Raw genomic sequence first — 72,089 nt, forward strand, 5'->3', positions numbered from 1 at the left:
AGAGGCATCTTATTAGCCAGTAGGGTTTATTTTTGAAATGTACTTACAGATGTTGAATTTAAAACAGAGATATTCTTCCCTAGCTGGTGTGACTCAGTGGGCTGAGTACCAACCAGGAAACCAAAGGGCTGCTGGTTTGATTCACGGTTAGGGCATATGCCTGGGCTGCAAGCCAGGTCCCCCATATGGGGTATATGAGAGACAACCACACATTGATGTTTCTCTCCCTCTCTTTCTCCCTCCCTTCCCCTCTCTCTAAAAATAAAATAAAACAAATCTTTTTTAAAAAGAAGAGAAACAGAGATATCCTATTATGGTTGTTATGCTTTAGAAGGTAAATATTGCCAGAAATGTTCATCAGAATTTCTGGTAACACAGAGTCCACCTTTCTAATCTGATTCACAAGAACCATATAGATCTTCCTAATGATTTAAAGAGTACTAATTATTTAAAAATTACAGAGAATTGAAAGAAACAGAAAAAACTTTCTTTCCTTTGGATGAGTCTGGGATCAGACAAATCTCTTCCTAAAGGCTACTTCTCCATAATTAGAAAGCATTCTAAATTGGATATACTATGCAATGGTCATTCAGATCAACTCATGTGGAGAAATTACACATAGAATGTGCCATTATTTATGGATCATATTAAGTTCATGTATAATTATTTTACAGCTTATATAATTACCCTCCATTATTCATCCAGACACCATAAACCACATTATTAATCTATAAACTTAAAAAAATATTTGTCTTTCTTTAGTTTTTTTTTTTACAATAAGTGGCCTAGGTTTAAAATAATTCATAGGTAATGAAATGCATTAGCATTTTTTTAGGAAGACCATAAGTATTTTTTAAGACATCTTGTTATTAGTATTCCTCCCTAACTTTTCCTGGGCAAGAAAAGACTATTGGCCTGCCCTCTTTCCTTGTCATTGTAGAATCTTAAACAAAAAATAAGAATAAAAGGAGACTTCTGGCCAAGATGGAAGCATAGGAAGACACACTTTGCCTCCTGGCACAACCAAAAGAAGGACATTTAAAAACAAAAAATACCCAGAACAGACAGAAAATTCAGACAATCAAGGAGTTAAAGAAGAAATATTCATCCAGACCTGTAGGAGGAGAGGAGACAGGCAGCCAGGTTGGAGAGGACTCACTGTAAGGCCACAGCTGGAGGACTGGGACAGGTGAGGTGGCAGCTGGCAGAGTGGGCAGTCCCACATTTTTGTGCAGATAAACTGAGAGGAACAAGTGGGGAGCAAGACAGACCTCGCAACTCAAGTTTCCAGCACAGGGAAATAAAGCCTCAAAACCTCTGACTGAAGAAACTTGTGGGGGTTGAGCAGCAGGAGAAACTCCAGCTTCACAGGAGAGTTCCTTGGAGAGACTCACAAGGTCCTAGAATGTACACAAACCCACCCACTCAGGAATCAGCACCAGAATGGCCCAATTTGCTTGTGGGTAGCAAAGGAAGTGACTGAAAGTCTGCCAAGCACTAAGTAAGCATCATTTTTCCCTCTCTGACCCCTCTCCCACATACAGCACCACAATGCAGCAACGTGGGTTGCCCCACCCTGGTGAACACCTAGGGCTCCACCCCTTATTATGTAACAGGTGCACTGAAACAAAAAAAAAATATGGCCCAAATGAAAGAATAGATCAAAGCACCAGAAAAAATAGAACTAAGTGATGAAAAAAAGTCAACTTATCAGATGCAGAGTTCAAAATACTGGTATTCAGGGTGCTCACAGAAATGGCTGAGTATGGTTGCAAAACAGAGGGAAAAGTGAAGGCTATGAAAAGTGAAATAAAGGAAAATGTACAGGGAACCAACAGTGAAGGGAAGGAAACCAGGACTAAAATCAATGGTTTGGAGCAGAAGGAAGAAATAAATACCCAGCAGGAACAAAATGAAGAAACAAGAATTCAAAAAAATGAGGAGAGGCTTAGGAACCTCCAGGACATCTTTAAATGTCCTAATAACTGAATCATAGGGGTGACAGGGGAGAAGAGGAAGAGCAAGAAATTGAAAACATAATGAAGAAGCACTTCCCTGATCTGGCAAAGGAAATAGACTTCCAGGAAGTCCAGGAAACTCAGAGAGTCCCAAAGAAGTTTTCCCTAGGAGGAACACACCAAAGCACATCATAATTACATTATCAAAGATTAAAGAGAAGAAGGAATATTAAAAGCAGCAAGAGAAAAGGAGAGAGTTACCTACTAAGGAGTGCCCATAAGACCATCAGCTGATTTTTCAAAAGAAATCTTGCAGGCAAGAAGGGGCTGTAAAGAAATATTCAAAGTCATGAAAGGCCAGGACCTACAACCTACATTACTCTAGTCAACAAAGCCATCATTTGGAATGAAAGGACAAAAAAGTGCTTCTCAGATGAGGTCAAGTTCAAAGAGCACATCATCACCAAGCCTTTATTATATGACATGTTAACGGGACTTGTCTAAGAAAAAGAAGAAGATCAAAAAATATGAGGAGTAAAATGACAACAAACTCAGAACTCTCAACAACTGAACCTAAAAAAACACAAACAAAAACAAATTAAGCAAACAACTAGAACAGGAACAGAATTACAAAAATAGAGATCACCCTGGAGAGTTATCAGTGGGGAGGAGGAGGGAGAATGGTTGGGAAAGTTACAGGAATAAAAAGCATAAATGGTAGGTGCAAAACAGACAGGGAGAGGTTAAGAATAGTATTGAAAATGGAGAAGCCAAAGAACTTACATGCATGACCCATGGACATGAACTCAGGGGGAGAGAATGATGGTAGGAGGGGGGTACAGGGCAGAGGGATATAAAGGGGAGAAAAATGAGACAACTGTAATATTATAATCAATTAAATATAGTTTTGTAAAAAAGAACAAAAGGAATACATCAAAACTTGAAAAAGGCTGTGAAGGAAAGAAAAGGAAAAAAGAGAAAAAATACATTATAGTAAATCATAAAATACTATTTTTTAAAGAAAGTCTGAATTTTATTTAGCATTGTATCTGAGTCACTAATAAAAGTAAAAAAACATGAAAATCAATCTCACATTCAATTTCAAGGAATCTTGTGATAATGAAAGCACACAGATTGTACTCAATTTCAAAAGTATCAAATGTGCCCTGGTTGGCGTAGCTCAGTGGATTGAGCGTGGGCTGCTAACCAAAGTGTCGCAGGTTCAATTCCCAGTCAGGGTACATGCCTGGTTTGCAGACCATGACCCCCAGCAACTGCACATTGATGTTCCTCTCTCTCTATCTCCCTCCCTTCCCTCTCTAAAAATAAATAAATAAAATCTTTAAAAAAAGAAAAACTAGAGCAGAATACTAGTTTTAAAAAAAAGTATCAAATGCATTACTTTTACAATACACAAAATATACTTTGAAGGACTTGCTACCAAAAGGAAATAGTCTAAATATCTGCAGTCTTTCCAATATGAAGTCTCTAACACTTGTTGTTTTGATATTTTGCCCAATTCCATTCTAGAACTCCATGGACAAAACAATACAGAAAGCTTTTCTTGGCAAAAGAGCCTCAGAGGGAGTTGTGATGTCAAGCCGTGAGACTCAAGTTAAATGGCCTAGTGTTTAACCAACATAATGCTACCAAAAGTTTGAAAGTCTTAGTAGTTATATCTCAGTGTAGATCAAGGAGACAATACTAAGTTATAATTTCATAATTATGTAGAAAATCATGGTTCTTCACTTTAAATTCACACTGTACTACTAAGTATTTTAAGGTAATTTTTACCACTTTGGGAAAAGCCCAAAATAATGATTAGAACTTTAGAACTGAGAAAGGAGGTTCATTCAAAGTTAATAAAATAAAGCCATGAACCAACTGTATATACCCTCAAAATAATGATTTCTGCCAGGCTTCCAGGATAAATACATATATACACACACACATACATACATACATACATAACTAAATATTATAAGCTTACACACAAGATATATTTTTACAACTACAGATATCAAAGAAAGAAAAAAAGCTTTACTCATGGAATATTTCCTTAGAACTCTTGTCTCTGGTATTGTCTACTACAGTTATTATAGAACCAAAGGAAGAATTGCAGGGGAAAAAAACAGCTTAAATCTGTTTAATATCTTTAATAATTCTACTATTTCTGAATCCTTCTACAAAAGAGCATTTCAGTTCTTCAGTTTATTGCCAACGTTATCTTTATAATAAAAGCCCTAATGTTGCGGCTATAATACAAAAAGTTGTATTTATTGGCTCTATACTATAAATCACAATGAAGAACATCTGATTTAAATAAATGAAAGCCATGCTCTGCTCAGGAATACTACTGTGTGTATATATATATGTGTATATGTATATGTATACCATGTAGATTGTTTTACAACAGATATTAGTTTCCCAACCTTCAGATGACACTATGCTAGGTTGTGAGTTTCATATTGTTTAGCTAGTAGTTTCTTGTTGCCTTGGACAGCCTGGTGGCATGTAATGTTGAGAAACCACCTTGTCACCACCTGCTTTTCTCACAGGTGTCTCCACTGTGCAAGAATACTCCTATCCTTAAGATGCAAGGCCTAGCAAAAAGCCTCCCACAAATCTGCTGGATATCACAATGTTCTGTTTGACAAATTCTGTTGCTTCTTCAATTATGTTGTTGATTTCAGGTGCTGCCTTATTCATTCCTTCCTAATTTGTCTTTTTGCTTTGTTTACATCTTATTCAACTTTTTCCAGTCAAATCTGCACATAGCCACTGTGACTAGCAATCTGAAGGAGAAGAAAGCTACCGCCTACTGCAGTTGCTGCAAGTTTTCCAACTTTTTGAAACAAAAATCCTGCACACCAGCCAGTCACTCCAGTCATTACAATCTGGGTGGCTACTGAGTGTTTTTCTACCATAAGTCCAGAACTGTGGCCAAAAACATGATTCCACCAGTGGTTTCTTCTTGCCTACTCAGTTAAGTCCAACACTTCTTAACAGTCATCATTTTCATACTCTTGGGGAGAGGAGTTCTTGGTCACCAGGACACCACTAGCAGCCTGTATAGAAGGTGGTGGCCGACTGCCCTCCTCTCTCCACTACTTTAAGAGACACTCTAGGCCCAGGTAGAAGTCTGCGATCTCTTTTTTCCTCCTCCTCTTTCTCCTCAGATATGATTAAATAATTGTTTATCTTTATCTTTCTAAATTTGAATGGGCTGAATTCTCTATGACATAGTAATAAAAAGCTACACAGAGTTTTAGGTAGAAAAAATTAGAGGTCAAGATTATATAAATAAAAATTAACTGAATGAATATATATATGATAAAATTCATTTTTATGTATATACATTTATTTAATTTGATGATATAGACACAAATAAGTCTCAAGTTTTGAAAGAATCAGTAATATCAGCAAGATGCATGATTTTTGAAATATAGATAATTATAAACATAAAAATATAACTTATAAATTCATATGAAAATATAAATTATAAATGTTTTGATATTTCTAATGAAGCCCAATATAGCTTAAGCATTAAAAAGTAAACTACACTGGAAATTACAAAATATTAAGACTGAAAGATAATAACATTAAGTATCAAAGCAAGAGGGATAAAACTAGAGCAGTAATTAACAATATTGTTAAAATTTTAAAAGTATATTTTATAAATACTATATTGAAACCAAATGCACAGCACTGTCTTAATTCTTAATGTCTTCATATGGTACTTATGATATAAGTACCATAGACTATATAACTAATGAACAACAAGAACTTATTTCTCACAGTTCTAGAGGCTGTAAGTCTGAGATAAATGGGTTCGCATGGTCGAGGTCTTTCTGGTTGCAGACTTCTAATTCCTCCCTGTGCTCACAAGACAGAGAGCAGAGAGGAAGCATGCTCTTTACTGACTCTTGTAAAGACACTAATTCCATTCAGGAGAGCTCCACCCTTACCACCTCATCTAACCCTGATTACATACCCAAAGCCCCTCCTCCTAACACCATTACATTATAGGACAGGGCTCAACAGATAAATTATGATCGGGATATACATATTCAGTCAATATGTTTTACAAATAATTTAGTGAGAGTAAATAAAATAAAAAATAACTCTAAAGTAAGGATAATGATGATAACAGTACAGCTCATGAAAAAGAAAACCAAAAATGAGACAAAGAGATTCAAAGGTACAGAAAACAAAACTCTTAAAAAAATCAATGCAATAAATTGTTATTTTTATGACATAAAGGTAATATTTTAAACAAAACAATTGAAAATAAAAATGTTAAAGGAATAAAGAAGGCATGATTTTCATCACAGTAATATTTACTCTTTGATAATGAAAATAATATTTTTCTAATAGAATATCTCTTTTCAAAATAGTCATAGATGTTAGCCATAATTTATATGCAGGTATAGGTATACTTATTTTCTAAAATATAAAAGTAGATTTATAATAACATTTTAATTTGTGATATTTTTCCCTGACACTAATGCAAAATAAGCAACTGGATTAAAATTATAATTATTTAAATTGAACTTCTTATTGGTAAAAAGGGTTATGAGGATCAGCTTATTATAATATTTCCTTTGTGCATTTTAATGAAAACTAGAATGGCAAAGAGTTTTCCTGATACCTGTAAAAGTCTAAAAGAAGGGAAAGAAAAAATGGAGATAAATCATGAATTAAATTATGTAAACCTCAATATATCCAAACATTTTATGAATTCTATTTTTACATAGCAGTATAAGAAAAACTCATGATGTTGAAAGTTTGCCATTTGTTTGTATTTGTTATTTTGTTAATTCTTTTCTGGAGGACATGAAAAATTTTAATGTACCTGAAACCATTACAGAATCCTTGACACTCAGCTAGAGGCATTTTCATAAATTTAATACATAGTTATTTATTATTAAACATTATGCTATTTACCAGTCAGTCATTTTTAAAGTGTTCATGTTCCATCCAAGTTGAATAAATTTTGCATAATGTTATGCTTAACATTATGTTTGACATTCTAATAATTTCAACATATACTAGTATAAATATTTAGTAATTTCACTAAAAATTATTCAGTTTTAATGTGATAAATCTTTTAAAAACCCAATTTGCTCATTGTCTGGGATCATGTTATAATGCATATTTAACTTTATTTCTTTTATTTTTAAAATTAATTCCTAAAGAGAATTGTTAGCAATACTTTGAAGAACATTAAAAGATTTATATCCCTCCAAATTGTAAAGAAAATCAGATGTTATATTAAATAATGTATGAATGTGTTAGTTTCTCTGATGCCAAGAGAAATTATCAGGACTATTTAATTCTCATTGATTATACCTTTTTTTCTTTCTCTTTTTCTTTTTTCTTTTTTTGTGTGTATGATTTAATCTTTATTGTATTTTTCCTGTAAACATTTAGTCCCCTTACATCTCCCTCCCCTCTGCAATCACCACACTGTTGTCCATGTCCATGAGTCCTTTTTATTTGCTCAATTCCTTCACCCCTTAATGCTGCTTCCAGCTCAGCTGTCACCTACTCTCTATGAGTCTGTCTCTATCTTCCTTGTTAGCTCAGTTTGTTCACTAGTTTCACCTTAAAAGTGAAATCATATGATATTTGTCTTTATCCTACTGGCTTATTTCACTTAGCATAGTGTTCTCCATGTCCATCCACACTATTTAAAGAAATTAATTTTCTTCTTTGTCTTTTTTTTTTACATCTGAGAAGTATTCCATTTTGTAAATGTCCCATATCTACTAATGGAAATTTAGGCTGCTTCCATACCTTGGTGATTGGGCATAGTGCCACAATGAACATAGGGGTGCTTACATTTTTCCAAATTAGTGTTTTGGGTATCCTTTTATTCCCAGAAGTGAGACTGCTGGGTCAAAAGACAGATCTGTCTTTAATTTTTTGAGGTCTCTCCATACTGCTTTCCGTAGTGGCTGTACAAGTCTGCATTCCCATCAAAAGTATAAAAGTGTTGCCCTTTCTCCACATCCTCACCAGCACTTGTTGTTTGTTGATTTATTGATGATAGCTGTTCTGACAGGTGTGAGATGGTGCTCATTGTTGTTTTTATTTGTTTTTCTCTGATGATTAGTGATGTTGAGCATCTTTTCATGTATCCATTGGCCATCTGTAGGCCCCACATAGCAACAGTGATCCTGACAAAGAAGGACAGTGTTGGAGTAATCACATTACCTACTATCAAGTTATACTACATGGCCATAGTAATCAAAACAGCATGGCCTTAGCATAAAAACAGACACATAAATCAATGGAGCAGAATAGAGAGCCCAGAAATAATCCCACAACCCTATAGTCAATTAATATTCAACAGAGGAAGCAAGCACATACAATGGGTTAAAGATAGTTTATTCAATAAATGGTGTTGGAGAAATTGGACAGGTATGTACAGAAAAATGAAACTAGACCACCTTCTCACACCACACACAAAAATAAATTCAAAATGGATCAAAGGCTTTAATGTTAGACTCAAAGCCATAAAAACTGTAGAAGAGAACATAGGCAGCAAAATATAGGATATTGCTCATAGCAATATTTTATCAGATATATCTTTCCTGGCAAGGGAAACAAACACAAATAAATAAACAAATGGAACTACATCAAACTAAAAAGTTTTTGCACAGGAAAAGTAAACATCGACAAAATAAAAAGACAACCAACCCACAGAATGGGAGAACACATTTGCGGATGCATTGATACGGGGTTAATATCCAAAACATATAAAGAACTTACAAAACTCAACACACAAAAAAACAAACAATCCTATGAAAAAGTGGGCAAAGAACCTGCCTAGACCATTTTTTGTTAGCATGGATATCAGCAGTGTTTTAATTATTTTACTTGAGTGTAAACACATGTATTCTTTACCAAATATGTATAAGAGAAGTTTGGACATTAATATGCATTAATACCTCCTTCCCTAGATTGTGTACATATACTGATCACACTTGCATGGTGTTTATTTTTCATGAATTTGTTCAGTGTTGTGTAGAATATAAACTTCCACCTCTCTGACTACTGGACTAAGGTACACTTGTCTCCTGTTTAAATATACTGAATTATGTTTGTAAACCACAGAGAGCCACATAAAAGTGGACCCTCTGTGGTCTTTGCTAATCCTGTTAGTTTAGGTGTGATTTTTCTAAATTTCTGCTGTCCAGTCGCTTGTCAGTTTTACTTGTAATAGCTATTTCTTTAAATATTATAAACTATCTTACTAATTATCAAAGAATTTAGGATTTTGAAAGGAAAGTGTGTATTTCTATAAAGTCACTGTTGAAATATTTTTAAAAAGTTGAAAAAAGTCTTTCAAATTAGCAATGTATGCCATGTGTTTAGTGCAAACTGAACAAAAAATATAAGAATTCTATACACAGATGATTTCATAAGTGTTTTTAATTTCTTTATCATCTCTAAAGAAAAAATAATGAAAAGAACAGAATATTAATTTTAGGTATGTTTTCTGCGAGAATTTTGTCAGAAAATTAATATTATGTAATATATTTTTAAAAGAATTATTTGCTTAGATAAACCTTGGTGAAAATGATTATTTATATATTTTTGCTAATTGATATATTTAAGTTAATTATATATGTTCAAACAGCTTTATTAACTTATTAAATACAATATCATTAAACTGCAAAAATATTTATATAATTGCAAAGAAATCTAGTATGGTAGGATTGTTTTCACTATTCATTTTGTTCATCATATAGGAAACTTTTGTGCTTCTGTTTTATTGATATTATGATAAGCCTGTTTTATTGTAAATGTACAGGCAATATTACCTTTCACTCTCTTCCCATCCACTTTATGCTATAAAAGTGTATGAGTTTTAATTTTAAGGCAGAAAACCTGTTTCAATAAAATTTTGTACCATTCTTCCTAGGCTACATTATTGCTGAATGAGTGTTTAAGCAACATGAATTAAGGGATTCATCTACACAAATTCTTCTCAGCCTATTTTGATAGGTCAACCTAATAGAGTACTCAATACCAGGCCCTCAGTTAAAGAAAAGACACTAGTTCACAGGGATCTGATAGATCAATAAGTAAATAAATATGCAAATGAACAAACACATGACACTAGTAATACCCTTCCCATTCTCCTAGCCAAGAATACAATGGAAGAAACTCCCAAGGTCTGCATTTCCTGCAGGTTTGGATGGAAGTGGATATTAATTTCTTTGTAACAAAATAACTTGACTGCTTAACAGCATTGATTTCCATTGTGTTTGCTTACATGTCTTGCTGGACACAAATGGGAATACTTTGTTGCTTTTATCTATCAGACTTTCTTTACCATATTTTGATAGTGTTTATTTTTTTAATTGTTGGTTTTATTTGTTTTAGATCCCTGAATCCATTAAAGAAAATATGTCTGCAACCCAATTTTATGAAAGACTATTAACTGTCTAAATTAAAATCTAACCTGATGCTTCAAGCCACATTCACACGTGGAAGTAAAGTACAAATTTCACAAATTGACTGCATAGAAATCAGTAAATGAAAGTGAAACCTGTCAATGAGATGGTCAGCCACAATGATTAATGTATTGGCCATATTATGCATATAAGTCTAGTGTGCAAACTAGATATTGCATGTTTGTTATTTTTTATTAAGTGTTTCTATTTTCTCTTATATATTAATAAAGTTCTGATTATTTGAAGTAAACTATCAAATCTGTCAACTTTTATTCCTTTGTAATACTGGGTTTCAAGTGAATCCAATAGCCACTGGGCATGAGCACTGCCCTAGAGACATCTTATTTCTGGTGAGTGAAATTGTGAGCTGACAAACTTGCCATTTTACTTTGCCAATATTGAAACTATTACAAAGATATTATGAGAATTATTCAGGGCCAGAGTGCTAGTTGATTGTTGGCTGAAAATCATGTTGCAGATGCCCGATTCTTAACCCATTTGGCTATGTAACATCTCTTGAGAACTTGGTGTTAAAAGATTCAGGCTGTTTCAATTTACTCTTTTAATTAAAACATAGAACAGGAGAAGAAACAAATAAAAGACATGAGAGCATGGCTCAAAATATCCTCTAGTTCTCTCTTTCAGTATTCTTTGTTACAATTCTGTAGTAGGGCTCCACCCACATGTCTCTAAACAACTACCACATTTTGTTTTGTTTTGTTTTATTATTTTATTATGCAATATGTCAAATTAACAGGCTCAGAATGATATTTTACATTCTATTCCTCAACATAGCACCATTAGAAGGAACACATAATTCCAAACATTGACACCTAGGCAGTGCAATGCACTGTAATACTTCATTATGCTTTCTTAGAGTTAGAAGTTATAGATTAAAAATTCCATCAACAACCCTTACTGAACATAAACTCTACAAACTTATTGAATAAAGGCAGTAGCTTACTAGGGAAATAATTGATTTTGATTGAAGAGAATGGTGTTGACATACTTTGCTAAAGAGAGGACTGAAACCTCACTGTGATAAAAATTATGTATGTATAACACCTACCCCTTCCAGCAAAGAAACCTTTATTCTGGGATTAAAATCACTAACTGGAAAAACAAAATTGGCAAGAATTATTTTGTTTTCCATTATGTATTCATCATTTAACACGTGCAGTCTCTCCATGTAAAATATTAATGAAGAATGAGACAGACATAGCATCTTCCCCTTTTGCGACAGCATGGATGGATGTGGAGATTGTTATGCTAAGTGAAATAGAGCCAGTCAGAGAAAGACAAATACCATATGATTTCAGTCATATGTGGAATCTAATGAACAAACTGAACTAACATGCAAAACAGACAGACTCAGAGGAAGTAGGCTGACAGCTCTGGGGGAATGTGTCCGGTTGTAGAGGGATCAAGCAAAAAAAAAGGACTCATGAACATGGGCGACAGTGTGATGATCATACTTAATGATGTTGAATATCTTTTCATGTGCTAATTGGCCATGTGTATGTCTTCTTTAAAAAGGGGGTCTATTCACATCCTCTGACTATTGTTTAATCAGGTTGTTTTTATGTTGTTGAGTTGTGTGAGCTCTTTATGTATTTTAGACATTAAACCCTTATCAAATATACTATTTGCAAATATCTTCTCCTACTCATCAGGTCACTTTTTGTTTTGTTAATGATTTTCTATACTGTTTAGAAACTTCTCAGTTTTATATATTGCCATGTGTTTATTTTTGCTTTGGTTTCTCTTGATTTTGAAGTTATATTAAAAGAAACACTGAAAACAAGCAAAAACTAAGGCCTATGTCAAGGAGGTTATTCCTATGTTTTCTTCTCAGAATTTTGTGGTTTCAGGTCTTATATTTAAATCTTTAATCTATTTTGAGTTAATTTTGTGTATGGTGAAAGATAGAGGTCTAGTTACATTCTTTTGCATGTGACCGTCCACTTTTTCCAATACTATTTATTGAAGAGACTCTTCTTTTCCAATATGGTCTTTGGTTTTTGGTCATAAATTAACTATGTGTATATTAACCTGCACATACAAATAAACCTGCACATAAATTAACTGTGCAGGTTTATTTCTGAGTTTTCTATTTTGTTCCATTGATTTCTATTTGTTTTTATGCCAATACCATACTGTTTTAACGACCAGACCTTTGTAATATAGTTTAAAACTAAGTGGTGTGATATGGCTGATGTTATTCTTTTTTCTTAAGACTGCTTTGTCAATTTGGGGTCTTTATTGTGCCATCCAAATTTTAAAATTATTTGTTGTAGTTTTGTGAAAAATGACATTATTTTGATGGGGATTACATTGAATCTGTAGATCCTTTTGGGTAGTATGGACATTTCAACAATGTTAATTCTCTCAATCCATGAATATGGAATATCTTTCCATTTATTTGTGTTCTATTTCAACAATGTTATAACTTTCAGTGCATAGGTCTTTCACTTCCTTGGTTAAATTTATTTATAGGTATTTTATTCTTTTTGATGCAATTGTAAATGAGACTAATTTCTTAATATTTTTGATAGTTCATTATTTATTATATAATGATACATTTTCTGTATATTGATTTTGTAGCCTAGAAATTTCCTGAATTTATTTATTACTTATACAGGAAATTTTTTGGAGTCTTCAGGTTTATCTATATATTGTATCACGCCATCTGAAAACAGTGACAATTATACTTCTTCCTTTCCAATGTTGACACCTTTTTTTTTCTTTTGGTTCTGTAAGTATATGCTGTCACTATAGAAACAGCAGTCCTATACCTCTATTTGGTATTATAGCCACTTGTCAAGGAAATTCTGACACACTATAATTTATATACATTATTTTACAAAATTCTTACACTGTGTTCAAATGTTATCTACTTGTTAGAACAATCCTTATATATGTATGAGTAATATAAAATTATAAATATGACAAGTATGTTTGCACATATAGATATTTGTTTATAAATAGATCCATCTATACATACAAAACTGACATAAATTAAATTTCTGTCAGAGTATCAAATAAAATTTGTTAAAATTGATCTATTTGGTAAAGTGTTATCTAGTCCACAGTATTAACTAAAAGTGTCTTTATTCACATCATCCAGTGTTAGTATGATCCATCTATGTAAATCAGAAATTTTATTTTTCAGGAAAAAATTAATTTGATTTCAAAGACACTAAAAAGTACCCCACTATAAGGCAACAGTTCTACTGCCTGGTTGGATAACAATCAAATTTTATGGACCAGGATGACAATACAAATATTTTAAAATAAATTGAATAGTTTTTTTCTTTGTAAATGGATGCAATGCTTACAAGTGTTCAAAGAAGAAAAATGAATTTACTACTATATTAAAAATTCAAGAAAACTTTTCACACTTAACTTACTTAGATAAAAAGTTCATCCTAAGACAAAATTTCAGCTTTCTTTTTACTCCAAATCTAATAGTTGTTGAATATATTCTAAATAGAACTTATAAACACATTATCTTATTGACCACTAAAAAATGCCTATTTTAAATCATTTTTTTCCAAAACGAAGTTTTTATGTGGACATATATTTATTTACATTTTTGTTAGTTGTTATGTTTACCATACAGCCAAAATAATTTTCTACTCTGTGTGAATGTATGTGTGTTGTGGGGTGGGAATATTGTGCAGGTTCAGTTATAAAAACTGTGGTCCAATATCTACTGAAAGAAGGAATAAGGGAAAAGTTTTGAGAATTTTGAATCAAGATAGTGTTCAAATGAAATACTTAAATCCACAGAATAAGCAAAAATGCTCTACCTAATTTTATTAGCTATTATATTTAGAAAATCCGCTTTCTATAAAAAAACATAAACATGAAAATTGAGAATTTTAAAATAGTAGAAATCTCAAAGTGCTAAACTTGAGAAACCATTTAATTATTTAATCTTGGATTTTAGAAGTGATACTAGAAAATTCAAGTAACTTGATAAACTTCATACAGGTAGTTAGTGAAAGAGAATTAGAATCTAGTTGTTCTAATATCTTGATGGCTTAATATACTTCAAGAAACCTCTGCCCCACACCACCCTCCATCCATCCCCTGCTAGTGCCCTTGGCATCCTCCCTTCCATACAGACATAATGATCTGAAAATATCAGACAGTGCTGAGGTTGCTTGACCACATTCTTTGTTCTTCTCCCTGTGTGAAACTTAGTAATCTTTAGGATACTCTGCATGGTTAGAGTTATGTCTCTTCCTTGGGTCTTCTATAACCAGCCTTCTCAACAGTTTTTCTCTATGCAGGTGGTAAAGCTGATCCAAAATGCATAGCTCAAACTTGTCAGGGCATAAAAGCATCGAATTTTGTGTTAGATTGTGCCTTGATGAAGTCTGAGTTTTCTAATAGAGAGTAAACATATAAAATAAATCAATCAGCCAAATATGAAAGTAAATTTTCAACATAGCCATTATTAACTATTTCTTAGTAGATATCACTATACCTTCCTAGGTGCTTACATTTTTCCTCCCTCAAAATTATTTCTCAACTATTTCACGTGATCACCCATACATACCCAGCACTTAGAAAAATAAACTCATTGCCCTGAATGGATGTTCTGTTTTTCCAATGTATCAGGCTATTTCCTAATTAAATATAATTATTCATTTTAATCAGTTCCAATTTCTGTGATGAAGTGGAGAATTACCTTCATTTAAAGGCACTGCATCATTAATAAATCAACAAACAATAAGTGTTGGTGAGGTTGTGGAGAAAAGGGAACCCTAGTACACTGTTCGTGGGAATGCAGGCTGGTGCAGCCACTGTGGAAAACAGTATGGAATTTCCTCAGAAAACTAAAAATGGAACTGCCTTTTGATCCAGTGATCCCTGCTGGAACTATACCCTAAGAATCCTCAATCACCAATCAAAAGAACCTATGTACCCCAATGTTCATAACAGTGTTATTTACAATAGCCAAGTGCTGGAAACAGTCTAAGTGCCCATCAGTAAATGAGTGCATCAAAAAACTATGGTACATTTACACAATGGAATACTATGTAGCAGGAAGAAAGAAGGAGCTCCTACCCAATGTGACAACATGGATGGAACTGGAGAGCATTATGCTCAGTTAAATAAGCCAGGTGGTGAAAGACAAATACCATATGATCTCACTTATAAGTGGAACCTAATCAACAAAACAAACAAATGAGCAAAATAGAACCAGAGATATACAAATAAAGAACAAACTGACAGTGACCAGAGGGGAAGGGGGAAAGGAATAACAGGGTAAAGAAAGGGAAGGAGCACAGAAGGAACACAAATAGAGAATCCATGGGCACAGACAATGTGGAGAATTGACTGTGGGAGTGGGCATGGGGTAGTGGTGAGCAATGGGGAAAAAGGCAGGACAACTGTAAGTGAACAACAATAAATGAAAATAAAAAGATAAAGGTGCTGTGGATAATATATGCTGAATTATTTTAACAAATAATCTTGGATAAAACTTTATTTTTCTTTTAGTAATGAACAAGTTTAAATCTTGCCTGTTTTAAAAGAGTTCCAGATATTCTTCATGAGCAACCTTCAGAGACCCGGCCTCAGGTCATACTACTGTAAGTGTTAATAGCGGCTCTTGATTTTTTTTAATTTAAATTTTATTTATTTAGGTTTAGAGAGAGGGAGAGGGAGGGAAGAAGAGAAGAGAAACATTGATGCAATGAGAGAAACATCAATCAGGTGTCTGTCCTATGCACCCTGACCAGGGAAACTGCCCAGAGCAGGGGATTTCCAGTCATGCGCCCTGACAGGAAATTTAGTGACCCTTCACTATGTGAGTTGATGCCCCACCAACTGAATTGTGAGTCACGGCTCTTGTTGATTTTTGATGGTTCTTTTTCACAGCTGTACTGGTGCTTGTGAAGAAATTAATAAATGTTTTTTAATGGAATATATGTTTTTTTAAATAGAAAACTCAAGTGATGTCATTTTAAAATTTATCAATATTTTGAAAATATGCATTTAAATTTTTAATTGTTTATATTTATGTATTTCCATTTATATAAATTTAAAATATTTTAAAGGTGTTAGAGTTGACAATTTTATTATTTTCTTTTTTGGAATATCTCAGGTATCTTTCTCTTAGAAACTTCTGTAATTCAGAAAAGTTATGTATATTAGATTTTTAACTATTTATGCAATCATAAAATTACATTTTTTATTTTCCAATATTCATCTTCTTCTTTAGTTTCATTAAAATTGCATTAAATTTAACTCAAGAAAAAAATACGCCTTGTAGACACCATATTTTAGGCCATTGTAAAGTTAAACATTAGTTTAGCCCAATATTTTTTATATTTATCCAAATTATTACAACCTATTTTATTCAATTATGTCTACTGTCACAGAGCAAGTCAAACAGTGTATTTTTAAAATCTGATAGTTTGGTAATAAATAAAATTAACATTTTATTTCCATGATTAAATATGATGAAAACCTTTCATAAAAATATACTGGTCATAGGATTTAAAGGCATGTATAGAAATATATTTTTTATGATTTTATTTAAATAGAATCTTTATAATAATAGAATATATCATAATTGAGTATAGCACTTGTTATCCTCTCCACGGTAAAGTTACACACGTAGTGAACTCTTCAGAATCTGTAATCAGTGATGGGGGGAGTTGAAAGGTGAAGATGCTTCCTGGGGTAGCACATGTGAGAATTTGAGCTCTCTGCACCATAGATGTTTATTGAAACATAGAGTACATTACTCACTATGCCTGGGCCTAGTGCATTACCTGTAAAATGGGAATGTGATGTGCACAGTGACAGATTGCTTTGAAAAATAATGTGCTTTACATAGTACAGGTGCTCCACAAATGTTAACTCTCCTGTTCAAAATAATCACTATGTATTATTTTAAGAAGGAATACCCTCTGAATACCCAGGGATAATATCATAATTTTAAGTTTTGCAACATGAACTTAGCTATTCAGTTTCACAAATGGTCTGACTGTTAGGACCTTACCTCCTCTTCAGATGAAATATGTTTTAAATAAATTTTGATTCCCTCCATCCCAATTTTAGACATCTGCCTTTTTTTCCTTTCAATTTAGCATTGCTATTTCAGTAACAGATAAACTTTGAGGTGGTCTTTTCTTTTAAAAATAGCCAAAATGTAAAGAATAAAAAATCTGCCAAATAGCCATTTATTTGAATATCTAACATAATTTTGACTGATTTGTCTTTTATTTAAGATTATCCTGAAATATGGAGTTGCTAAATTAATTGAGCCATAAAGTACAGACCATCCATTCAGCTATGAACATAATTAATCCCATTCATTTATTGAAATTCCCCACATGTTATCAGTAAACCTATAAATAAATATGAATATTAAATTAAAAGCTAACATGCTGCTAGAAAAGTGATAGGACTAAGTAGGAAGTTTCAAGACAAAGCACTGATTTATTCCACTGACAATACCTATGCTTAGAAAGTTTCTGTGTTGTGAATTAACAAAGCATCAATAATGGAAACAAAAATACTTGTATAAGATTGTCAAACCAGGACTAATATCTGAATGTGAAACTAATAATAATCCAGACTCTACAATTAACATTCTACAAGCATAACTGTGGTATTTTGACATTTGGGAAATGGCTGCATCTGAGCTGAGGGCCTTTGTATATTCTCAGCATAGAAAGATAAATCCACAGTTGGACTATAATTTGGATGACTAAGTAGCAATTGTAGAAAGAAAACAATGTGGTCTTCATAGAGATATTAAACTTAAATTGTTTATTTATTTTGGTTATATATTTCAGGTTGTCTCCAGGAATATCTGAAAAGATTGTTCCATGGTCAATTAACACAGGTATTTTCACTCACCTTGTAACCAGAAAAGACACCAGCATTTGGGTTGCCTGTCACTACCAGATCCAATAAGCAATGACAGTGACTGAATCATTTATGGGCGTTTTATTCAGATGGCTAGAGATCTGAGAAGATGGCCGGTTCATACCCTAACAAACCATCTTCCCTTCTTTTTCCAGGGCAGATCTTTTATAAGGGGGTGGGGGAGGACAAACAAGGTGCGGCGAGGGCTTTAAAGTTCAGGGAAGATTAGGTGAGCAAAGCTGCAACATTCTGGTTCTCCTCAGTTAGCTGTTCCCAAGAGGTGGGGGTGGTATCACAAAAGGCCTGGATGCCTCCAACTTGTCCCAAGGTGGTAATCTCTAGCCAGTGCCCCAGGAGGTTGGCTGCTTTTCCCAGGAGCCAGAATGGGTCTTATCTGTAGTTTCTGAAACAAAAGCTTAATATACACATTACTTGCTAGACTTACAACTTTTTACCTTAAGCTAAAATTTTCCGTCTTGAGTCCCCTATCAACCTGACCTTTGTATCACCACAGTGGAAGTTCAGAGTATCAGGCTTTAGGATTCAGTCAGAAAGAAGCTACTGCTCCTTTGTCCAGGTGCCCCTGCATGTTTACTGATGTGTAATTCTGAACAGTGTGAGAGTAAATCAACCTTGGATCTCTAGACCAACAAATTGGTGACAAACAGCATAAATCTGCTAAGTTTAATACAACAAAAATAATTCTGTTATCATTTACCTGGTATCTTCCTTTAAATTAAAAAGCAAGAAACCCTCAATACTCAGGAGTGAGCAAAAGTAGGTTTACAATTGTTCATATGGAAAAAGACATACAGGTTATGATTATTGCAATACCTTTATTAACTCAAAAATGTGACTCACAACTGTAAACCTACTTTGCCAACCCCTGTAAATAAGTTTATCCACTGACAAACTTATCCAATATGATATCCAATGATATTGCAAGCATTAAGTGAAGACTTTGCCAGAAATACTTAAATAATCATAATTTATACATCATCTTCCCATTCCCTTCAATCAAACTGAAATTATATTCATTTTCTAAAATCCCTTGTTCTTTAGATCTATTCTCTACAGTAGACAATTGAATAAAGTATACTATATATTTTTTACTGAAATTCACATTATATCAACTCATTTGTATATTTCTGCCTTTGAAAGCACAAATTAGACTGCACTGGAAACAAGAGGACTAGATGAAGGTAACCTGTAAACAGATTTAGGCAATAGGATTATATTGTTTTTCTCCACTATTCAGATATTAAGATGCCACACACTTTTATGAATTCTCAAGAAACAAGTTGCAAATTGAAAAGTATACTGTGGTGATATGTTTCCCATTACTACCAAATCAAATGAAAGGCTATTTTGTTGTGCTAAGTTAAATAGTAGAACTTGATTTTCAACATTCTATTTCAAATTTGAGTCCCCCTTTCACACTTTCAAGCTGTAATTTTAATTATAATGGAAATGCCAAATTCTTATCTAAGTATTGTTTTCTGCTTAAAACTGCTTCATGTTTTGAAAATATTATTTCCTTTAACAAAATGTGATATAATTATAGAGTTTGGATTATAGATATATCTGCTCAACTTCTGTTCAGGACAGGGTCATATTTAAGAGCAAGTGTTCTGCTTGACTATGAATCCCAACTCTACATTTATTGCTGTTGTGATGTGCAAAAAATAAACATCCGCAGAGAGTCTCATTGAGTAATATACATATAAGGTGCTGTAAATATACTCCTAGGTAGCCCTTATTTTAAAACAGGAAACTAGTTCAATTAAGAAAAATTTGTAGATTTATAATAATAATTTTTAAATAACTAAAAAACACTTGTACTTCTACATTTAAAATTTTTCACTTGAATAGTTAATTATTCCAACAATATTTGTTTAAAATACTATCATTTCTCTTTTGAATTTCTACATTAGTGTTCTATTGGTAATTAACAAATAATTCAAAACATAGTGATTGAAAATAATGATAATTTATTTTCTCATTTTTGTGGGTCATGAAATTAACACAGCTTGGTTTGTAGTTCTAGCTGGGAATTCCTCAAGGAGTTGTGCTAGTTGACAGTGGCTGAGAGCATAAGATTATCTCAAAGTCTTTTCCACTTCTCAAGTGTCTTCTTCAGACACTTCTCAAGTGTCTGGTGTCTGAACTGGGAACACTTAAACTCGGGGGAGCCGGAGCAGATTACACTTCTTGGCTATCTTTATCTCTAGTTGTTTTGTCCATGTGGTCTCTCCAACATGGCAGCTTCAGAGTAGTCACACATCCTCTACAGATACTCAGGGATCCAAAGTCATGAATCCTAATGGAGAGACATCTAAAAGATACCAGTTTGCGAATTTTGAATGCATCTCTTCCCCTGCAAATAGAAGAGGCAGAGTCTCATTCCTTGAATACTGTGACAGGACATAGCTGAAGAGCAGCCATTCTCAGACAGCAGCCATTCCCAGATAAGCAGTTACCTCAAGGTCATACGCTAACCCCTGCTTTCTGCTTCTGTATGCCCACTTTCAGCAGCTGCACTCCTTCCCCCTCCTCCTTCTGCCTTTGTAACAAGAATATAAGCCAGCCCCGGCCAGAACTCGGAGCTCAGAATTTGGAATCTATCCCCTCTGGGTCTGCATGGGTGAATAAAACTCATCTTCGCAAACCCCGAAACTGTTTGAGTTGTCTTTCCTGTAACAATACCACAGCCTAAATACAGTTCTCCACATGGGGGCCTTGATCTCCTGGCAGTTATGCTCTTCACACACACCACACCAAAGAGACCAAGATGGGGCAAGCACAGGGTAAGTGCTAAAGTTTCATCTGTTTAAAATGGTATGTGAGGGGAAAGAGAAGGCAAACAAGAGTCACTGTGGTGGTGGGAAGCACCATTTTTGAAAATAATAATCTTACTACACATGCCCTGGCTGAGCGTAGAAGACGCAAATGATCAATGTTTCTCTCTCTCACATTGATGTTTCTCTCCCTCTCTCTCTCCTTCCTTCTCCTCTCTCTAAAATCAACAAGTTTGTTCTTAGGTGAGGGTAAAAAAATAAAAGTAAAAGAACCTTACAACAAAATTTGCATTTCTTTTCAAAGGCACAAACCAGAAATCAGAATCATGTGCTTATAGATAAGAAATTAAACATTATTTGGTCTACTCCTCTTGAAAATTAAGTGCTTGGACTTAAAATGATCTAAGGTCCTGAAAATAATCAAAATAATCTAAGGTCCTGAAAAATAAAACACAGGTTTCAGTTATAATGAAGTATAATTTAAATTTGTAACCCGGTTATTTCCTTTTTAATAAGGTCAAAAGTGGTTATTTTGTAAATTACACGAAGATGCACTGCACTGAGTTAATGCTTATGTTCCATTCATGAAAAAGCTGAAGTGAAAATTAAATAAAAATTTTAAAAAATCTATACATGATTTTAAGGAGCAAACCAAACCATGCTGTTGAGTGATACTTTTGTGGAATTTTATGCAATGGAATAATTTAAATCTTATTCTTTTTAGTTGGTTATTGAATTTGAGATGAAGAGAATTAAAAGTAAGACAATATATTAGAGTATATGAGGTGAACAAACAAATGTATGTCAGATGGAAAGCATCACTCAATTTAGAGAAAATTATATTAAGCTATCACAATTCTTTGTTAATTTAAAAATAAAAATACATTGTAGTACTGAAATATTATGTCTGTAGATGATAGAAAAGAAAGTTACTTAATTATTAAAGCAGAAATTAAAAAGTCAAAGAAATGTATACTGTAAAATGAATATGAAAGATATAAAAATTACATATAAATAAAATATTATTTACGTAAAAATCTTAGCTCTTAGATAACACCAAAAATATACTGAAAGGCAGCCATATATAAAAGGAATTTCAAAAATGTATTGTGCCCAAAGCATTTAATGAGATAAACAGTACAGAAAGGAGAAAATTATTTTCAGTCTTCCAAATATACATGACACATGAGAAAATTTCCTTTGATGTGAAAATTCAGTAAAAATATGAAAGTTGTACTTAAACATTGTCCAGGTAGAGAGAAAATTATACCTCTGGCAACTTATTTTCTCTGGTTATAAAGAGTTGAAATCAATAAATTTCCTAGGGGGTTAATAAAAATAAATAAAAACAAGGCAAACAAAAAGCAGAATATGTCAAATATCGTTCTGAAAATTCAGAGAGTTAGATTTTAAAAGATGATTTATAGGAGAAACTGTTAGAATATTTGGAATCTGCATTATAATTAAAGAAGATATAATTTGTAGGGGGAAAGTGTAGCTGGTTTATAGGAAGATGGACAGAATAAGAAAAATGCCAAAAAAAAAAGCAAAAGATTTAACTTCAGTGTTTGCCGCCTTATATGGGGAAATAAAACACTGAAACAGTTCTATTGAACATTAAAACTTGAATAAGTTGGAAGATAAAGACCTTAAAAGAATAAAAAAGATGTAAGTGATTCAACACAGAGAATATTTGAATACATGTGAAAAGTATTGTTGGTTCTTTTGAAGAAAGTAAAAGCTGAACAATTGGAACAGGGTCCATGCTTAAGAATGTGATTGAAATAAGACTCTGATTTGAACAAAAACATTATACATACAGAGTGTGGAACAAATACTGCCCTTTTTTATTACAAAATCTTTTAGTTTTTATTCTTTATTAAATACTTTTGAATTTTATTGTTGTTCAAGCACAAAGTCTTTTATTACAAAAGCATAACCATATAATTCTGTAACATAACAATATTGCACTCAAGTACACCATATGACATTTGAGCTGAAATGTTCAAATCAAAACTATAAAGTATTACACTTATATTATTAGGTGTACCAACCATACTCAACCAAGTGTTACTTCTGTAGGACCCTGTATGTTAGCTAAAATAATTAAAGCATAGTTACACTTATATGAGCTAGGCAATTTTCTTACATTTACAAAATGAAGAAAAATCCTATTTGCCTCTAGAGTTTTTAGGAAGATATTTTTAAAAAGAACCCGAAGTCATGCTGCCCTTAGCCCTAACCAGCATGGCTTGAGTGTTGTACAGCAAAGCAAAAAGTTGGTGGTTTGATTCTGTGTCAGGGCACATACCTGGGTTGTGGACCTGGCTTGTGGACCTGGATTCTGGTTAGGGCACATGCAAGAGGCAACCAATCAATGTTTCTCTCCTTCTTTTCTGTCTTCCTTTCCCTCTGTCTAAAAATAAATAAATAAAATATTTTTAAAAATACTGTCCTTAAATAAATAGTAAGAAACTTTTAGAAACAGAAAAAAATAGCTAAAAATACATTAAAAATTTTATTCAAGAATTGTAAAGCCAGCTGATTTATGATATTTTAATAATTGTAAATGTCAGCAACACAAGGCTCCAATAAAATTTATGAATTATTAAGATAATTCACAATTTATGTATCTATCATAAAACATTTTTTAAAAAATAGGTGATGTACTGTGACAAAGAAATATTTGACAAAAATATTTTTTAAAAGAGCTCAAGTGTTAATAAAAAAGTTATAATGCCCAATTACCAACAGTTAAAACATGGAATGAAAGGCTAAATAATTGTTGTAAATGTTATTAAAATATAATTAATTCATAAAATATAGTTCTCAAAAAGAACTGTGAATAATGTGAACATGTATGTCGAGGGTATCTTTATTGAGGGTGGCGAGACAAAGGCAGAGATGGAAAAGGAAGCAGGCCCTGAGGTATGGGAAGAGCTTGAACTTTATTCTGAGAGCCAGGAGGAACCCATGGGAGGCTTCAAACCAGGAAAAAAACATGATCAGATTTGTATTTTAGAAAGGTAATTAAAAATGAAATAAACATCAATAATAGTAGGTAAGATTGAACCCTGACAGCCCATTTAAAGGTCTACTTCAAGAAGCCAGAAAAAGGATGATGGGTAAAGCAGGGAAAATAAAGACAAATAAAGAGATATAAAAAGGTATTTATGACATTCACTGAGGCCGTTCTCTCTTTGTTTGATATGTGCACACATATAGGGAGGTACCCCAGACGATTCACATTCAGTGAAGATAAATGAAAATAATAAAGTCATCCTGATGCAATGGATCTTCAAATATTTATTATTGCTAAAAGAAAATGTACAGAGTAATACTACCTTAATTTTAGTTCTGTACATAAAAATCATAATCCTTGTCAAATTTCACCTGGTGAAAAGCAAAATGTCTAGGTAGAGTTTCCCTGTGTCTGAGTCAGCTGAAACCTGCTGTTTGTTTTTGTACTTTGTTCCTTGTGTGTTTTGTTAGGACATGGACAACTTGATCTGATAAATTTGAGTGCTTGAATCAAGTGTTTGAATTCAGAACATGAACAGTAAGGTGTGGGATGTGTTAAGTGTTGTAAAAGAGCCTAGCATTCTTCTTTGTGTAAAAGAAGATTTCTGTTCCCATGTAGTAATAGTGAAAATCCATGTATCAATAATAAATAACTAGGGAGCATAAATGAGCCTTTCCTTACATTTTACAGCAAAATATAGTCCAGGGATATGCAGTGTGCTAGTTAAAACCTAGAGTCCTTGCCTGAGTATTTTTACTGAAATACATTGGAATAGAATTTTTTTGAGATTATACAATTATTATATCAAAAACTAAATTTTATCTATTGCTATTTGTAGCTTCATGACACTGTCATTAAAACATGAAAAGTGAGTTTTTTTCCATTTGTCTATACATCCATTACGTATTGTCAATATTTGCCTCAAATATTTTAATTCTTTGCTTTGAATATATAAATATACAAATCATTTTACAGTTGCAGTTGAAAATAACAGTTATATTTTTTGGTATTCTCCCATTAGAAGAAAAATGAATTGATTAGTGTGCTGGTGTGGACATAAGAAATTCTAACTGTTCAAAGTTGGTTAAAATGAGATTTTCTTCACAGCACAAATTATCCATTGCATTAATTATTTGCAGAGGATATGTAAAAAAAAAATTGTATCACCAAGAAAAGCTATATAAAGTGAAACACATTGTTATCAGGTGAAATACTCCTGTTTAGTATACTTTGAAGTGTATGACTAAGACAGGCTGGTCTCATGAGGACTATGGCTGACGGATAACTGTGGGACAGGAGAGAGGCCCTGCCTTGTTTGAACAAAAGCTTCCATTTCTGTAGCTGACCCATTAATGCATTGGGGATATTTCATTCTCTGTCTGATAATTTTTTACTCTGTAAATAAGAGGACAGACTTCATTTAAGGGTTTCCACACAAAATAGTTCCTTTTGTAGTTGACACCATCTTGCTTATTAGTTAAATTTTCAATGCAAAAAACTGAAACTGGAAGACACACCAGCGTTCAGGCTGCCTGTCACTACCAAACCCAATAAGCAATAACAGCAATTGAATCTTTATGGGTGCTTTATTCAGATGGCCGATGATCTGAGAACATGGAGGGTTCTCACCCAAAAGAACTGTCTTCCCTTTTCTTTCAAGGCCAGACTTTTTATAACAGGGGATAAACAAGGTGCAGTGAGGGGTTTTGAAATTCAGGGAGGATTAGGTAGAAGAAACTGCAACATTCCTGTCCTGGGCAGTTAGCTGTTCCTGGGGGCAGTTGTCATCTGTCTCTCCCTGTAACACGAAGACCCTGATGCCTCCATCTGCCCCCTGGTGGTAATCTTTAGCAGTGCCCCAGGAGGTTGGCTGTCTGTCTTCCCAGGAGCTAGTAGGGGCTTACCTTTAGTTTCTGAAACAAAAGTTTTAGCACATACATTACTTACTAGGCATAACTTTACTAGGCATAACCTTACTAGGCATTACTTTAGGTATAACTTTTTACCCTAAAATAAAGTTGTTGAACTCTTGAGTCCCCTATGAAAACCATACCATACCTGCTAGAGAGTTAAAACACGAACCAGCTCAACTTTCTTGCAATTGGCCCAACTGGGTGGTCTGAATGGCTTCATTCATGTATCTCAATGTATCTCATGGTTATCCCAATAACAGCAGGTATGGTGAGATTAATTTGATAACATTCATGTGTCTCTCATCATCCTGAAGACAGGTTAGACTGGGCTTTTTCACCTGGCAAGTGGGTTCTAAAAGCTGCAAGAGAACAAACACAAAAGAGAAGTGCAAAGATTGTTTTGTCATGTTTGCTATTGTACCATTCATTGAAACAAGTCACAAAGCTAACCCAGAAAAATTTGGAAAAAAACTAGAAAAGGATATGGGTGAAGGGAGAAGGACATTTTGTATTTAAATTTTATAATTATGTACACCTATGTAATATGGCCCCTAAAGAATGTTTTAATGGACCTGATCTTAGGGCCTTTATCATATGATTTTTGGATTATCTTGCAAAAGTGTATTGACCCAGCCTTAGTTTGTTATAGATGCTATAACAAAATGTCATAGGCTGGGTCATGTACAAAGAGAAGACATTTATTTCTCACAGTTTTGGAGCCTTGACTTAGTGTCTAGTGAAAGTCTGCTTTCTTATGTATAGATAACTGTCTTTTCACTGTGCTCTCACATGGCAGAAAGGTCTAGGGAGTTCTTTGGGTGTCTTTCATAAGGGCACTAATCCCATTCATGAGGTCTCCACCCTCATGATTTGAGAAGTTTTCAAAGGCCCATCCCTTAATACCATCACCGTGGGGATTAGAATTTTAATATATAAATGTTGGGAGGACACAATAATTCATTTGGTAGCATACAACATCAGGCACACACCCAAGGAGATTTGGTCTTATGTTAAGTGATATTGATGACAGGTTTAAGGAAGCGTGTTTTTGCTTTAGATGGAGAACTTCCAGGAGGAAGGGTCAATAACCCTGCTTTAGTGTGGGAGTGGGTGGTCTGACACATGACTTACTAGGTTGGGTGAAGAAGCTAAGCAAAAATGAAACATGGTCAGGAAGTCTTGTGGTTTTGACCATGTTCTTCTTTGATCTGTGTTTACACATTATTTTTGATTTGTCTTGTTTTTTTCTTCATCAGCCATGATTATGGAGTGACCTTTTTGGATATTGGTATTCAAGAAAAATTATCGTGTCTCCTTTAGTGCTAGTTCAGCTGCCAGCAGATGACAGTTGAGGGTTTTGTTTCCTTCAGTCTCAAGTACAAACAAACAACACCGAAGATGGGACTGAAGAATGTGTGAGCAAATATGTGTTTGAATTGAAATCTGATACCACATGGATACACATTAATTTTCTTAGCCATTTCTCACTACTGAGCAAGTCCATGAGTTCAGTCCTCCCTCATCCACTCCTGGCACTCAAAGAAGTGGAGGTTAATAGACCTTTTTTCTTTCACTGTTTGTGCTTTGTCTGCTACAAACAATACTTAATGTACAATTATAAAATGATAAAACAATGACAGAAAAATCTGACAAAAATATATTTGATTGATGTGTCTTTGTTTTGAACTACTTTAGCATTTTACAGCAACAAGAAAGAAATTACATTGTAACATTTTAATTTTACCACAGTGTCAATCCAAGACATCCCTATTGCAAAAGTTCCCATATAATTCCAGAACCACATATTTGACATATATTGTGTTTTGATGATATCCTTTTCTGTCAGATGCATATATTATTGTTGTGAAATTTCATGGAGTCTGTTTCTATTATTTCATTATTTTGTTCATTAGATTCCACATATAAGTGAAATCACATGGCATTTGTCTTTCTCTGACTGGTTTATTTCACTCACCAGAATAACCTTTAGGTCCATCCATGCTGTTGTAAAAGGTAAGATTTTCTTCCATTTTATGGCTGAGTAATAGTTTGTTGGGTAAATATACTACAGCTTTTTTATCCACTTATCTACTTATGGGCACTTTGGTTGCTTACAAAGCTTTACTATTGTAAATAACACTGCAGTGACTAGAGGGGTGCATATATTCTTTCAAATTAGTGTATTGGGTTTCTTCGGATATATTAGCAGAAGTAGAATCACTGGGTCATAAGGCAATTCCATTTTTGCTTTATTTTTTGAAGAACCATAGTTATAGAGAACAGACTGACAGCTGTCAGAGGGAAAAGGAGTTGGAGGACTCTGTGCAAAGATGAAGGGATTAACAGGTACAGATTGGTAGTTGCAGAATAGCCACAGAGGTGTAGATTACAGCAGAGAGAACATAGTCAATAATATTAAGAGAACTATGTAAGCAGCCAGGTGGGTACCTGAGGCAGCAGGAGCACCACTTTGTAAATACATGATATTCTAACTACTTGCTGTACATCTGAAACTAATACAGAATAATATTTAATGTAAACTACAATTAAAAATAAATAATAAAAAAGAAAAATATACGGAAAATGGATTTTTCCCCAGTAGTTGTGGCTGGATCAGAAATAGTTATTATGACTTTATTTTTAAAACAATTCTCTAAAATAATAATAATTCTCTAGAAGCAGAAACCTAAGCTCAGAGGCGACTACAGAAACAGCAACAACAAAATGCAGAAATCAAAGTGCAGGACTTCCCACAGCATGCGTGACACATTTTGCATTCATTGTACTTGGTTCTCAAAGGACAGGGAACTGGAAATGACAATCTGGTTTTGCTCTGGGATCCATAAGGTTGGTATTGTAAACAGTTGCACTTTTAGTATAATCATTACCCTTGAATTGAGCTAGGGTCACACTTGTGTTATGACTGACAAACTTTAGATACCTGTCTGTGGAGACTGTTCATTAACCCAGATCAGGCTGTGTTCAGCCCTCATGAAATACAATTGCATTTCCATGGGGTTGCAGAAACTGTTTTGGAATCAGCATTAAAGGCTAGGAAAGATAGGGAATTAGAAATTAAATACTTCTGATGAAAAGCTGTGCATATGAAGTGCTATATAATCCCTGTCATGGCATTAAAAGCAAGTGATTTGCTCACAATATAATGTGTGTGGAAACATTGAGAAAATAAGTTTGCATCTAAGTAAAGAATTTTGGGGAAAAAGAGATTGGAGTCTTTCCAAAAAAGGGAAGAGGGGTCAGTGACACATGTGCTTGCACAAAATAGGTTCTGCAGCTGTCAAAGCATGTAGGCTCCAGGGATTACCTGCACACCGTGGAAAAGTAAGTTTGCAGCATCTGGCAGAGACCATTTGCTACCAGTATGATGTTAGGCCAGTGCAGTAAATTGAAGTGAAAATTGATCATTTTACTATCAAGGAGGCATCCAAGAATAATAGATTCTAATATAGAAGTGAAGATAACTTACTAGTCTTTTCCTAGTTTTCATGTTCAGAAGTCATCCATAGCTTTAGACCTTAAAATTCATCTTTCTCTGTGGTTTAGTCAATGACAAACTACTCAGGTAGGTATCTGGGCCTAATCTCTAGGAAAAGCTCAGCATATTATATTTCAACCAGAGACCTTGACAAATATAAATGTGCCCCCGCAAAAGAAGGGGCTCAGTTGAGGCAGGGGCATGTGTGGAGTCTGAAATTTTATAGGACAGTAATGTGGCATGCCTATAAGACCTTCCTTATTTCTTTTTAGTCAAGTGAATTAAGAAATGAATAGTAACTATAAGGAAAGATGTTCCTCAGCATTCTTATAAATTCTTAGTATGGATAGCAAAGTGCCCCCAGTGGACCCACTCACACTTGAGGTGATTTAGGAATTGGGAAGGCTACAGATTCAAGTTTGGGCCGGACAGAACTCATACTGGTTAGTGGTCAAGGTGCAAGCAGTTGAGTCCATTCATAAGAAACACGTATTCATAAACTGGGAAGCTGTATGCTACAGGAAAATCTAACACATGGTATCTTGGTACTTAAAATGGATATTATTTTCCAAACTTCTTATATAACAAGATTGTGGCTCTGACCACTGATTTATTGTGGCTCCGAACACAGATGTTGCTGTGGAGTTAAAGGGCATAATCTTTATAAAGCATTTATCACAATGGCTAACATGGTAAATATCTAATCAATATCAGCAATTTACTTTTATTAATAAAAATAGTACTACTTTTTTTAAGTAATCAACCTATTACATATGTACACTTGTATGTCTCTTGTTGCAGCTAAGAATATGAAAGTATTCTGTAAAAGCTTTGAAACCTGTAACTTACGCATCCAAATCAGGTACTGAGAGTGTGCCATTTCCTGAATTTGTTCATTTTAAGCCTTCAGATTCTCATGAAAAGCTTAGTGTGCACGTGGGAAGAGTGCCTGAACCTACCATGCCCACAGTGCTGTGCCTCCTAGGCTTTACTTAGTCTACAGTGGCAGTAATGTCTGCCCTTAGCCTTTCAGATGCAATTCCATGAGTCAGCTCTCCTAGTCCACCTTCCTGTAGCTCTTTTGTCAATACACTTGAACCATTGCCAAAGAGGTGATATCAAAGTGGATATTAAGTAAACAAAATAAAATGTATGCCAACCTAGTGAATACAAAAAATAAGGGCATTGATTTCTTATTACAAATGGAAGGGAGGTAAGAAGGAAGGATAGAAGGAAGGAAGGAAGAGAGTTTTGTTTTTATTTTTGCCTTTTTTTTACAGGAGAAAGACATTGAATGTGAAAGAAAATGAAAGGTGAGAAAATGGAGAGGGTATGCACTAGATTCAGGATAATTACAGCACAAAATGTCCAGAACTGTGAGAAAAAGAGAGGATTAGATATGGCAGGTGACTACTACCTCACATATGAATTTTCATGTAACATGCCCAAGGCATTTGAGGATAATTTTACAAGTTACTTTCTGTACCCCAAGTGTGGATGGGTCCATTATTTTTTTTTTCTCCTTTCAAAACCATAATGAGGTTTAATCTGTCTATCTTTCAAGAATATTTCCTGCTGGTAGCTGTCACCTCTGCTGCCACTCATAGTCAGTGGGGATTCTAGATCCTAGTTCACTCAAGGTGGGAATGACCCCCTACCTCTGAAGGAAATACATGAAAAGGATCTTCTAGCTACCTATCCCCCTTAGAAAAATACAAAGAGGTAACATGCATCTACAAAATACTTATCAGTATTTATATACTGAAAGTAGAGTCCCTAGAGCAATGCCTGAAGAAAAATGAAAGTTAGGAAGAACAAAGTTTGAAGTTTTCACAAAATCAGACTTTTTATTGTTCTGCATAAGGAAAGATAGTTCAAAATTTAATGCCACCCAGAGACACATGTATCCATAAATATCATTTCTATTCCTTAGTTCATTCTAAGGAACATTTTCGAAATGTTCACACTTGCATTCTCTCTCTCTCCTTACCTTGAGGCCTTTCCATTTGAAATCATACACCTCTCTCACTCTTTGGCAAATCACCCCCCATTTACAGGAGACAGTGACACTCTGTGATTCCTTCCAAAATTCTCATTCTGTCCTAACATCAGATGTCTTAGTCAGGAGGATATGGGTGTTTGCCTTGTGAAGATGTAAATGCTCAAGGTGTCTTATGAATGCTAATCAATGAAGATAAACTAAATACTATTACAAACTTTCTTTAATTGAGAGCTACACATCAGCTGGCTTCTTTACATGGAAGGTAGTCTGTTAAGGTAGCCCTTCTGTCCAAAATATTATTTTTTCTGTGGTAACAACCTAATGGTATATCGAAGAAAAAAAATTGTTCCTCTGTTTGGAAGGATTTGGTCCTGTCCTGTGAACATGTCACTATCCAATTTTTGTGCTAAGGAACAGTAGTCTTTGACCTGCTCTGCCCTGTGGCCTGTGCCGCAAAGAAGCTGCAACAATTGCTGTTCTTTTAGTTTATTGAGGAAAAAGTAGAGGCTCCAATTCCAGGCTTTCCCTTGAGTAGGAACCTTTAGGAGATGCCAGTTCTTTCAAAGGCAGCAATCTTGCTTTTACCACCATGGCAGACACAGGCAAAGGAGGCAGGATCATTTATGTCCCTTTTGAAACTACGCTCTCCAATATCTAATACCAATGTTGGCAAATCAATCCTAAAGAAAACCTACTGTTTCCAATTTTGTAGTTTATCCAGAAATATATAATGAAACAAAAAATGCAATATTAATTGTATTATTTTACCAAATTTTTAGGAGTTCTATTGCTAACAGGCTTTGTAACAATCTAAACCATTTATCAAAAAAGAAACAAAGTCATACTCTTTTAAAATTATGATCTTTTGGGTTTAAAAACAACATTATTCAATGCCATTTATTTATTTTATATTCTTTATTTGTTGTTTGTTTCTCACACTGTGTGTTCTGGTTCAGGATAAGCATATCTGACATTTAATGGATCTATGTGCAGCATGTTTGAGTTTTCAAAATGAAAACTGTCAATATAAATGTATATGATTATATGTATTTTTTATAGTTTAAACATATACATGTAACTGTTATTTTGCACTGCTTTATATAGAATGATGTTCAGATACAATTACTTAAGGAATAATCTACTGCTTGCAGTCAATAATGAAAAAACTCAGAATATAAAATTTGTTTCTCCATGGGGACAGTATTTCCCACAAAGATGAGTGTTAGAAATGCATGGAAGTGTTTCCAGTCATCATGATGTTTGTGTAAATATTATGGGTGGGGCTAATCATGCTGCATGTTTAAAAAACATGTGTTTTTGCCATACAAGGAAGAGTTCTGTGTCCTTCACACATTTTGAAAGTATCATAAAGAATCATGAGGTCAAATATATGTATGTGATTGACTAATTTTAGTATTTGATTACATTTTACATAAACAGATAACACATTATGATATCATTTTAATATACACCGACATTTTCAAGACTATAATGCATACAGGGCCTGCTTCTCTTGGAATTTTGACCAAAATTATTTTCCATTTCAGAAAATAATGTGAATGATGGAAACATACAGTTTGCAACATTTGGTCATTGATAGAACACACCTGCATTAATTGGCATTCGTATTAGCATTCATACTGCATGCCAGCACACAGAGACACACTCAACCCACATAGCAAAATGTTAAATATAAAATGTAGTATGTTGAGTATTTTCTTACTCCTAATAAGCACAATTTAAAATTTATAAGTAATTCATCATGCATAAAAATCTATAGAAATTACTATTATTAAATATATGGAGGACTTTCCTTTTTCCATAACCCTTACTCTCTTCTCTCCTGTCACTGTGCTCTCCCTATATGGCAATTCTCATGAAAACTCATTTAATTCTTCCAAAAAGCTGAGACCCCCTCTTAGTTATCCTGGGCATGAAACAGTGGGTAATGATATTATAATTTTGCTAACCTTAATTGACTTTTCAGAACATAACTTGTAGAGAACACACCATGTATACATGTATATATAAACATTACTTCTAATATTTAACCTTATTAAATACCTATAAAGTAATTTAACAAGCATATAAAAATTGAAAATATTATTATGAGTTTAGGTTTTTCATAACATTTATAAAAAGGCATTTATAGATGATGTCACATGTCAGAATTCAAAGTAAAAATCTGGCTACCACTTTGAACAACTGATTGTGTTTACTATTAAATAAACCTCTTCATACAATTGTGGTATTATGAATTACAATTAAAGGTTACATTTTCTCTAACATACCTTATTAACAGTTCATTCAATAATTATGAATTATGTTTTTTAAAAATAGAGCATCCATTATTTTTATGATGTAACATAGACTCAATATATTTTCTATTTTATAAATATGTTTATGTTATTAAATTTGTATATTAAAATATAATGGAATTCTCTCTAATGTTGAGAACTGCCCTGACTGGTATCAGAAGCTGTAACCCCCACCTAGGCTAAGGCTAAGGGAACGCCCTTGGAACCGTAAGCCAGAAAGGAGACAAAAGCTTATCTCCCTGGCAGGAGCGCTGCTTCATTCTTAACTGAACCCCAAAGCTTGGTCGGTTAGCCAAAGACGGGTAAGATTCCCCAAGGGGGGAAAGATCTAAGACAGGCACGATCACTTGGGAGACCCCCAAAAGAAGGACTTTGGGGGCTGCAGCAAAAGGGGGTGATGGACCCTTGCTCCTCAGCTTTGACATAGCCCGAGTTCTCATCATCTGGGAAAAAACCTCCTTATCTCTTGGTTGCCTTAGTTCCCTAGCTCCACCTAAGCCTGAAACAATGACAGGGTGGTACAGCTCTGAGCTGAAAAGGGCGGATTTCCTGGGTCATCAGACCTAAGAAAAAACATGTAAATTCCTGTGAAACCTTTGTTTAGAATGCTCTCAGTTGAATGAGAAGGGTCCAAGGAGGAAGTTAGTTTGTTCCTTAAAGTCTTACAGCTCTTTGACCCTGACTCAAAATAGACCTGCAGACTTCCTTGTTTTCTATGGTTCCTTACTTCCTCGTAATGAGTACTGTACTTTACTTGAATTATTATGCAAAACAAGCCCAATAAGAGCAGGTTTGGATAAATCCGGCGTGCTCCCCAGTAGAGGGGGTGGCCAGTCCGTCCCTACTTCTCCACAGAAACTAGTCTGTCTCTGTGCATGTTTTTTCTTGCGTGTTTTCGACGAGCCATCCACAGTGTTCCGTGATCACTGCTGGCCGGTGACCCACACATCACTCTAGTCATAATAATTACAGCCTTGTAAATGATTTTTCATGTTTCAATTTTAGATGTTTTCATTTATTTGTATTTTATACTTTTACTTACTACTATTTTTGTCCTGAACTTTTAGCTATTTATCGATTACTAATTTAACCTTAACTATATTTTTCCAAGGAAGCATCAGTAATTGTCATTTTTAACTGTTTCCCTTCATTTCATTATGTGACTATATTTAGATAACACAGGTTTTTAGAGTGAATTTCAATGAAGAAATAATATTCAGTAGCATGTATGAGGCTACCTTAATATCACATTATTTCTGGCTTTTGTTCTTTGTAATTCTTAATAGCATCTTTTAAAGAATATGTTTCCCTGATAAACAGTAACCCAATCATTGCATTAAATAAATTAAATTTAATTAACTTTATTACATGTTTAAATAATTAAGAAATAAATTCATTATTTTGGATTTGTAACAACAGAGATTTCTTCAAATGGGTAAGATTTTCCACTGGCTTTGTAAAATATGCAATCCAATATAAAAAAGTCATCAACCTTATGATTAGTTATTTAATGGTTAAAATAAAATAAAATAAAATAAAAATAACATTTTGTAACAGGCAACTTTTTTAAGTAATTTAAATTTCACTGACCATATCGTTTCATTGCACCACGGCCACAGGTTCTTTTACATATTAATCATGGTTTGCGTTCACACTAAACACGCACCTGTTAGAGCAGGGGTGTCAAACTCATTTTCACCTGGGGCCACACCAGCTTTGTGGTTACCTTCAAAGGGCCAAATGTAATTTTAGGACTGTATAAATGTTACTACTCCTTAACCAAGGGCATGGAGCTCTACATTCGGCCCTTTGAAGGCAACCATGAGGTTGATATGGCCTCTGGTAAAATGAGTTTAACACCCCTGTATTAGAGTAAAAGCAATAGTGATGGTGTGCCAGCACATTCTACTGAATTTACTACTTGGAGCTTTATAGGAAAATTTATACATTTTTTATAAAGGGAAAATTACAAGAATTAGATAAATTAAATAAATGAATTAAGAAAATTTCAAGAATGAAAAATTTCTTGAACAGAAATTTACAAAGAAGACATAGAAATAGCCAACAGGCAATGAAAAAAGTGATCAATATCTCTAATCATCATTCAAATACAAATGACAACCATACTGAGATATCATCTCACATCTGTTAAAATGTACGTTTTCAAATAGACAAGAGATACTAAATGCCGGTCAGGAAGTGAAAAAAGAAGGACCACTTGGACAATGTTGATGGGATAATAAATTGATGTGACCACTATGGAAACTTGTATGAAAGGTGCTCAAGCAATTAATTTATTCTTTGAAAAAGTGTCTACCTTCCCTGTTTTGTGCCCACTTTTCAACTGGTTATTTTGTTTGTAGCAATTAAGTTTTATGCATTTCTTATAAGTTTCAGACATCAACACCTTACTGATATGTGGTTTGAAAATATATTCTCCCATTCTATAGGTTCTTTTTTAATTTAATGATGGTTTACTTTGCTTTTGGGGCCTAATGTAGCCCCACTTATTGATTTTTGCTTTTGCTGTCTTTGCTTTTGGCGTCAAATATAAAAAAAATAATTGCCAAAACCAATGTCAAGTAGCTTACATACTATGTTTTCTTCTAGGATATTTATGCTTTCAAGTCTTATATTCAAGTCTTCAAACCATTTTAGTTGATTTTAGGGTATAGTGTTAGACAAGGGTCCAGTTTCATTCCTTTGTATATGGCTAGAGGAGACTGTCTTTTTTCTCTTATATATTCTCAGCTCCTTTGTCAAAAAGTAATTAACTATCCCTGGCTGGGTGGTTCAGTTGGTTGGAGAATCATCTCATACACCAAAGGGTTGTGGGTTTGATCCTGCTTCAGGGTACTTACCTAGGTTGTGGGTTTAAGTTTGATTCCTGGTCATGGTGCATATGGAAGGCGACCAATTCATGATTCTCTCTCTCACATTGATCTTTCTCTCTCTTTCTATTTCTCTCTTCTTCTATCTCTAAAATCAATAAATATTTCTTATGGTGAGATTGTAAAAAAGTAACTGACTGTATATTCGTGGATTTATTTCTGGTCTCTCTGTTATGTTTCATTGATCTATGTGTTTGTTTTTATGCAAGTGCCATACTATTTTGATTACTATAACTTTGTAATATTGTTTGAAACCAAGAAGTGAGATGCCTTCAATTTTGTACTTTATTCTCAATATTGATTTGGTTATTTGGGATCCTCTGTGGTTCCATACAAATTCTAGGGTTTTTTTCTCTTTCTTTGAGAAATATCATTGGATTTTTGACAACAGTTGCATTGAATCTGTTGATTGCTTTGTGCAGTGTGGACAATTTAATAATACCAATTCTTCTAATTCATGAGCATGAAATATTTCATTTATCTGTGTGTTCTTCAATTTCTTTCATTAATGTTTTATAGTTTTCAGTGTACATATTTTTCACCTCATTGATTAATTTATATCCAAAGTATTTTATTATTTTTGATATTTTAAATGGAATTATTTACTTAATTTGTGTTTCATAGTTCACTGTTGTAGTATAGAAATGCAACTTATTTTTGCATATTAATTTTGCATTCTGCAACTTCACTGAATTGTTTTTTAGTTCTAATACTTTTTTATGAATTTGTTCAGGTTTTTTAATATATAATTTTATGTCATTCACAGATAGAGACAAATATACCTCTCTTTTCTGATTTGTTTACTTGTTCTTTCAGGACTGTTCAGGAAGCAAGTGTGGGTATCTTGTCTTTTTCATGATCTTTGAGGAAGGGCTTCCAGCTCTTCATCATTAAGTCTGATGTTTGCTATAGGATTATCATATGACCTTTATTAGGTTGGGGTACCTTTTATCTATACTCAGTTTTTCAGAGTTTTTATCATGCAAAGATGTTAATTTTATCAACTTCTTTTTCCATATCTACTGAGAGGATCATAAAAAATATTAGGTTTTATTTATGTTGAAGCATCCTGACATGCAAATATAAATCACACTTTATCATGCTGTATCATTCTTTAATATTTTGCTGAATTTGATTTGCTAATATTTTGTTGAGGATTTTTGCATCTATGTGAATCAAAGATATCAGTCTGTAGTTTTCTTTCCTTTTGGTATCCTTCTTTTTGGTTTTTGTGTCAGGATAATGCTGTTCTCATAAAATGAGTTAAAAAGTGTTCCCTTCTCTTCAAATTTTTGGAAGACTTAGAGAAGGATTGCCATTGCTTCTATAAATGTTTGGTAGAGAGCACCAGTGAAGTCATCAAACCCTGGTTCTTTTTTATTGGGGAGTTTTTGATTACTGATTCAGTCTTCTTACTAGTAATCTACCTGCTCAGATTTCTATTTCCTTCTTTTGTCATGTTTGTTTATTTTTACTGATTTTTCAATTACAGTTTATTTCCCTTATTCTCCCTCTGCTGTATAATCACCATACTGTTGTCCATGCCCCAGAGCCATTTTTCATTTTTGCTCAAACCCTCAACCCCCTAACCCACACCTACCTCCATAACTGTCATTCTGCTCTTTATCTATATGTCTGTCTCTATTTTGCTTGTTAGTTAAGTTTGTTCATTAGAATCCACATGTGAGTGAACTCATGTCACATTGTCTTCCTCTGGCTTGCTTATTTCGCTAGGCATAATGTTCTCTAGGTCCATCCATGCTGTCACAAACAGTAAAATTTTCTTTTACTCCCAAGTAGTATTCCACTGTGTAAATGTCCTGTAGTTATTTTATCCACTCATTTACTGATAGACACTTGGGCCACTTCCATATCTTGGCAATCATAAATAATGCTGCAATGAATACAGGGGTGCTTATGTTCTTTTGGATTAGTGTTTCAGGTTTCATAAGACATATGCCCAGAAATGGGATTGCTGGGTCAAAAGACAGATCTTTTTTAAATTTTTTGAGGGATCTCTATATAAAGTCTCCATAGTGGCTCCACTAATCTACATGCCCACCAACATTGCAGAATGGTTCCCTTTTCTCCACATTACCATCCACACTTGTTTATTAGTTTATTGATGATAGCCATTCTGACAAGTGTGAGGTGATATCTCATTGTGGTTTTAATTTGCATTTCTCATATGATTAGTGATGTTGAACATTTTTTCAAATATCTATTATCCATCCTTATGTCCTCTTTGGAGAAGTGTCTATTCATGTTCTTTGCCCATTCCTTTTTTACTTTTTTTAATTGATGTTCAAATACAGTTGTCTCCATTTTTCCACTACCACTTTCCCCTTCCCTAGACATGCCCACCTACCACCTTCAATCCTACCCCCCTTGGTTCCCTCCATGGGTCCCTCATACATGTTCATTTACATCCCCTTCCCTTCTTTCCCATGTTATTTCCCTCTCCCTTCCCCTCTAGTTACTGTCAGTTTTTATTGATTACAATGTCTCTGGCTATATTTTGCTTGCCAGTTTTCTTTGTTAATTAGGTTCCACTTATAGATGAGATCATATGTTATTTGTCTTTCCCCACCTGGCTCACTTCACTTCTACCCATGTTATTGTGAAGGGTAGGAGCTCCTTCTTTCTTTCTGCTATGTAGTATTCCATTGTGTAAATGTATCACAGTTTATAGACCCACTAATTTAGCAATGCTTTGCCAATTTTTTAATTGTTTGTATTTTTGTTTTGAGTTTTATAAGTTCTTTATAAATTTTGGTTATTAATCCCTTATCAGATACTGTTTTGTTTTCATTTTGTTGATGGCTTTGATGTGGTCCCATTTACTTTTATGTTCTTTTGTTTCCCTTGCCTGTGGAGATATATGGGATAAAATATTTCTATGAGCAATGTCAGATTTTTAATGTTTATGTCTGTCAGTTAAGTCTACTCCATTTTGAAATTATACTTGTGTGTGGTGTAAAAAGGTGGTCTATTGATTTTTCTGCATATTATCTGTCCAATTTGCCCACATCATTTATTTAATAAACCATCTTTAGCCACTTGTATGTGTTTGCTTCCTCTGTCAAATATTAATTGGCTATAAAGATGTGGGTTTATTTCTGTGTTCTTTATTCTATTCCATTGATTTATGTGTCTGTTTTTATGCCACTCTCATTCCTTTATGATCCAGTCTTGGTAAGTTATATATTTTTCAGAATTTACCATTTCTCAGGTTTTCTGATTTGTTGGTGTATTATTGTTTATAGTATTTTATAATCCTTAGTATTTCTATTTTATCAGTTTTAACATCTCATCTTTCATTTTTTATTTATTTGAGTCTTCGCTCTTCTTTTTCCCTTAGTCATAGATGCAGACTAATTGGAAGCTGGAACCTCAGGCAGCAGTAGGTAAAGTATGCATTCAAACCTCTTCCAGAAAAATCTGGGAGATTGGTGTTTTTGTCTACATCTCTGTATTGGGGAGAGAGGGACAGGGGATAGCTGCAGGGCATGCTCTCAGGTTTTTAACAACTATTTCTTTCTTTGTTACAATATTACAGTCAGTGGGACTCATTAATGCCAGCCACATTAGCTCTCAGATCTAGCTGATTTGTGGGCTTGTACTTCAGGCAGCAGTCTTAAAAGTTGTGATATTATATGTGCAGTCCAGACTGTTCATTTTTCAGGGAGAATCTGGCAGCTGGGAGTCCCCTCTTGACTCTATGTCTCTGTGTTGGAGCTGGGATTTATAACCACAGAGTGTGTCTCAGCTTTTCCTACTCATTCCAGTGTGGAGGAGTCACTCAACCAGTTTCTGGATTTCTCTGAGAGAATGGTTCCATGGAGCTGTTTGTTTGGTGTATCCATGGGAGGACAGGAGTGCGGGAACCTCTCCTGCCACTGTCTTGATTACATCCTGGGTTTCCTTCTTAGCTCTCCATTTCTGTTTAAAAAAATTTTTCACTGAGTTCTGAAGATTAAATTTCTATATATCTCTCCAATTGTTCATTTACCTCTCCATCTTCTTTGTTTATATATTAATTCTATTCCTCATCATGGGTAATGACTGTCTTCTTTACCCCATCAGTTTCATTGTTCACATTCTCAAAATTGTTGTCTTTGGCCTTAAATTGTTTAGGTTCTACTTGAAATTATTCAGCAGCTTTCAAAACTACAAAGATAATATGTAATTTTATTCCTAGTCTGAATTATGCCCAGTATTTGCCTTATTGTCAATGATGTGTTAATCTTTACTTCTTCCATTACCTATATCTCCAAAATGATATTAAAATTAAACTAGACAGTATCCAAAATGCTGTTAATCTGTAATTGTGCCAGGAATTGTTTTAATTGTATCAACATAAAAACTAATATAGGCCATATACCAAGGATCTCATCAAGAGTTGGATCTCATGGTTCTCTACGTGTGTGATTCTGGTGCAGCAAAATCCACTTTTTTTGTCATGAAACACCACTGCATTGTTTTATGGTTATTAATTTCAGTCCATTAAGCAATTTGTATTTCTCCAAACTCATATCCTTTTTCTTTATGGATATTTGAACACGTTGGTTTTCTCTATTATATTATTTTTTTTAATTATAGGGAGCTTAATCTAAACTACTTTATAAACCTGTACATTCTTTTGTATAGTTATTTATCCAAGTAATTGTTTATTAAGTGTTCCTTTATTTACTTGAAATATATGTACCTTTTTTTAAAGATAAATTCTGTAAGAATTTTTGGTTGGAGATTTTTAATAAGTTTCAGCTGAATAGGTCATGAGGACACAATTTGTTACAATGAGCAGCATTTTGCTTGACACATTTGTTAGGAGTGTTCTTGGCTGATTGATTCCTATTTTGAAGAGTGATTCAGTATTTGGTTGGTCTATAAATGTTAACAAAGTAGCAATCATTAGTAATATTTCTAAAAAAAAGAAAGTGGATAAATCATTGCTCAGGTTGAATAATCATGAAATATCACATGACATACATTTGATAGTTAAGATATTTTTGTCTAGAAACAATAAATTGGGTTAGCAGGCCATGAAAAACCTTTTATCTTTATTTCTATGTAAAAGAAAATATAAAAAATGATCTCTGGGGATGCAGAGGTGAGCTAGATGGAAAATAAAAGATGGTTGATATAGCTATTGCTCATAGTAGGAATGTCCCAGAGTGGCTACCACTCTGCTATACCATTCTGTAGTGCAACCTTTCTATGTATTGGTCATTTATTTCTTTAATTTCTCGACAATAGCATAGTGTACTTTTCTTAGTTTAAATTAGAAATGCCTTCTAAACATTTATCTTCATTGTGACATCGTGTAGAAGCTTCAGGGGTCTTCCTGTTCAGAGAGTAGAATTTCTTAAAGTCTTTAAAATATAGTACCTATAAGTACAGTGATGTTAGATGTGATATAATCATTTTTAGTTAAAATATATTTCTGTTTAGAAGTTATGCATTATACACTGTAAAAATATAATGCATTAAAATAAGTCTTGGAGTGAGTTATGATATACAGTGTTAGCCACAGTAGGTGAGTATATACAATATAAAGCAATTTTAAAAAGCACTCAAATAATCTGTCAAATCATGAATATCTTTGAACAATGAAAGCATTTATTATTTGTCCATTTGAGCAAAATTTTAAAAGAACTCACCTTAGGCAGAAATCTTGTAGTTTTTACATTTTGCAGGCAATCTCAGATCATTCATCCTTTTTCCTAGCTTAACTAAACATAGCCAATGTCTCTGCTTTCTGATTCTCCTGTGTTTTTTTTTTTTTCAAATCAGCAAGAGTTAAAAGAAGTAGGTTCCAGGGTGGGAGGTGGGGATGAGTGGGGTGGGGAGTGTGGTGGGGTGAAAATGGAGACAACTGTGCTTGAACAACAATTAAAGAAAGAAAAGAAAAGAAAATGTGCTAATATGCTTATATATCTCCAATGTAAATCTCTCTCTGAGTCCAGTGGTATAAGTACTGAAACCCAGATGGTGCACACCAAATATTTTGTACCCTTAATCATTGCATTCTCCTAATGTTAAACATTATCCCTATGGTTAATGTTGTTTTGACCTGTACTAAAACATATCTCTATGCCTGCTGTTTCTACAATTCCCCTATGGAGCTTTCTAGCATGTGATATAATATTGACCTACACTTCATTTTTAAATATAATATATTTATATTTTTTAATCCATTCAATGGAGTCATTCATCTTTTCCAAATATATGAAGTTAAAATGGGAAAATTTGACTGTGATAAGTCTCAAGAAAGTCAATATGCTATTTGATTTAAAATAAGGGATTCACATTTAAAATTATTTCTGTCAGATTGTTTTTTATGTATTGGTAAAGTAATAAGTACCAGAAAATTAAAATATCTGTAATCTCTTTTCTATTTTCTTATCCTTTTGGAATAAAACTCTGTATTATTATTCATTGGAACACATGAGACAGCTGCTACATTATAAAATTATGGTTTGTTTCCTATTATGACTAAAAATAGCTAGTGGGAATCTAATTCAGAGAAGTATAACACTGATCTTATTTTGCCTTTAAATTTGTAAATACAGCAGATGTCTCATCAGCCTACATAATAAATAACTAAAACATTTTCATAAATAAAATTAATAGCATTAAAAACTACAGGAACATCTTTTAGCAATATTATCTTAGATATTTTACTAAGTTAGGGCAAAGCTGTGAAGAACTGAAAATAAATAAATGTTTTGTTGATAACAAAAGAGCTTTTTACCAGGCTATCAAGTTGGAATTGTTACAAATTAAAAGGAGCAAAGTCCTTTTGATCATTCTAAATTATATTAAGAAAATATGTAAGTGAAAAAAGCTATATAGTAACAAAATAATTGTTGCTAAATCACATCACTACATATATAAATCAATATGTACACAGATAAAAGTGAAAACATGGAAACATTTGAGTAAATGTTTATATTTCAAGTGAATGTGTTCTTAAGTCCTCCAAAAGAAAAAAAATTTCCAAAGTAAAATGTAATGTTATATTTTACAAATTTTAAATGTAAGAAAATTAGTCTAAGTGTCAGTTTGACAGAAAGTGTTCTAAATCTTAAATGAAAAATTAAGTATAAGTATTCTTTTTATATTTCCTGAGGGAAAATTACTTTTGTCTAAATTACTACTGCATTTGGTTTTATTGTTGATGTAACTTTTTCCCATATGATTCCCCATTAGTTGGTTTTGTTTGTGTCTCACTGACATCAGAATAAATGTAAATATGAAATTTTTAAAAAAGTTTTTGTATATATGAAAGAATATTTAAGTTGATAAAAGGTACACACACGTACACACACTGATGGCATTGCTTACAGATTGGATTGTTTACACACAGCCACTCACATGCACATATTTATCAATATGCACTCAAGTTCCTTCCCCTTAAGGTTATTGTCTGTATTTAAAAGCCCATCCATTGTTCCTTGGTCCCAAGCTTAAAAGAAGTTGTAGTTCTCTTCTTAGAAGTCAACATTTTAAACTAATATCTTATATCCTCCACATTCAACCTCTCTGGAAATAAAACATGTTATTGTTTTCCTATTTTCAAATTCTAAAATGCCTTATATATACCTGTTCAATTTGGTTCTGGTAAAAACAATTTCTACTTAGTGGTATATAATCCTTAAAAATAGTTTCCTATTTTCTTTCAATATACATTTTCTCAATTGATTTAATGTATATACTTACATATTTTATATTTATATAAATTTATTTATTGCCCAACTGAAACTATTTCATCACCTTCTGTGTTAGCAGAGGAAAAATAAAAACATTTTACTACTTTTAATATGAATTTAACTAAATTAAAAATTATAATGGACCTTAAATTATAAGAAACACAAAGTATGTATATATCATAAAAGATAAGTACAAGATAAATGTCCTAAGAGGCAAGAGTTTAAATATTAAAGTACTCAAACAGGTATGGTTATGCCATAGGTTACTTGGGAAAGATTACACAGTAACAAATAGAATCAAGTAATTGATTCAAGTAATTGCTCCAGATACATGATAACAAGAATTTCCATCTTCTTCTTTTCATATATGACTTTAAGATAAATATTTTAAAGATTTAAAAAGGTCATGTCAGCTGTGGTTGTTGAAGGAATTGTTTGTTACCCACCAAAATAGTTACTGTTTGCATTTGTACAAATAATTTGAATAGCACATGTACAGGACAAATGAATCCTGTGAATTTTCTGGATGTAAATCCTGCTGGTATTTTAATGCTGAGTGAGAAGTCTGCACAATTATAGATAAATTATAATTTTTAAAATTTTGTATCATTGCATATTTTTATGGAAAGAAGCACTCTTTTTATTGTTTTCAAGTTACAGTTTTCCCACCTTTTCTCCCACTGCTCTCCCCTGTCCCATCCCCCTCCCGACTCCCACAGTTAATTTCCCCATTGACTGTGCCCATGAGTCCTCTATTGTGTTCCTTGGCTTATCCCTTTCCCTTCTTCCCCCATTATCCACCTCTCCCCTCTGGTCACTGTCAGTTTGGTCTTTATTTCCAAAATTCTGGTTCCATTTTGCTCATTTTTTCTTTTGTTGATTAGGTTCGACTTACAGGTGAGATCATATGGTGTTTGTCTTTCACCACCTGTCTTATTTTACTAGCATAATATTCTCCAGTTCCATCCATGCTGTCATGAAGGGTAGGAGTTCCTTGAAAGATGCATTTTAACAACAAAAATTTCCCAGTGCCTGCATTGAGCAGGATTGTCTGTGTTACAGAACCAAATCTGGTATAACACTAATTACATTAGTGGTATTTACCATTAAAATGTGCAAGGCGAATAAGGTGTAGCTTCATAAATGTTTGTTTTTTACCTTAAATTATTATTAATTCTAAAGATTTTATTTTTTTAGAGAGATAGGAAGAAAGAGAGGAAGAGAGGGAAGGAAACATCAGTGTGCAAGAGATACATTGATTAGTTGCCTCTTGCACACCCCAACTGGAGAACTAGCCCACAACCCAGGCATGTACCCTGACCAGGAATCGAACCAAAGACCTTTTGGCTTACAGGCCAATATTTAATCCATTGAGCCACACCAGCTAGGACTGAACTATTATTCAGTTTAGTCAATCATCTTTGTTAAGCACATATATAATGAAAGCAAGGCTAATGCCAAAGCCTGACTGATTTGACCCATAAAGATAAAATGAAGCAGTTTTAGATGTACATAGTTTACTACTTACAGAGGAAAGACTACTTACTACTTACATGCTCATGCCAATAGTGTCATCGGCCATGATTCAAAGATTCTCATAAAGTAAAATAAGATGATGCTGAAACACAATGGGCTGGGCAAATGCAAAACCAGCTGTGGAAGCTGTTTTGCCAAGGAGATAATTCTAGGCTGCAGCTGTGCAGCCTTTTTCTTGAGGTCTAATCTAGGGACAGGAACAAAGACATTCTGGGAGGCCAAACTAAGCTGAAATTCAAACCTTTGTCTATAAGGATATAAGCAAAATCTCTAAGGTACCATGGTAGTGCCATTCCTTTATAATGTCCAATATTAAATGTTGACACATAAGAAAGTATGATACATGCACAGGCTGGTGTGTCTCAGTGGACTGAGAGCCAGTCTGTGAACCAAAAGGTCACCAGCTTGATCCCCAGTCAGGGCCAGGTCCTCAGTAGGGGGCACACAAAAAGCAAACACACATTGATCTTTCTCTCCCTCTCTTTCTCCCTCCCTTCCTCCCTCTAAAAATAAATAGATAAAATATGTTTAAAAAGAAAATGTAATGAATTTATTTAACTTGTTATTTTCTTTAAAAAATGAAAAACAATTGTAAACTATTTGTACTCTAGTAAAGTACCTCATATAGGACCATAAATCTTTAAATAACATAAAATTGAAATAAAAATATTATAAATAACCATCTGAAGAAAAGAAAAGCAAATTGGAAAAACCTGTGAGCTGATACTTGGAAGAAGAAAAAGAGCTGGGTGATTATCTCATTCTTAAAGTTTTTCACCAGATAGTGGTATGAAGTGTCTAAACTAAGATAAAATCATTGTCTTACTGAGTGAAATATCAGAGGACAGGGTTTTCAAGGATCCCAGTGAGAAAAGAAATCTAGTAAAGGAGAGGGCAATGGGGCAAGGGCAGCCCCAAATTTATACATTGTCTAAATCTCTGATTGCTCCTTGAACTATGCAGTTGAAGGTCAAGGTTTCAGAAACATAGCTAAAACCTCTCTTAATCTCATCTCCATTGTTCACAGGCTTCTCAGCTTCTTTCTTTGCTATTTTTCATAAGTATTGACATTTTCTGTATAAGTTTGGCATGAAATACAACCTAAATTCCTTTATTCCCTTGAGTTAATGAAAAAAGACTGTGGGTAGAATGAACTTTATTAAATATTTAAGTAGTAAAGCAAGTTATAGTTCAAATTATTATAGTAGTATTATTCATGTTAGGACTGGCCTTGCATAATTTTTATTGACCATTTATTCATTTAATCCATTCAATTAATCTTTATTTCTTTTCATACCTTCTGGACCCCAGGCTCTATGCAAGTATCCAGAATAGGATGCTGATCAACAACAAGAGCAAGAAAGCTGATCATGTTTATAAAGCTAAATTTTAGTGGAAAGACAGAAAATGAAGAACAAATGGCTAATTTACCAATATAATAATTAATTATAAGTTTAGGTAAGTACTATGGTAAAACATATTGTATTTTCTAACACAGAAAAATATAATCTATGCTGGTAATTTTTCAAAGACATAAGAGTTTGTCTCTGATGTGACATTACATATTAAATATATACAATAAGAAACCAAACGTGTAAAAAAATAAAGACAACAGAACTCAAAACAGAGGAGTTTGGATGTGGAATATATCTTTGTGCAGAAAATAGAAAATTTGAGGAGCTAGAAAGCTAGTATGAATGGAATAAAATGAATGAATCAGTGTTTCTTCAAACCCAGCATGGAAGAGAGAGGCTCCTGGCAAGATGAGCAATACATTAGAATCTAATGTAAAGTAGTAGTAGTACATCCTGTATCCTTTGATATATTTTATTGGTTAGAAACTAGTCATAGGTCATGGCTATACTCAAGGGAAGGAGATTATTCAAGGGCTTAAATTCCATCAGGCAGGGATCATTGATGACACCTTAGATAGAGTCTGTCTGTCACCGGGGGCTGAGCCCTCACAAAGAGTATGCTAGGAATTGTATATAAAAACAATGGAGGAAATATTGAGTCTTTGAATATTGTTAATTTTTCTCTTTTGATTCTTGTCAGAGGCTGAGCTAGTGGAATGTAATATCCCATATCACCTTAATACAATTAGAAAGTTATATAACATAATGTGATTTTTCTGTCCCTCAAAAGGCTGGTTTAGTTTTAATTTACCATTTAATCTTTTGGATTTTAAATTAAAAGTCTACTGTTAGTGACAAGATGCTATCAGGAGTCCCCTTTTAGTAAGATAGAAAAGTTAAGTATGCCACAACCACCCCTCCTATCCCAGTTAATTCACTTTAAGTTTTATTGCTTCTCTGCCCAGTTTTTCAATCCTAGCCACCAATTTTGGAATTAGTAGTTATTTCAAGAGGAATATTAACCACTAGTTCTAGGCTTAATTATTTACCCCTGCATCAGACTCTTGCCCAGCAATTTCTTAATGATGTGATGGCTCTCCAGTGGCTTCAAAGATTTTTCCAAGCTTCTCTAATTATTTTCAACTAGAAGTTTGAGCAAACTTTTTTGACTGCCAAAAGGAAAAAGAAAGTTATTGTACTGCTATTTAAAAACATTACTTTACTTGTGACTTGATTACATTTTTAAAAAACTTTTTTTATTGTTGTTCAAGTACAGTTGTCTCCATTTTCCCCCCACCATTTCCCCCACCCAAGCCATCCCTACTTCCCACCCTTGATCCTACCTCCCTTTGGCTGTGTCCATGTGTCCTTTGTACATGTTCCTGAAAACTCTTTTGTCTTCAATTTTAAGTATGTTCAAATATCTTCCACAACAAAACTTATGAAAGCTGCATAAAAATGTGTTATAGAAATTATTAAAAATGCATTTTCCATCAAGGATCAAAATAGCATTTCTACTGGGTCTCAGAGCAGCTTTTTTGTATTCTATTCTGAAATAACACAAAGCCATAATTCTACCCCAGAATATGAATTATGGACAACTAAGTACACAAACACTAGTTATTCTCCTACAGATAGACCCAGCAGGAGGAATAGTAACATAGAGAGCTCAGATAATGGCATGCTCTTATTTTGGTACATAAAATAGCCATCCAACAAAATTCAGGGCAAAGTTTCCTATAGTTTTAAAATGTACGCTCATGACTCCCTCTTCCTGGGTTAGAGTCTAGTGCTGCCTCCTCTTTACTATAGAAACCTGGACAAGATATTTCAACTACATGGACTTCAATTTCCTTACCTTTGAAATAAGGATTGATCTCAATCACAATAACTAAACCTTCCTATCTCATAAGATTATTTTGAGGAATATATGGTTTATTGTATGTAAAGTCTTAGAATGTTGCCTGAAACATAGTATATGGTCAATAAAAATATAATCTCCTCCAAAATAAAAGAGTAGAGCAATAAATGGAAAACCTGGGATCTTAGAGTCATTTATTCAAAAAATAAATAAAGGAATAAAAAGAACTTCCCTGGGGCAGAGGGAAACACAGTTTCAGAATTACAGGTGTGACACAGCCCAGACAGAAGGGATTTCAGCTGGAAACTCTAAATGGTGTGTCTTTCTTAAATAAGTTAAACTGATATATTAACTGACTTATTTGATGCTCATTAAAAATATACTTAGAGCTCTGTATAATATTAGTGCTCTGCCACTTACCACAGAAAATATATTCCTTTATCTCCCTAATGAGCTGTAAAACAAGCATAGACAACTCACAATGTTCTTGGGAGTAAAGCTGGTAACTACAGGCAGCCTGAGGGCTGGGAACAGGAGGGGCCCCCAAGGGAGATGGAGCTATGCAATGGGAATGGGACCTAGGAGCCACTTATACACCAAATACGCTCCTTGGGAACAGAGTTTGGAGGTTCCAGTATGGAGGGCATGGTGTGCAGCCAAACAATGCCTTGGTGAGCTACCCAGTGCCATAGCAGAATTTGCATCAGAAGGCCAGGCTGTAATTTCATGGGACTGTGAGGCCATGTTACCTGCATGTGCTTATCCAATGTCTGCTCCCAGTGTGGTCGCCCTGTACCTTGCTGCCAGATGCCTTGCACTTCCCACTGAGGCTGCTTCCTGTGCTGCTTGAGACTCTGGTAGAGTTGCCAGGGTTCCTTTTTCTGCCACTGGGCCCCAAGTGTGGGCAATTCCCTATATGTGGGGAGTAGGGTATAGAAGGCTAAGAGTTGGCAGGAGCCAGGAAAGTGTCCTGCCCCCAACCAAGATGGTGCCAGTGGGAGGTTCTTACACTGAGCATGGCTAGCAAGTAATTGGATAAAGGGAAAAGCCTTCCTACCTCCTCCTGGTACCAGATTGGGGGTGGGTACAGGGGAATGCAGGAACATGGTCAATAGAAGTAAAAACGGCAGCAGGGAGAGGTGCTATATCAAGGAGACCTGTCAGTTTAGTTTGAGGAAAGAAGGGATTGGTTGGGAGGTGGATCCACCCAAGTCTACAGAAGTTTGGGAAGTTAGTTATTCTGAGAAAGCACCTGGTTCATCCACTCTCAAATGTATATAGTCCCAAGGGGAAAAGGAAACACTCCTTTGTTCCTCGGCTTGCTACTGCAAAGACCTACACTGGCCTGTCCTCTTCATGATCCATGTATCTTTAGTAGCTGAGTGGCCCATGGCCTCCAGAAAAGTCTCTCTCTCACTCTCCATTCTGGTGAGGCATTTGCAAGTGCCTTCACGCACTTTCTGGCCAGCAGTCTCTGGCCAAGAAGCACAGGACCTTGAGGTCTTAGCAGCCACTTGGCTTATGGCTGCGTGAGCCTCACACACAACCTCCAGGTAGGAGCCTGGAGCCAGACAGCATCTGGGAACAAGCTAGGCTACTGGATGACTGCTGAGTGGCCAACTGCAGGCTGCAAAGAATGGCAGTTTAACATGGAGCAGGAACTCTGGACACTGCCTTTGTTCTGGTTTTGCTGAGATGGCTGGGCTTCATCTGGGTTTTGCAGGAGATGAGCCCTGAGACAGGGAGTCCCCAATTCTCCAAGATTTTGAACACCGGTATAAAAACCTCTTTTCCTTTTGCATTAGCACTTATCTCACAAGTCTGGTTTTGTGGTGGCAGGCAGATGAGCTCCCCTTTTTTGGTAACAAAGCCATTCACTGAGAAAATGCAAACAATTCTTCATTGTTTTGAGTGTGTCTTGTTGAGATGTCTTACCACTTACACAGCCACAAACTTAATTGTCAGATGTACAGAATTAATATTTGTTAAAAGACCATTTATATGAAATGTCCAGAAAAGGTAAAAATACTGAAACAGAAAATGAATCAGCAACTGCCAGTGGCTGAGAGTGGAAGCAGAGAAAAACTGCAAATAGTCATGCAGGAATTTCTCAAGACAATAAAAATGATCTAAAAATATATTTGTGGTAATTTACATAATTAGAATAATTTGTGGTAATGTAAACAGAATAATTTTGTACAATATTATATTTTGGTACTAACAATCATTGGGTCGTATATACTCACAATGGGCAAAATCTGTCATGCACAAACTCTACCTTAATAAAAATGTTAAAAATAAAGTATCATAATATTGAAGAAATTTAATTTTAATCATAACCTTTTTAGTGTTCTTATGAGTCCTGTAGAATGTGTTAACAGTCAATAACATCATTATTTTAACCACAAGGTAACAATTCAGCCCTGTCCTGGTGGCTCAGGAGGTTGGAGCATCATCCTGAACACCAAAAAACTATAGGTTCAATATTTGGGGATGGTGCATACAGGAGTTAACTCATCAATATTTTTTCCTCTCTCTCTTTCTCCCTTTTTCTATTTAAAAATCAATAAATATATCCTCAGGTAAGGATTAAAAAATAATGGTAATAATTTTTAGTTATTGTAACCATACTTCTAAATATCAACTGCTTTTTCAGGGTACAAAAAAACATTTTCTCCAACTATCCAAATAACTGTGTAAGTAACTCAAATGAAAAAGATTGTCAACTAAAATAAAATTACTTTTGAATATTCCTGCCTAGGTTTTCTACAGCCCTTGTTTTTATAAGGTTAGATCTCCTTGAATGTACGTAGTATATCCTTTCATTTTCCCTTGTATTCAGCTACATCAATAAGTTGATAAGATATTTAAATTACATCATATAAAATAATTTAAATACTAAGTGTCTTAAAATTTGTCTTTTATAATAATAATGGGAAGAGTAATTAACATTTAATCTAAATCAAAGGTAGTTATTACCATTAAAAATTTTAAAATATTAAATATTTACTTTAGAAATTCAGCTAAGATTTTAATGGTAATACAAGCAACCAATTAAATGGATAAGTACTTTATTACTGGGTTCACCAAAAAGTTTGTATTTTTCTATAAGATGACTCTAATAATGCTTAGTTGTCTTTAATTTCATTTAAAATAACTTTGTTGTATTGTATTGTGACAGCTGTCATATCAGTGTGCCCTTAAAAAAAACTTACAAAAATTGGTGAGTTTTTCTGTAGCAATTTTAATATTGAAGACAGAAGAAAATGCACATCACTTTCAGCATATTATGCTTTATTATTTCAAGAACAGTAAAAACACAACTGAAATGCAAAAAAGGGTTTGTGCAGTGTATGGAGAAGGTGCTGTGACCAATCGAATGTGTCAAAAGCATTTTGCAAAGCTTCATGCTGGAGATTTCTTGCTGGATGATGCTCCATGGTTGGGTAGGCCAGTGGAAGCTGACAGTGATCAATTTGAGACACTAATTGAGAACAATCAGTGTTATGCCATGCAAGAGATAGTTGAGCTACTTAAAATATCCAAACCAACAAAGTTATTGGTGAAAATGAAAAATGTGTCTTTTAGTTTACAGAATATTAAATGGAATTTTAGGCCAATTCAATTTTTTATTTGCATTAGTATCTGCAGTAATGCATTTTTCAGCTAAGGACTTAAATTCAATGCAATTATGTCCCTGAATAAATTCTTACTTAATCTACTGATGCTGGTGATAAAAGCCAATGTGGATATCATTCTCTTTTCCTGCCTCCTTGTATCACTATCACTAAGAAATGAATCTTTAAAATAATACTCTCTATTCAAGAAGAAGGATTATTGTGTTATTATGATAAAGTATTTTAAAAGATTTTATTTATTTATTTTAGAGAGATGGGGAAGGGAGGGAGAAAGGGAGGGAGTGAAACATCAATGTATGGTTGCCTATAGCACACCCCATACTGGGGATATGGCCTGCAACCCAGGCATGTGCCCTGACTGGTAATCAAACTGGGGATGCTTTCGTTCACAGGCCAGCACTCAATCCACCGAGCTACTGATAAAAATATTTTTTTGTGGATGATTTCACTTCTAGAAACAAGTAGAAGAAATTCCTTTTGTGGAGGGATTCTGACTATACAAAGAGACGTATTAGGTATGTGATTGAAATGAGATATCTTGATCATAATGAGAAAATAAAATATTGTGGCAGCCTGAATTTAAGTGACTGATTAAACAAGAACATAGACTAGCAGAGCCTCATTCTAAAAATTCTTTTTGCATAAATCATTGATTCTTGATAATTATATTAATTAGAAAATGAACACTCTATACTTGATATTGTATAGTTACAGACTAAAATTGATCTTGATGCAATGTGAGCTATCAAAGATGCTTCTTTCTTGCAGTTATTTCTATGTTATTGTCAGTGTCACAGTACCTTGATTTTGTTCACCTAGGTTGGTGTTATTATTTTTGTGCAATAAATAACCCTGTAGTAAATTTTTTTTTCCATCAGATTCAAAGGAGGGTGTTTTTTATTTACTTTCAATGACAAAATGACCTTTGGATTTATTTATTTATTTCTGTATTTAATTTTTCCCATATATTTCTAATATAACTTATCGTTTGCTGTATTATTTCACTCTAGTTTATTTTCTATATTCTTTTTTGCTTCTATTTTACTTTTTTTATTATTGTTCAAGTACAGTTGTCTCCATTTCCGCCCCCCACACCAGCCATCTCCACTCCCACCCTTGATATATTCTTTTTATTCTCTGAAATACATGTGAATCTCCTTATTTCATTTTATTTTATTGATTTTTAAAATATTTTGATTCATTAATGTATCTGGTACCAAATCTGTAATCATTTAGAGCAACAACAACAAAAATCACCAACTCTCTTTCCTCAGCTGCGAAGCAAACCACACTGTGTATGCAGCACCCAGTGCAGCCTCTTATTTCACCATTACAGTAGTTGTGGGGGAGGGATATTAGTTTTCTTCTGCTGCATAATAAGTTGCCACATACTTAATGGCTAAAAATAACACAATTGTATTTTCTCACATTTTCTGTAGGCCAGGAATTTGGGCACATTGGGGTTCAATTCTCGATCCAGGCTCTCACTGAGCTGAAATTAAAGAGTCAAAAGGAGCTGTGGTTCTTTCTCATCTGGGGCTCAGAGTTCTCTTACAACCTGATTAGCTGCTTGCAACTAAGGTCCCTGTTTTGCTGCCACCTGTGTACCAGGGATTGGTCTCTGTTCCTAGAGGCCACCCAGAGTTCCTTGCCATGAGATCCTATAAGAAATTCACAACATGGATATTTTTTTCTGTTTTGGGCCAATCTGAGCACATCTCTCTGATTTTCTTTTCTATAACCAGGCAAAAAAACACTTTGCTTTTAGAGGAGTCATCTGATTAGATCAGGCTTACTCAAGATAGTCTCTATTTTGTTATATATCTCAAAACATTCACAGTTTCTAGCAAGACTCAAAGGAGAGTTTTAAACAAGGATGAGCAGGGCCATTGGGATCATCTAAAATGATACCTAACACAGTGGGCAAGAGGAAGTGATACAGGCATAAAGTAGCTTGCTGTGCAATGAATAATAAAGTTCTTTGTCTTTGAGAAAGTAATCTTGTAGCTTATGTCTATATCCATGAAACCGTATCTCTATAGCTTGTTTATTTAAAAGTAGGGTGAAATCATAGATAATTCACTGTTCTTCACAATTGTCTTAACCAAAGTGATATGACACCAGCTGGAAAAATACAAAAGATCTTTGAGGCCTGAGTATTTGTTTCTGCTTTATGTTAGTAATAAGAGTAAAAATCAATTCTTTGGGACTGAATAAAGTGACATAAATGGTGATAATAGAATTCTATAAAGGCAGAGGTTAGATGGCAGCACTTAATCCTTAAAGCAGGACAGATGTAGTTATCATCAGCATAACTAAGTAGACCATCTGGCAGAATCCTCCCCCTGGTTTTCTGGTAAGTGAAATGAAAGTAGAAATTACAGTAGAAAGACACAAATGGACGCTTTTGAATGTGTCCTCCTACTTCAGCCAACAGAGTGCTCAGATGCATTGCTGAATTCCACTAGGGAGACGCAAACTGGCAACCCCATAGAAAACATTAATACAGTTTTTCAATTGTATCCTAATTTATACAATTTATCTGGATCCTGGAAAACTAGATCAAATATGGAAATTATGGCAAATGACCATACACCACCAGAAACAATGTAAAACCAGTCAGCTGCTGCACTGGGCAGATGCTACTGCCACATTGTAGACATGCTCTTTACTATGCCAACAAGTAGAGATCAAAATTAGTTATTTTTATGGGGGAGAGATAGCAGTATCTGTCTTATTTAGGATTACATTAGCCTTTCTTGTCTCTAAACATACAGTCTTTAGAGCATTTGGTAGTCTCAAACATTCCTGAGAACAGCATGCTGGTCCATGATATTTGAAGACATCATGTTATTATGCAACAAGACCTAATAAGCAGGAAGATGCATGCAGGCAAAGGGTGGGAGATCAGCCTCACATAGATGCAAAGACCTAACACATCAATAAAATTGTTATGACTCCAGTGATATTTGTCTTGATAGGATTTATGCTTTAAGTTAAAGGTTATGTTGCTATACTCCTGTGATGAGTTGAATATTTGTGTTCCCCCCAAATTCATATGTTGAGATCCTAATGCCTGATGTTATGGTATTATAGGGTAGAGCCCTTGGTAGGTAATTAGGTCATGAGAAGATCCTTCAAGAATGGAACTTTGAACTTTTTAAAGAGGTCTCAGAGAAAACCCTCATTCTGTTTGCCATGTGAGGGCACAGGAAGAAGATGGTCATCAATGACAAAGAAATTGGACCTCACTTGACAATGAATCTGCCAGAACCTTTGTCTTGGACTTCCTAGCTGCCACAACAGTGAGAAATAAAATTCTGTCCTTATAGACTATATAGTCTAGGTACTTTGTTACAATAACCTTAATAGAATAAGATAATTACCAAGTCAAAGCGGATACAGCTATCTAGCATATGTCAGAAATGGTACACTGAGGATGAGGCCCAAATGTGCACAATTTCTGTTTGTTACCTCTGTTGCACCAATGCCTCCTTCTCCAAATGCACTAGGGCCCAAAATTGGGGAAGTGCTGTCTTCCCTAGAACTAGCTGCCAGAGGAAAAAAGCACAGTTTGGTTAGGACATAGGTTGGTCCAATATGATGTATTAAATGGAAATTGAAGATAAACTGCTACAACACAAAAAACCAACTCAATACTGAAGAAGAGTATTGATGAAGGTAATTCTTCCAGTGACAGAAATGTGAGCAGAACACTAGGTGAGTCATTTTTATGAAAGTTGAAATGGCCCTAATTAATAATATCCATAGAATATTAGTGTGAGAAATGCCCTGACTGGTAGGTCAAGAGCCTCGAAAATTTATAAGACAATGCAAGACATTTTGGGAAGGCTTCTGGATAACACTTTACATAATAGCTGGTTTTCATTATTCATATTTATGTCCACTAGAGTTAATTATAACAGAAAATGTTCTCAAGCATGTAGACAAGTCTTTTTCCTGCAACTGCCAGTCATTCTTTCTCCTCAGCTACTTTACTGCTGGTGCCATGACTGAAGGACATGCCTGACATTATCATGAGAAATCCAAAATCATTGCTTCTGACCATGAGACTTATTTTGCAAAAGGCAATAAACAATCCATTCATAATCATGGAATCAAGCTTTCCTACTCTAGTCACCTTGGAGCAGAAGTTCTGATACAGCTATGGTGTGCAGTGCTAAATACTATACTAGGGTATGAGCCCAGGGAAACATTCCCCATGGGTTTGAGTAGCATCCTTGAGGATACAATAATTTGTTTGAAATTCCTGAATCTTTAAGCTTTACTAGATCAGAGGCCCAGGGTCATGGTATCTGCAGTGAGAATTGATGAAAAGTGTTTCCATCTGAGGCATAGGCAGATTTTACCTACTGCTACCTTGTAATCAGTTTGGGATTCATATGAAACAGCAGGCAAAGAGTACTTTATGTGCAAGAACCCCTGGCTCTAAAAATTGTCATAAGTAGCTAGGTTTCCAGCTATACCATACGTGCAGGGAAATGGAAGTATGAAGCCCATGGGGCCCCCTGAGGTGTCTCTCCATTCTTTCATGCCTGGTGATAGTGATTAATGGACAATTGTAACAATCACGGTTACAAAGAGTAAAGCAAGTAGTGGTTTTAACTTCTTCAGAATAAAGTATGTGATCAATCAACCCAGAATTTCTAAAATATTAGCCAAGGGTGAGGATGGGCTATAATTGGTACTGAAGAAGAAAGAACATTTAAACTTTGGAAAAAGTTACAGTAACATGAGGTATAGGGTACTCTCATAACATTCCTGAATTAGGTCTTTTGTAGCTAGTGCAGTCTGTGTTCTTAGACTATATATAAATTTCAGTTTCTTTCTGGTCTAAATAAGACTTTTTTTATTTGGTCATTTGAACTCAAGCTGAATATTAATTAATAAGAAACTCTGTCAAGTATATTGGTCCAGAAAAAGGTGTTTGCTTTTTTTTTCCAAAATGAAAGAGCAAAAAAAGGGAATACCAATATTTAAGGTTTGTGTAGAGTGTGAAGTTTCTAAAGAGAATAAAATTGCTAGACTGGGGCAGTAGGAAATTAATGATGGTGAAGGTTAAGATAAAATAACATTTCAAGAAGGAGGAAGTGGTCAAGTGATGCAGACTCCAGGCAGCGGGGTTTGTGTGTTGTGGCTGCAATGAACAAATTTACACGGACTACGGAAGTCCTATGGAGAACAGGAAGGATACAACTGCCCTCTAAGAGAGAGAGAGATGCCCCAGCCCTTTCCTGGACAAGCTTTTATTGCTTTTCTGGGTACATGACATAAAGGATGGTACTCATTTACTATGCACAGGTTTACTTTAGGTGATTACGTTTCATAGATACCAAAGGAGAGGATGTTGCTAATTACTACCCAAAAAAACGAATGTTTCCAAATGCAAGGGGGAAAGTGGATGAACTGTTATACTCCATCCTTGGGGGGTTTAGCACAAACTTCAGGAAGTTACTTTAAAGATATGCAGTAAACGTGTGTGCTGACTTGCTCCCACTGGTTTTCCAAATCAGGGGCTGGGCTACATTTGCCATAACCATTGAAGATCAGTTCCCTATAATCAAAACTGTCAGTTATTGTAAAAGATCAAGCGAGATAAAGTTAAAAAACTTTTAAATATATATATATATATTTTTGGCAGTTACTGGGTTATGACTATAAGGGTAGCTTTCTCTGATTTTAAAACTCAGTCATAGGTACTTTTTACATCTATTCTTGCTCTTTACTTCATTGACTATTTTTCATATTACCAATATTGATTTTTACATCACTATTTCCAAGTGGTTCATATTTTCAATCTTGTCATATCCTTTTTTAGGAAATGTTTATGCTTATTTAATACTTTTGATTTGATGTTCCATTAATCTATTTGGGAAAAAAATTAAAGGGATAAATGATATAAAGAAAAAGGCTGTGAGCATGTAAGAAGATGTGTTAATATCCATATAGTAATAATCTCAAATGAAAGGAAACAAAAGTAATCAAAAGGGATAACAACTATTTAAAGAAATAATGATTAAGAATTTCCCCACATTCAAGAAAGATGAGAAATATTCTTTTGTCTTCACATGGCAGAAAACCAAATATCTAAAACAGTTACAACCAGACAGAGTAGTAAAATTTCAAAATACAACACACATCAACTAAAGTATGTACAGTCTTTTCAACTGCACACAAAAAAGACAATATACAAAAATGTATTTTTAGATACCAGTTAATATCAAAACTAAATAAGCCTACTTTTTAAAAGTGAGACTCAGTCTCCTGGCCAAAAATTATGTGTGGTTTTTGGATGCAACTAAAGGCAATTACAAGGGTATCACCCAGCAGGCCTCAAGGGGAAGAGCTGCCTTGCCCACACCCGACAGTGCACAGTCAGCACGTGGCAATCTCTGAACAGAGATACTATCAAGGACTCACGCTCCCCAGTTGGCCATATTCTCAAGCAATCTCCATCCATAGTCTAGATGACTCCATCTGGAGGTCACTTATTTATAAGGGAAATTGGAAAACATGTTTCTCCACTCTCATTTTGTACTTTTCTATCTGTACTCCTTCCTCCTGCTCCCAGTTCTCAGGTCTGTAAAATCATAGAAGTCTTCTTGTTTTTGGAGGACTCTCTTGACCTCTGTATCCCTTACATGATGATTCTCCTGAGTGCTGTTCTATAAGGTAAAATGGAATAGAAGATAGTTGGTTTCTTAACTGCTATTTTTTTAATGTATTGGGATGGCATTGGTTGATAAGATTATACAGGTTTCAAGAGTACATTTCTGTGATGCATGAGCTGTACATTGCATTGTGTACCCATCATCCAAAGTCAAATCTTCTTCTGTCACCATATATTTGGTCCTCTTCATTCTTTACTACCTCCCACTCCCTTTCTTCTGGTAATCACCATACTATTTTCTGTGTCTATGAGTTTCAGTTTTATATTCCATTTATGAGTGAAATCATATGGTTCTTAGCTTTTTCAGACTATCTTATTTCACTTAACATAATATCAAAGTCTATCCACATTGTCGCAAAAGGCAGTATTTCATCTTTTCTTATGGCTGAGTAGTATTCTATTGTATATACGTGCCACATCTAAACAATTGGAAAATTGTTTATCCAGTTTTCTGTCCAAGGACAACTTGGTTGTTTCCAGGTCTTAGCCACTGTCATAATGCTGTAATGAACATAGGTGTACATATATCTTTGTGAATAAATATTTTTAAATTTTTCAGGTGGGTACCCATGAGAGGGAATGTTGGGTCATCTTTGCTGCTTTTAAGCTCTTGCTTACAGTATGGCAGTGACTGATTAAAAGCTTGACTGTCACTTTTTTTTGACTTGTTGCTCTAACTGGCTATTCTGTCTTTGTATTTCAGCTGAGTTTCTAACCATATATTTAAGATGTCTACACTGAACAATACAAACATTCTTGAAAGAAATTAAAAAAGAGATGAGTTATGTTTAAGGATTCATAGAGTCTTGGAAAAATTGATATTTTGAAGATATCAAAGCTCCCAAATTAAACTATAAATTCAGAGTAATCTCAAAATCCCAGTTAAGGTTATTTGTTTTGTTGTTGTTGTTGTTGTTGTTTTGTTTGCTTGTGTGAGATTTTTTAAATAAATATTGACAAGTAATTTCTAAAAGTCGATGGAAATACAAAGGACCTAATATAGCCAAAGTAATTTTAAATGGATGAACAAAGTTGAGAACTTATACTTGATATATCTATAGTATTCAGGAGAGTATGTTATTTTTTTCCATCTGTCTTTTTAGAATTATCAAATCTGGCCATGTGAAGTTGTAAAGGATAAACAAACACTTGGCAGTGGTCACTTGAGCAGTGTTCCCAAAAAGCTTTAAAAGTCATAGGACTTGACAGAATAACAACTATTTCTAGAAGGATGCCTGTAGTTAAATAGTCAGATTTTTAAAATGTGTGTCTTTATTTAGAATACTAATGAGGTAGAACCTTCCTGAATGTCCAACAACAAAGGAATGGTTAACTAAAATATTGTGCATACATAAAATGGTTAGTCATTAAACATGTTTTTGTTGTTTATTAAAGAAGTTGAACCTGTATTTATCAGTCATTTACAATTCTTTTGTTAATTGCCTCTGTTCTTTCTCAATTTTTTAAAATTGAGAAATGATGTTTTATTCCTCAGTACATTAGAACTGTACATTAGTACATTTCTTATATTTTCACTATTTGGGAATTATGGTGCACTAATGATATGTAATAATAATAATGTTGAATAAATGCTATGAACACATGGGTCATTAAGGAATGTGTATAAAGGACCCATGAACAAAGCCAAAGGGGGGTAAGATTGAGGGTGGGGAGGTGACTGTGCGTGGAGTGGAGGAGAGTAGAGGAGGAAATGGAGACAACTATACTTGAACAACATTTAAAAATTAAAAAAAGAAAAAGTAAATAAAGAAACTTATCAAACTATTAAAAAAAGAATATGTTACTCAGAAATAGGCATATATATTATGGGAGAGAATACAGAGTCCAGATAGACCATTTGGAAGATGAGAAGATCTCAAGAAGAGATGAAAACAGAGCACTGACATTTCCCAAGTACCCTTCACCCAGCTTTCAAGAATATGAACATCTTATATACAACCATGGAAAATTTGTTTAAACACTTTAAAGTACACAGCAGAAGAATAATGACCACTACCATGAAAAAGAAACTAATTCAACCAAGAGTTTATGCAAATTAAGGAGGTGATAATTATGTAACTATTTAATTTTGATATCTACATAACCATAACGTTTTGAAAATAAAGAACTTGAGCAAAATATATTGTGAAAATTAGAAGATTTAAGGACCTAGGTTGTGGATCTTATTCTATTTCAGTTGAAATTTAGAATTTTGGAAGAAAAATGGCAATGTGCAATCGAACAGTTGGTTAATGAGATGGTGAATATGAAAAGGATCTAGTATTATATACTTTGGCTTGACATGCCAAAATGATAACTTCTTGGCAAGGGATAAAGAACACTTCAGACAGGCTTGAAATAATGTTTGGCAAAATATATTTAACCTAATGAAATTACTTCAAATATGTGTTTCAGTTATTATAAGAAAAAAATCTCAAAATGTACAACATTTAATGAGAAACAGACATATGACTTAAATAAATTGAATGATTGAGTTTCCCTTTGATTTCTCAGAAAAGCAGATATCAAAAGGCAATCATCAAAAGCATGAAGATCATGACAAGGAAAGACAGAGATTCTGTCACAGAACATAAGAGACTAGGGATACATGAAAACTAAATGCAGTAGACTATCCTAGAACAGAAAAAAAAATTGTAGAAAAACTGGTGAAATTCAAGTGAAGTCAATAGTTAATTTATTTTTTAAAAGTTAAACATTTTTTCTTGTTTATGCTATAACAGTTCCCCAATTTTCTCTCTTTGTCTGTCTCCCTTATCCTGCCCCCTATTCCCTCAGTCAATCTGCACACTGTGTGTGTTCGTGTCCATGGGTCATGCGTATATATTCTTTGTCTAAACCCTTCACCTTCTTTCAACCAGTTCCCACCTCCCCTCTTACAGTTGTCAGTCCATTCCATGTTTCTGCATCTGTGATTCAATTTTTCTCATTAGTTTATTTTGTTGATAGATTCCACTTATAAGTGATATCATGTGGTATTTGTCTTTCATTGGCTGGCTTATTTTACTTAGCATAATAGTCTCCATTTCCATCCATGCTGTTGCAAAAGGTAAGAATTTCTTCTTTTTTACTGCTGTATGGTATTCCTTTGTATAAATGTACCACAGCTATTTTATCCACTCATCTACTGATGGGCACTTAAGCTGTTTTCAAATCTTGGCTGTTGTAAATAATGGTACTATGAACCTAAATGCACATATATTCTTTTTAGTTGGTTCTTTTTATATATTCCCAGAAGTGGATGCACTAGGTGAAAAGGCAATTCCATTTTTAATTATTTGAGGAAACTCCATACAGTTTTCCACAGTGGCTGCACCAGTCTGCATTCCCACAAGTAATGTCCTAGGGTTAACTTTTCTCCTTATCCTTGCCAGCACTCGTTGTTTGTTGATCTGTTAATGATAGTCATTTTGGCAGGTGTAAGGTGATATCTCATTGTGCTTTTAGTTTGCATCACTCTGATGGCTAGTGATATTGAGCATTTTTTCATTGTCTATTAGTCATCTGTATGTCCTCTTTGGAGAAGTGTCTATTCATGTTCTTTGCCCATTTTTTAATTGGATTGTTTGTCTTCCTGGTGTTGAGTCATATGAGTTCTTACATATTTTAGAGACTAAACCTTTGTCCAATGTTTCATTTGCAAATATGTTCTCCCATACAGTTTGTTCCCTTTTCATTTTGATGATGTTTTGTTTAGTTGTGTGGAAATTTTTTTAATTTGATGTAGTCCCATTTGTTTATTTTTTCCTTCATTTACCTTTCCTTGGAGATATATTGGCAAAAATATTGCTACATGAGATATCTGAAATTTTACTGCCTATGTTTTCCTTTAGGGTTTTTATCGTATCATGACTTACATTTAAGTCTTTTATCCATTTTGACTTTATTCCAGTGTATGGTATAAGTTGGTGGCTTAGTTTCATATTTTTGCAAGTACTTGTCCAGTCCACCCAATACAATTCATTGAATAGACTGTCTTTACTCCATTGTATGCACTTGCCTCCTTTGTTATGTGTTAATTGACCTTAAAGGCATGGGTTTATTTCTGGGCTCTCTATTCTGTTGCATTGATTTATGTGGCTGTTCTTATGTCAGTGCCAGACTGTTTTGATAACAATGGCCTATTATTATTTTTTGATATCAAATATTGTGATCCTGACAACTTTGTTCTTCTTTTTCAAGATTTCAGAGGTTATTCAGGATCTGTTTTGGTTGTATATACATTTTTGGAATATTTGTTTTAGGTCTGTGAAATATGCCATTGGTATTTTAATAGGAATTGTATTGCATCTATAGATTGATTCATGTAGTTTGGACATTTTAATGATGTTTATTCTTCCAATCAATGACCAGGGTATAAACTTCCACTTATTTGTATCTTCCTTAATTTCTTCTTTATTGATCTAGTTTTTTGGATACAAGTCTTGTTTCTCCTTGGTTAAATTTATTCCTAGGTACCTCATTGGTTGTTGTTGTTATTGTTGTTGTTGTTGCAACAGTAAATGAGATGGGATTGTTTTCTAAATTTCTCTTTCTGACAGTTCATTATTTGTGTATAGAAATGCCATCAATTTTTGAATATTGATTTTGTATTCTTCTACTTTGCCAAATTCATTTATTAGATCTAGTAGTTATTTTGTGGAGCCTATATGATTTTCTATGTACACTATCAGGTCATCTGTTAATTCTTACTTCCTCTTTTCCATTTTAATGTCTTTTATTTCTTCTTCTTGTCTGATTGCTGTGGCTAGAAGTTCCAGTACTATGTTGAATAAGAGTGGTGAAAGCAGGCATCCCTGTCTTGTTACTGGTCTTAGAGAAAACACTTAGGGTTTTCCCACTGGGTATGATGTTGGCTGTAGATTTTTCACATATGGCCTTTATTATGGTGGACCAGAACTCCAGCCTAATGACTTCATCTAATCCTAATAATATCTCAAAGGCCCCATGTACATATACTGCCACATTGGGGTTGGGGCTTCATCATACCAATTTTTAAGGGCACAATAATTTATTCCATAAAAACTAGTTTCTTTGTTGATGTCTAAAAGTCCACTTTTCAGTAGACTGACTAGTCAGCCTGTTTACCAATGTCACCTCAATAAATTTAACAAAAATATTGAAAAAAGAACACTAGTCAGATTGAATTTAGGGTTCACTCTAATTACCTCATTTTAACTTACAAACCTCTCTAAAAGGCTTATCTCCATATAAAGGTATGTTCTGAAGTTCTGGGGATTCAGGCTTCAACATATAAATTTTAAAGAAGACAATTCAGCAGAAAACATTTCTCTAATAGAGTCCTTAGACATTATCATTTCTGTGAAACTTACGTCAATGGTCTTAAATATATATCTTTTTGAATAATTACTATACAATTACATTTTCTTGAAATATAGAAAGGTGTTAAGTAGTTATTAAATGCTTAATTCTTTTTATTGTGCATTCCTACCAACAGTGCATAAAGTTCCTTTTTCTCCACATCCCTGCCATCACTTGTTATTTCTTCTCTTTTTTATAATAGCCATTCTAACAGGTGGGAATTTATATCTAATTGTGGTTTTGATTTACATTTACCTGATGATTAATAACCTGAGCACATTTTCATGTAACTGCCATTAGTATGTCTTCTTTGGAAAAATGTCTATTCAGATTCTTTGCCTGATTTTAATAGGGTTCTTTATTTGTTTTTAATTGGGTCGTGAGTTCTATATATTTGGGGAAGATGGCTCGCTTATCAGGTGTATAGTTTGCAAATATTTTCTTCCATTTTTTAAGTCACAGTTTTATTTTGTTGATGCTTTTATTTACTATACAAGAAATGCGTGATGCAGTTCTACTTGTTTATTTTTACTTACATTGCCTTTGCTTTTAATATCAAATAAAGAAATCATTACCAATACACATATCAAGGAGTTTATCCCATGTTTTTTTCTAGGAGTTTTTGGTTTCAAGATTACATGCAAGTAAGTGTTCGATTCATTTTCATTTGATTTGATTTATAGTATAAGACAGTGTTTCAGTTTCTCAATTTTGCATGTGGCTTTCCAGTTTTCCCACCACCATTTATTAAAGAGGCTATCGTTTGTTTTATTTTATAGTCTTGGCTCCTTTGTTGTAAATTAATTGACCATATATGTGTGGGTTTACTTCTAGATTCTCTATTGTGTTCCATTGATTTATGTATCCATTTCTATGCCAATATCATACCATTTCTATTACGTTAGGTTTATCATACAATTTGAAATCTGGAAGTACATACCTATGGTTTTATTTTTTAAAATATTGCTTTAGTTATTTGGGAATTTTTTGGTTCTACACAAATTTTAGGATTATTTCCTATTTCTATAAAAAATTACATTGGGATTTTGATAGGGACTGCAATGAATCTGTAGATTGCTTTGAGTAGTATGGACATTTTAACAGTATTAATTCTTCTATCCCATGGGAAATAGTTTTACTTATTGGGAACTACAGTGAAAGTCCTTATAGGTTATGTTGATAAATGGCTACTGGGATAATGTTTACTGATGGCCATAATCAGTTTCACTCAGCCTACACACTAGGCTAAAAAAATCAAGCATATTTTTAATGTCACACCCCTATGAAAGATAACTGGGCTTAGTGTGTGATAAATGTTAGTTTTGCATCTATTTTTTCCTTTTATTAAATTTATTAGGATGAGACAGATTAACAAAATTTTATAGGTTTCTGGTGCACAATCCTACAGCATGTCATCTGTATACTTTATTGTGTGTTCCCAACTCCAAGTCAAGTCTCCATCTATTGCCACTTATCCCACCCAGTGAAATAACTATTTTTAATATAGACAATTGCATTGCTTTCTAATCTTCAAAGATACTTTACATGAGTACATTTATTTATAATGCATAAAATATATATTCCTACCAAAATGCATCCAATACCCATTAAGTTTTGTGATTATTCTAAATTAGCCATGATTTGTTGAACCAGTGATCATTAGTTTGTAAGGATGCTTCAGTTGTAAAACGATTCATAAGGATTTTCTTAAAACTGTGACACCTTCAATAATAGTAACAATTGCAATTTAAGAAATGTCTTCATTTGTAGAGTCTGAATTTTATTCAAATCATTCATAGAATATGAATTTCATTCCAATGATTAAATGTTATGTGCTAGGTACCAAAGCAGTTTTAATTTATGCAGTATGAAAAACATACAAAGCTGTGCTTGGTTTTCCCTTACTGTTTATAGTAAAGCATGAGAAGCGAGAAATATATTTAAGGAGCTATGAGCAAAAAAGGAACCAAAATTTAAAGTTTGGGGCATTTTCAGCCTATTCATATTGCACTAAATAAGAAAGCACACTCTGAAAAGAATACCAAGGGTCCAGGTGAAATATCAGTAGATAAAGAAATCATGAGTGTGAGTCATGGTCTCAGCCATCTGAGTAGAAGCTGGGATTTACAGGTTTGAAAATCAAGCCATGGAAATGAGAGAAGTATCATATGTTATTACCCCTCAAAATAACAAAATGTGACTTTATCCACTAGCATTTTTTTTCTGTGCCAGTCTTTAGGCTCTAATGGCCTAGAAATTTTAGTTACAAAGGGGGGAATCCTGTTTTGGATGGTGTGGCTCAGTTGGTTGCAGCATCGACAGTAAACTGAAAGGTCACAGTTGTGATTCCTGGTCAGAGCACATGCCTAGGCTGTGGGTTCAATCCCCTGATGGAGTGGGTGCGAAAGGCATCCAATTTATGTTTCTTGCCCATTGATGTTTCTCTCCCTTTATCTCTCCTTCCTTTCCCCTCTAACCGTATCCTCAGGTGAAGATAAAAAATAAAAGAAAATAACCCTAGCTGGCGTAGCTCAGTGGATTGAGTGTGGGATGCAAACCAAAGCATCGCAGGTTCGATTCCCAGTCAGGGCACATGCCTGGGTTGCAGGCCACGATCCCCAGCAACCACACATTGATGTTTCTTTCTCTTTCTCTTTTTCTTTCTCCCTACCTTCCCTCTCTAAAAATAAATAAATAAAGTCTTTAAAAAAAGAAAGGGAAAGAAAGGGAAGAAAGCTTAACCAGGAGAAACAAATCAATAATGATTCCATTGAATTAGAAGGTAAGACTACCACTTGGACACTGGGCTCCAAATGGCTCAAAATCAATAAGCAAAAAAGGGAGTTACTCTGATGGCTGAGGTGACTGCTACTGACTACCAAGGAGAAATTGGACTGCTACTCTACAAGGAAAAAAAATGTTTATTTGGAATACAGGATATTCCCAAGGGCATTTGTTAGTATTATCATGCCCTGTAATTAAATTCAACAGAAAATAATGACAATCAAAGGCATACAAGATTGCTAGCAGCCCAGGTCCTTCAGGAATAAAGATCTGAGTCAACCACCAGGTAAAAGACTATATCTAGCTGAAGGGCTTGCTGAAGGAAAGGATGATATAAAACGAATAGAGGAAGATGATAGTTATAAACACCAGCCATGACCACATGACTAATCATGGAACAAAGACTAATTGTCATAAATATCTCTTCCTTATTTTCTTATGAATATGTGTGTGTTTGTGCATCTATCTCTATCTATCTAAACAATGTATAGGGCATATATATATATATATATATTTCACATATATGATATTAAGAATATAACTTTTTTTTCACTCTCATTCTCTTATCATATAAGATATATTGAGTTTATATCATAGTATTTTAATATGGTTAACTTTACATCATAGTATTTAAGTTAAGGATACCCAGGATAAGAGTACACATCATCCAAGGACTTTGCATTGTCTTCTTGGAAAAGAGTTAGTGCATTTTTGGTTGTGCACAGGATAATTTTATCATGTTGGGCAAAAATATCTCCTTGTTATTGTCTTTATTTGGAAATTAAGTATGGCTTAAGGACTTACATATGGGTGCCCAGTTGGCAAGTGTTGAATTTGAGATGGTTAATCTTTATTTTTTTTTTAATTTCTTATTCTTTATTCTGTACTTTACATAAGATGCTTAATCTTATATGTCAATTTATCTGGACCATGGTGCTCAAGTATTTGGTCAAACATTATTCTGTATGTTTTTGTTAGGGTGTTTTGGGGAGAGATTTATATTTAAATTGGTGGACTTTGATTAAAGCAAATTGGTCTTTAAATGCGAGTAGACCTCATCCAATTAGCTGAAGCCCTGCATAAAACAGAAGGCTGATCTCCCTCAAGCAAGAAGAAATTCTGCATAGTCTGTTTTTCTGATCCTGCAACAGACAGCCTTTTAATTTGAACGGCAACAGCTTTTAAAGTCCCCAGATTGCCACCATTTCTATCAGATTTTCAGCTTGCCAAGCCTCCACAATCACAAGAGCTAATTTCCAATATACCCTATTGATTCAGTTTCTCTGATGAGCTCTAACACAAAGGCTGAATTGAATTATGTAATAAGACATTCTCAGAAATTTGATGTATTTAGGACTTTATACAGTTTAGGAAAATTTCTATTAATCAGTATATATAGTGGGCAAAATGATTGTAAATGATCTTTAAACAATTACTTTACAAACTATTTTGTTAATAAAATTGTATAAATATTTGAAGTGAACTAATCAGATAAGCAAATATTACTAAAAGTGTAAATTTTTCAGCTGTAGTTAGTAAAAGGTGGTTGATATAGATTAAGTAATGTTGAAATGTATAAATTTTAAACTTTAAATTACTGCATCTTCAAAATAGATTTCTATCTCTTTTGATTGTTTTAAAAATGATTTAGGTTGATTAATTAATCATAGAAAGCATTATTTAATTACCTATGAAAGCATAAAAGTGTATCTTAATAACATCTATGGTAAGTAAATTATGTGTGCATTTTATGAAATAATAGAATATTATTTTACAGCCTTATACTTATTACAGTTTTGGTATTTATTGAAATAATAATAGCAATAGTATGAGTTTGCATTGATTGAGTTTGTTCTGAAAATTTGTAAACATCCATGACTGTACTTAAAAGAAAACCATGGCTCGTGCCCTGGCTGGCATAGCTCAGTGGATTGAGCACGGGCTGCGAACCAAAGTGTCGCATGTTCCATTCCCAGTCAAGGCACATGCCTGGATTGCAGGCCATGACCCCAGCAACTGCACATTGATGTTTCTCTCTCTCTCTCTCTTTCTTTCTCCCTCCTTTCCCTCTCTAAAAATAAACAAATAAAATCTTAAAAAAAAGAAAACCTTAAAAAAAAGAAAATCTTAAAAAAAAGAAAAAAAGAAAACTGGGCTCTTTTATTCCAGTTTAAAGTTCAGTAATGCATTATTTTGAATTCAGACTAGGAAGAGTGGCAATCTGCCAAAGCTATGTGAATTTTTAAAAGTCTTTATTGCAATTGTTTTAATTTACATAGAATAAAAATAAACTAGAAATGAATGAGCAAGTATACCATGCAGTCTTTCTTTATAATACTTCAAGATATTGCTTGAAAAGCCCAATAAAAAGACAGTATATCTGAGTTTCCTTTTCATTATTAAAAATCCAGTTAAATGTGTATCAAACTATTCTACTAAGTAATATTTTATATATATTATATATGTGTATGTATTTCATACTTATGAAAAGTATAGTTTTGAGATCTTTTGCTACATTTTTAATACATAGAATTCCAGCACTTTATATGAAAAAAATAAAGAATTTAAATAAACATTTAAGGTCACACATGAGTTCACATAAGTTTCCCAGATTGCATCAATTTTCTTCCAAAAAAAGAGAAAAACTATTTATTTTTTATGGGATTGATGGCAATAAAAAGACATCAGAGACACTTAAAACAATTCAAGATCAAAGGGGGAAAATTGGGACAACTGTAATAGAATAACATAAAAGAAAACAAAACAATTTAAGATCCTTCACTTCCCCTATACTTCATCTGAATTCTTCACACAGCACACACACACACACACACACACACACACACACACATACAAAGACAGAGAGAGAGAGAAACTCTTGTATACAAATTAAATGACAGCAAGAAATTTAGCTTCAAGATTGACAATTTAGTTTCATAATTGTCACTAATGAAAACAGTAATTTATGCCTTTGAACACATTCAAGGCATTAAAGGGATGTTCAATGGAAGAAGGGTTGGGGTAGGGGAATTACTGAGGGAATAGAAGGAAAACATACAGTAATCTTTTAAACACTTTCATATGTCCTAGAAGCAGGGAAAGAGTGAATTATTACATTTCTCACTATATTTAATATCAGCACAGAGGAATTAAATTGGGTAGAAATTTTATAATCAGTTATTTCTCAGAATAAACATTGAAGGATGACTTATTGGAACTTTATTACATAAAGTTAAAAAATCATTATTATCTATACACTTTGTTGTTAATTAAAAATTACCAGAAAAAAGAATCAAATTACTGCTTACTTTTGATACTATGGCTTTAAAAACCCTACAGTATAATACCTAGACTTATTTTAAGCAGGGCTAGTTGATTTAAACTTGGGGGACACTAAAGCCTTCAATAAATTTTTTCCACAAATTCCCACTGGTTTCAGCAGAGCACCTTAAATTTTTATCTCATGTTGTTTGCTTGTAGTTTCACATTTCAAGACTCAAATCATTTTGACCAATCAGAAGCTGATTGTGCATGAAAGAAAAACACATCTGATACTCCAAAGTTATCTCTTCTTCCCTTCCTTCTTTCCTTCCTTTCTCCCTTTCATTTTCACCTTCCTCCTCACCCTCTCATTCTTTCACTCTTGCTCACTTTCTGGCTCCCCGCCCCCACTTTCTTAATTAATTTTAAAACCCTTGAATACTTTATTAAATGAATTCAGCATCTGAAGTTTTTATATCTAAAGCGCCATGTTGAGGGAAACAATCTCAGTTCCAATATTTGAAAATTAATATTACCAAACCACCTGGAATTACTACATATTTAATGACTTGTATTTTATACATGTTAAAAGCCTGAGGCAACATAACTTATTTGTTAAGAAAGAATGATTAAATATGTTGATCATGTTGAACAGGTTCACTCCAGATTCAGGCAGAGAAAAGAAACTGTGAGGAACTTTGGGGATGTCTGACATGTCTTTATTCATGGGTGGGCATGACACACACCCCGTAAGCCACATGTGGCACTTTGTCCTTGCATGTCACTCAACGGGAGTCCCAACTTCCATATATACTACATGCACAAATAGCTGGCAGGGTACCAAGATACTATACAACAGAGCTTCATTCTGTGCATGCAGACCCACTCAAGGCTAAGGGAAGAGTTTAGCAGACCCAGTCTGAAGGCTATGGGAGTACTATTTGTCTTAGTTACCCAGACATCTGGATGAGGGAGCCAGACTGACTCTAATCATTCACCCTACAATCATTTATTATGGAAAGCATAGTTTTAGGCCTTTAAGTATGTTAACAATAAATTAACATTCATGAACACCATTTTCATGAGCACCATTTTCATGAATTATTATAGTTCATGATAACAACCACATATTAGGAAACTGAATCT

The 72,089-nt window shown here is 34.0% G+C and overlaps 1 pseudogene; it reads right to left on the bottom strand.

The window, feature by feature from the left end:
• Positions 1-4,547: 4,547 nt before the first annotated feature.
• Positions 4,548-47,385, bottom strand: LOC123825134 (annotated as a pseudogene).
• Between the last annotated feature and the right edge of the window lie 24,704 nt (positions 47,386-72,089).

Source organism: Phyllostomus hastatus, unplaced genomic scaffold (assembly GCF_019186645.2).
Source record: "Phyllostomus hastatus isolate PE091 unplaced genomic scaffold, TTU_PhHast_1.1 phas_contig_62, whole genome shotgun sequence".
In the NCBI taxonomy this organism is placed as follows: Eukaryota; Metazoa; Chordata; class Mammalia; order Chiroptera; family Phyllostomidae; genus Phyllostomus; species Phyllostomus hastatus.